Genomic DNA, 72,089 nt, shown 5'->3' with positions numbered 1-72,089 from the left:
ATATGTCATGTGTCGCAGTTTGGTTGGTTCTTATTGTTTTTACATAAAACTTGATTTGTATTTGATCCTACCTCATACTTTTTAATACGGTATACATAACCAACAATAAACAATAGAAAAATAAATGGCTTGCTTAATTACGTGATTTCCATAATCCATACTTTCATTATATGACGATCTTGCCTCACACCATTAATTAATTAATATGTCATGTGTCGCAGTTTGGTTGGTTCTTATTGTTTTTACATAAAACTTGATTTGTATTTGATCCTACCTCATACTTTTTAATATGGCATACATAACCAACAATAAACAATAGAAAAATAAATGGCTTGCTTAATTACGTGATTTCCATAATCCATACTTTCATTATATGACAATGTTTCCCCACACCATTAATTAATTAATAAGCCATGTGTCGCAGTTTGGCTGGTTCTTATTATTTATACATAAAACTTGATTTGTATTTGATTCTACCTCTTAAGTAAAAAGCGTGAGAACAAATCATGGCCTTTAATATTCAAGATTTATGGTTGAGATATAATTTCTCAATTAGTTTGGAAAGAGATTGAGCTTTTACTTATATGCAAGGGCAGTTTAGTGTATTTTGCTTTTTATAAAGAAACCCAATTAAGTTTCAAAAAAATTGCCCCGCATTAATAAAATGGTATCATGTTGCTACGATATCAAAGAAGAATTAATCAAAATATCCTTGAAATTTTCATGAAATTATTTTCTATATATATTAAAATAATATATAATTCCTTTAAATTCCATGAACTTTTAGGCGTTAATTAGTTTATTATGTTTTAGCAAGCAAACCATATTCATTTGTTCATTTGTGCTATTATATGGCAAAGTCATCAAATTATCAAGTTGGTATGCATTGTGAGTTTTTATGTTCTTATAACAAGACACTGATTTTAACATACCAACACAACGATTTTTACAATCAACACACTAAACGTTGAAAAAATTGCATTGTATAACAACACATTGGTTTAAACTATAACAGGACAACAATTTTAACATATCAACACAATTTTATGTATAAACACAATGATTTTCACATAACAACACACTAATAACTATTATTGTTATTGTATAATATCACATTTATATATTATTAAGAGTAACATGCCATATTCGTATTGTTATTATATAATAGCACAGTGCTTATGACTTTTGTTTCGGATAACCATGCTTTAAAATAACAACACCGTTTGATTGTTCTTATCTCATTTACTCGTCCAATTTTAATACCAAAATATTAACATATATATATTTTAATACGGTATACATAACCAACAATAAACAATAGAAAAATAAATGGCTTGCTTAATTACGTGATTTCCATAATCCATACTTTCATTATATGACGATGTTGCCTCACACCATTAATTAATTAATATGTCATGTGTCGCAGTTTGGTTGGTTCTTATTGTTTTTACATAAAACTTGATTTGTATTTGATCCTACCTCATACTTTTTAATACGGTATACATAACCAACAATAAACAATAGAAAAATAAATGGCTTGCTTAATTACGTGATTTCCATAATCCATACTTTCATTATATGACGATCTTGCCTCACACCATTAATTAATTAATATGTCATGTGTCGCAGTTTGGTTGGTTCTTATTGTTTTTACATAAAACTTGATTTGTATTTGATCCTACCTCATACTTTTTAATATGGCATACGTAACCAACAATAAACAATAGAAAAATAAATGGCTTGCTTAATTACGTGATTTCCATAATCCATACTTTCATTATATGACAATGTTTCCCCACACCATTAATTAATTAATAAGCCATGTGTCGCAGTTTGGCTGGTTCTTATTATTTATACATAAAACTTGATTTGTATTTGATTCTACCTCTTAAGTAAAAAGCGTGAGAACAAATCATGGCCTTTAATATTCAAGATTTATGGTTGAGATATAATTTCTCAATTAGTTTGGAAAGAGATTGAGCTTTTACTTATATGCAAGGGCAGTTTAGTGTATTTTGCTTTTTATAAAGAAACCCAATTAAGTTTCAAAAAAATTGCCCCGCATTAATAAAATGGTATCATGTTGCTACGATATCAAAGAAGAATTAATCAAAATATCCTTGAAATTTTCATGAAATTATTTTCTATATATATTAAAATAATATATAATTCCTTTAAATTCCATGAACTTTTAGGCGTTAATTAGTTTATTATGTTTTAGCAAGCAAACCATATTCATTTGTTCATTTGTGCTATTATATGGCAAAGTCATCAAATTGTCAAGTTGGTATGCATTGTGAGTTTTTATGTTCTTATAACAAGACACTGATTTTAACATACCAACACAACGATTTTTACAATCAACACACTAAACGTTGAAAAAATTGCATTGTATAACAACACATTGGTTTAAACTATAACAGGACAACAATTTTAAAATATCAACACAATTTTAAGTATAACAACACAATGATTTTCAAATAACAACACACTAATAACTATTATTGTTATTGTATAATATCACATTTATATATTATTAAGAGTAACATGCCATTTTCGTATTGTTATTATATAATAGCACAGTGCTTATGACTTTTGTTTCGGATAACCATGCTGTAAAATAACAACACCATTTGATTGTTCTTATCTCATTTACTCGTCCAATTTTAATACCAAAATATTAACATATATATATTTTATTATGGTAAACATAACCAACAATAAACAATAGAAAAATAAATGGCTTGCTTAATTACGTGATTTCCATAATCCATACTTTCATTATATGACGATGTTGCCTCACACCATTAATTAATTAATATGTCATGTGTCGCAGTTTGGTTGTTTCTTATTGTTTTTACATAAAACTCGATTTGTATTTGATCCTACCTCATACTTTTTAATACGGTATACATATCCAACAATAAACAATAGAAAAATAAATGGCTTGCTTAATTACGTGATTTCCATAATACTTACTTTCAATATGTGACAATGTTGCCCCACACCATTAATTAATTAATAAGCCATGTGTCTCAGTTTGGCTGGTTCTTATTATTTAAACATAAAACTTGATTTGTATTTGATTCTACCTCTTAAGTAAAAAGCGTGAGAACAAATCATGGCCTTTAATATTCAAGATTTATGCTTGAGATTTAATTTCTCAATTAGTTTGGAAAAAGATTAAGCTTTTACTTATAAGCAAGTGCAGTTTAGTATATTTTGTGTTTTATATACAGAAACCCAATTAAGTTTCAAAAAAATTGCCCTGCATTAATAAAATGATATCATGTTGCTACGATATCAAAGAAGAATTAATCAAAATATCCTTGAAGTTTTCATGAAATTATTCTCTATATATATATTAAAATAATATAATTCCTTTAAATTCCATGAACATTTAGGCGTTAATCAGTTTATTGTGTTTTTGCAAGCAAACCATGTTCATTTGTTCATTTGTGCTATTATATGGCAACGTCATCAAATTATCAAGTTGGTATGCATTGTGTATTATTATGTTCTTATAACAAGACACTGATTTTAACATACCAACACAACGATTTTTACAATCAACACATGTAAATGTTGAAAAAATTGCATTGTATAACAACACATTGGTTTAAACTATAACAGGACAACAATTTTAAAATATCAACACAATTTTAAGTATAACAACACAATGATTTTCAAATAACAACACACTAATAACTATTATTGTTATTGTATAATATCACATTTATATATTATTAAGAGTAACATGCCATATTCGTATTGTTATTATATAATAGCACAGTGCTTATGACTTTTGTTTCGGATAACCATGCTGTAAAATAACAACACCATTTGATTGTTCTTATCTCATTTACTCGTCCAATTTTAATACCAAAATATTAACATATATATATTTTATTATGGTAAACATAACCAACAATAAACAATAGAAAAATAAATGGCTTGCTTAATTACGTGATTTCCATAATCCATACTTTCATTATATGACGAGGTTGCCTCACACCATTAATTAATTAATATGTCATGTGTCGCAGTTTGGTTGGTTCTTATTGTTTTTACATAAAACTCGATTTGTATTTTATCCTACCTCATACTTTTTAATACGGTATACATATCCAACAATAAACAATAGAAAAATAAATGGCTTGCTTAATTACGTGATTTCCATAATACATACTTTCAATATGTGACAATGTTGCCCCACACCATTAATTAATTAATAAGCCATGTGTCTCAGTTTGGCTGGTTCTTATTATTTATACATAAAACTTGATTTGTATTTGATTCTACCTCTTAAGTAAAAAGCGTGAGAACAAATCATGGCCTTTAATATTCAAGATTTATGCTTGAGATTTAATTTCTCAATTAGTTTGGAAAAAGATTAAGCTTTTACTTATAAGCAAGTGCAGTTTAGTATATTTTGTGTTTTATATACAGAAACCCAATTAAGTTTCAAAAAAATTGCCCTGCATTAATAAAATGGTATCATGTTGCTACGATATCAAAGAAGAATTAATCAAAATATCCTTGAAGTTTTCATGAAATTATTCTCTATATATATATTAAAATAATATAATTCCTTTAAATTCCATGAACATTTAGGCGTTAATCAGTTTATTGTGTTTTTGCAAGCAAACCATGTTCATTTGTTCATTTGTGCTATTATATGGCAACGTCATCAAATTATCAAGTTGGTATGCATTGTGTATTATTATGTTCTTATAACAAGACACTGATTTTAACATACCAACACAACGATTTTTACAATCAACACATGTAAATGTTGAAAAAATTGCATTGTATAACAACACATTGGTTTAAACTATAACAGGACAACAATTTTAAAATATCAACACAATTTTAAGTATAACAACACAATGATTTTCAAATAACAACACACTAATAACTATTATTGTTATTGTATAATATCACATTTATATATTATTAAGAGTAACATGCCATATTCGTATTGTTATTATATAATAGCACAGTGCTTATGACTTTTGTTTCGGATAACCATGCTGTAAAATAACAACACCGTTTGATTGTTCTTATCTCATTTACTCGTCCAATTTTAATACCAAAATATTAACATATATATATTTTAATACGGTATACATAACCAACAATAAACAATAGAAAAATAAATGGCTTGCTTAATTACGTGATTTCCATAATCCATACTTTCATTATATGACGATGTTGCCTCACACCATTAATTAATTAATATGTCATGTGTCGCAGTTTGGTTGGTTCTTATTGTTTTTACATAAAACTTGATTTGTATTTGATCCTACCTCATACTTTTTAATACGGTATACATAACCAACAATAAACAATAGAAAAATAAATGGCTTGCTTAATTACGTGATTTTCATAATCCATACTTTCATTATATGACGATGTTGCCTCAAACCATTAATTAATTAATATGTCATGTGTCACAGTTTGGTTGGTTCTTATTGTTTTTACATAAAACTTGATTTGTATTTGATCGTACCTCATACTTTTTTAATATGGCATACATAACCAACAATAAACAATAGAAAAATAAATGGCTTGCTTAATTACGTGATTTCCATAATCCATACTTTCATTATATGACAATGTTTCCCCACACCATTAATTAATTAATAAGCCATGTGTCGCAGTTTGGCTGGTTCTTATTATTTATACATAAAACTTGATTTGTATTTGATTCTACCTCATAAGTAAAAAGCGTGAGAACAAATCATGGCCTTTAATATTCAAGATTTATGGTTGAGATTTAATTTCTCAATTAGTTTGGAAAGAGATTGAGCTTTTACTTATATGCAATGGCAGTTTAGTATATTTTGCTTTTTATAAAGAAACCCAATTAAGTTTCAAAAAAATTGCCCCGCATTAATAAAATGGTATCATGTTGCTACGATATCAAAGAAGAATTAATCAAAATATCCTTGAAATTTTCATGAAATTATTTTCTGTATATATTAAAATAATATATAATTCCTTTAAATTCCATGAACTTTTAGGCGTTAATTAGTTTATTATGTTTTAGCAAGCAAACCATATTCATTTGTTCATTTGTGCTATTATATGGCAAAGTCATCAAATTATCAAGTTGGTATGCATTGTGAGTTTTTATGTTCTTATAACAAGACACTGATTTTAACATACCAACACAACGATTTTTACAATCAACACACTAAACGTTGAAAAAATTGCATTGTATAACAACACATTGGTTTAAACTATAACAGGACAACAATTTTAAAATATCAACACAATTTTAAGTATAACAACACAATGATTTTCAAATAACAACACACTAATAACTATTATTGTTATTGTATAATATCACATTTATATATTATTAAGAGTAACATGCCATTTTCGTATTGTTATTATATAATAGCACAGTGCTTATGACTTTTGTTTCGGATAACCATGCTGTAAAATAACAACACCATTTGAATGTTCTTATCTCATTTACTCGTCCAATTTTAATACCAAAATATTAACATATATATATTTTATTATGGTAAACATAACCAACAATAAACAATAGAAAAATAAATGGCTTGCTTAATTACGTGATTTCCATAATCCATACTTTCATTATATGACGATGTTGCCTCACACCATTAATTAATTAATATGTCATGTGTCGCAGTTTGGTTGGTTCTTATTGTTTTTACATAAAACTCGATTTGTATTTGACCCTACCTCATACTTTTTAATACGGTATACATATCCAACAATAAACAATAGAAAAATAAATGGCTTGCTTAATTACGTGATTTCCATAATACATACTTTCAATATGTGACAATGTTGCCCCACACCATTAATTAATTAATAAGCCATGTGTCTCAGTTTGGCTGGTTCTTATTATTTATACATAAAACTTGATTTGTATTTGATTCTACCTCTTAAGTAAAAAGCGTGAGAACAAATCATGGCCTTTAATATTCAAGATTTATGCTTGAGATTTAATTTCTCAATTAGTTTGGAAAAAGATTAAGCTTTTACTTATAAGCAAGTGCAGTTTAGTATATTTTGTGTTTTATATACAGAAACCCAATTAAGTTTCAAAAAAATTGCCCTGCATTAATAAAATGGTATCATGTTGCTACGATATCAAAGCAGAATTAATCAAAATATCCTTGAAGATTTCATGAAATTATTTTCTATATATATATTAAAATAATATAATTCCTTTAAATTCCATGAACATTTAAGCGTTAATCAGTTTATTGTGTTTTTGCAAGCAAACCATGTTCATTTGTTCATTTGTGCTATTATATGGCAACGTCATCAAATTTATCAAGTTGGTATGCATTGTGTGTTATTATGTTCTTATAACAAGACACTGATTTTAACATACCAACACAACGATTTTTACAATCAACACATGTAAATGTTGAAAAAATTGCATTGTATAACAACACATTGGTTTAAACTATAACAGGACAACAATTTTAACATATCAACACAATTTTAAGTATAAACACAATGATTTTCACATAACAACACACTAATAACTATTATTGTTATTGTATAATATCACATTTATATATTTTTAAGAGTAACATGCCATTTTCGTATTGTTATTATATAATAGCACAGTGCTTATGACTTTTGTTTCGGATAACCATGCTGTAAAATAACAACACCATTTGAATGTTCTTATCTCATTTACTCGTCCAATTTTAATACCAAAATATTAACATATATATTTTTTAATTTGGTAAACATAACCAACAATAAACAATTGAAAAATAAATGGCTTGCTTAATTGTGACAATCATCAATTTCATGTTAACTCCGTTAACGCAACTCCGTCAATTCAAACTTTAGATTATTGAATCTAAACGCAAACCTCATTACATTTAAACTAGGGTTTAAATGACGCTTAACACTTACTACATGTGTAGTAGTCTTTCGGGATTTGCACCGAAACGCAAACGATTGATGAATAAACAAAAAACACTAAAATACTAATTATGTGATAATTATGTATTAGGATTATGTGTTATGTGATAATATTATTGTCATGTTAATTTAATGTGCAAGTTATGATAGAATGTTCTAGAAAAAGTAATACTTAATGTTAACTTAATGTGCAAGTTATGATAGAATGTTCTAGAAAAAGTAATACTTAGGAGTTGAGGGGCCAAAGTGTAACATATTCCTTTATAAATACATGGTAAACCTAAACCCTAACCTCCTACTCCTATTCCCCTAGTAAAATCGGCAGCCATCCCCTCCCTTTATTTCCTTGAGATCGATTAATATACACACACACACAATCAAGATCTTTCAAGTTTGATTGAAGATTAAGGTGCTAGGAAGGTATACACAACTATTCTATGTATCCTCTATGTTTAATTGTTAGTTTTATTGGGTTAATTGTAAACCTTTATGGCTGATTTCTTGGTATTATGATATTCATGTGATTCTTGATTTAATTGATGATGATTGATAACTAGATTTGATATTGTTGCATGATTATTGTTGTCTTTGAGTTTGATATCAAGTAAAACCCTAACAATGTATGTATGGTATGATTGATAGGAGTTATGATGTCTAGAATGTTCTATGAATGATTTGTGATCTATAGATAGTTAAATTGTTGAGTTTGGATGAAAACAGTTTCTGAACAGATTGTGTTGTTGATGATTGAATGACTGTAACGGGATGTAAAAGTGGTAAATGAATGAGATAATTGATACTACAGTAAACTAGGTTGAGTCTAGTTTCTAAAGAATATAAATTTGTAATTTTTGGACGTGTGAAAGTTAACTTTTATGATTTTACAAAAACATGGTGCAAAGCTGAGTTGTTAGACCTGCTGTTAGGTTGTTTTGTAAATGTTATATCTCATGATCTACGATGCCAATTGGGTTGGTTCCACTTCTGGAAGTTGACTTATTGAGTTAGGAACCTAACCCAAGTGGTCCTGCATTTATTGGATTTTTCGTTTAATAGGAATTGCAAATAACATACTGTTGCGCTTGAATCTGACTGATATGTGCTTGCTGTAGTGTTTTGATCATTATGAGAAATCTATGTGGAATAAAAATAAAATAAAATATGTTCTGGAAACCTAAGACATGTATGTTTCAGTGATGATTGTGAATTAATTGAGATGTTATGATCAGTGAAATAGTACAATCTTTCAAGTGGAAATTCTGTCTTGATGAAATTAGCTGCTGATTGTTGTGAAATTTCATGAAATATGATAGTTGTTAGTTGATTGTCATAAATTGACCAAGATGCCCTTGTGGGGAGTAATTGCTAATTAATTGTCATATTTTGACTAAATTGCCCTTACGGGGAATAATTGCTAGTAATGTACGTTATGAATACATGACACGTATATGATTGCTTACACATGTGATGTGTCACAAAAACACTTGTGAAAGTCACACACGATTCACAAACGAAACGCGAAACATGTTATGTGCATAGGTATTATGTGCCGGGTCTAGAGACTCGATAATATTCCGACACTTAGAAAAATCTCTTTGTTGTTTTAGAACGTTAGAGAGAGTTTTTCGGTGACGCGCATCTTGGTGATTTATTTTGGGAAATTCTTCGCAAACAGTGAGTTTCACTTACCCCTTTTAAACAGTTTTAAACGCTTTTCACTTGGGGGAGATAACATACTCCGATAAACGCATTTATGATTTTGTTATAAATTATATATCACTTGTAAAGGCTAAGTGGCAAACAAAATATTTGAATTCCTACACATCGAACCGGTTAATATTTAGAATAGCGAGTCACTGTTGAGTAGTACTACTGGGTTTGACAAACCCCACCCAACGCTAAACTCGACTGGAGGTCGAGCGGGTGTAATTTTGGCTAACACGTACCATGGTCTGGAGGACCTGGTGACAAGGCACTTACTAAAAGAGTCAGCTTCGGTGTCGAACACTTAGTAATACTTGTTGTATAGATTAGCTACCTATCGATATATAATTTGACATAACACTATCTGGTAACGCTTAAACGCCGTAACGTGTGACAATCGTCAATTTCAGGTTAACCCCGTTAACTCAACTCCGTCAATTCAAACTTTAAGATCGTTGAATCTATAACGCACACTTCATTACATTTAAACTAGGGTTTAAATGACGCTTAACACTTACTACATGTGTAGTCTTTCGGGATTTGCACCGAAACGCAAACGAGTTGACGCGAACGATTGATAAATAAACTACAAACGTCAAAACACTAATTATGTGATGATTATGTGTTAGATATATGTGTGTTACTTGATTGTTATGTGGGATGTTAAACAAGAAACAAGAACCAACTAATTAGGCTAGAGATGTAACATTTGGAAGATTAGGGACTAGAGTGTAACTTGTATTACTATAAATATAACCTTAACACTAAAACCCTAACCTATTTCTTTTCCCCCACACCACAACCCGATCGGCCTCTCTCTCCTTGCTCCCTCACGGCTGCCGTCCACAAACACTCTCACACAACCCTCAAACCAAGAGATTAATCCAAGAACTAGGTGCTAGGAAGGTATACTTGATCACCTCTTACCTCTTTGTTGTTTAATTTTGATGTTTAATGGGTTAAGTATAAACCCTAAGGCAGCCGATTTTGTCCATGTATATGAGTAATATGATTGTTGTTATTTGGATAATGAATTGCTAACTAGATTGATGTTGTTGCATGATTCATTGTTGTCTTTGATTTGAGTTAAAACACAAACCCTAATCTTGTATGTATGGTGCAATTGATATGCATGGATAGTAGCTATAGTGTCTAGAGGGTTATATGGATGCATGATAGTTCATAGATTGTTATTTTGTTGAGTTTTGATGTGAACAGATTCTGGACAGAATGTATATACGATGTTTAACTGACTGTAACGAAGTGTAAACGTGAAAATTGATTGGGATTGTGGGTACTGCAGTAAACTAGGTTGAGTCTAGTTTCTATAAAGTATAAATTCGTAATTTTTGGATAAGTGGAAGTATACTTTTATGATTTTACAAAAACGTGATGCAAAGCTGAGCTGTTAGACCTGCTGTAAGGTTATGTTGTAAATGTTATATCTCATGAACTACGAGACCAATTGGGTTGGTTCCACTTCTGGAAGTTGACTCACTGAGTTAGGAACCAAACCCAAGTGGTCTTGCATTTATTGGATTTTTCGTTTAACGGGAATTGTAAATAACATTCTGTTGCGCATGAATCTGACTGATAAGAGTTTGCTGTAATGTTTTGGTCATTATAAGAAAAATATGTGGAATAAAGATAAGATAAAATATGTTCTGGAAACCTGAGATATGTATGCTTCTGTGGTAATTTTTGGTGAATTAATTGAGACGTTATAATCAGTGAACTAGTGCAATCTTTCAAGTAGAAATTCTGTCATAACGAAACTAGCTGCTGAACGGTGTAAGATTGCATGAAATATGATAGTTTTTATATAATTGTTGTATTTTGACCAAAATACCCTTGCGGGGAATAGTTGTTAGTTGATTGCCATGAATTGACCAAATTGCCCTTTATGGGGAATAATGGTTAGTTAGTCTTTGTTTGTTGACCAAAATGCCCTTACGGGAATAATTGCTAGTAAAGTATGTTATTAGTACGTGACACGAAAGTAATTGCTCACTCATGTATCATATCACAATTGTACTTGTTTAAGTCACACACAATTCACAAACGAAACACGAAATCTGTTACGTGCATAGGTATTATGTGCCGAGTCTAGAGACTCGTTAATGTCACACCCTCAAAATCCACTAACGGAGTTTTACCGTCAGAGGGTGTGAACTGGCAGGATCGGAATCATTAGTTATAACCAAACCAAAGAAAAACGTTTAAATGAAAGTAAGTGCGGAAGCGTAAAACCTTAATTCAAAAGTTGCGTCACACAGGACGACTTAAAACCAAATGTAACTGTTAAAATTAAGTTTGCAGAATAAAAGTGTTTTCATTAATGCATGCTCCTAAACCGCGCGCCCGCCTCGGCTACCTGAGAATAACATACTAAAAGTGTCAACACAAGGTTGGTGAGTTCACAAGTAAAATAAGATAAATCGTTTAGCGTTTTGCGTAACCTCGTTACGACGTTTAAATGTTGCGTAACCCCGTTACGACGTTTGAGTGTGTAACCACGTTACAACGTTTGAGTGTGTAACCATGTTACAGCGTTTGAGTGTGTAACCACGTTACAGCGTTTGAGTGTGTAACCACGTTACAGCGTTTAAGTGTGTAACCACGTTACAGCGTTTAAGTGTTTTGCATTACCAGATAGTGTTATGTCAAATTATATATCGATAGGTAGCTAATCTATACAACAAGTATCGCTAAGTGGTTCGCGACCGAAGCTGACTGTTTATCAAGTGCCCGTCACCAGGTCCTCCAGACCATGGTAAGTGTTAGCCCAAATTTACACCCACTCAACCTCCAGTTGAGCTTAGCGTCGGGTGGGGTTTGTCAAACCCAGTAGTACTACCCAAAAGTGACTCGCTATTCCAAATATTAACCGGTCCGATGTGTGGGACTTCAAATGTTACGTATGCCGCTTAGCCTTTACAAGTGATATATAATTTATAACAAAATCTTTCATATGCGTTTATCTCAGAAAATATGTTTATCGGAGTATGTTATCTCCCCCAAGTGAAAAACGTTTGAAAACAGTTTAAGAGTGGGGTAAGTGAACTCACTGTTTGCGAAGAATATCCGATCTAGATCACCGAGTGATGCGCGTCGTAGAAAACTCTCTTGCGTTCTAAAATAACAAAGAGATTTTCTAAGTATCGGAATGTTTAACGAGTCTCTAGACTCGGCACATAATACCTATGCACGTAACATGTTTCGTGTTTCGTTTGTGAATCGTGTGTGACTTAAACAAGTAAAATTGTGATACGATACATGAGTGAGCAATTACTTTCGTGTCACGTATTAATAACATACTTATTAGCAATTATTCCCGTAGGGGCATTTTGGTCAACAAACAAAGACTAACTAACCATTATTCCCCATAAGGGCAATTTGGTCAATTCATGGCAATCAACTAGCAACTATTCCCCGCAAGGGTATTTTGGTCAAAATACAACAATTATATAAAAACTATCATATTTCATGCATTCCTATACAACTCAGCAGCTAGTTTCGTTATGACAGAATTTCTACTTGAAAGATTGCACTAGTTTACCGATTATAACGTCTCAATTAATTTACCAAAAATTACCACAAGAGCATACATATCTTAGGTTTCCAGAACATCTTTTATCTTATTTTTATTCCATATAGATTGTTCATAATGATCAAAACATTACAGCTAACTTATATCAGTCAGATTCATGCACATCAGAATGTTATTTGCAATTCCCGTTAAACGAAAAATCCAATAAATGCAAGACCACTTGGGTTTGGTTCCTAACTCAGTGAGTCAACCTCCAGAAGTGGAACCAACCCAATTGGTCTCGTAGTTCATGAGATATAACATTTACAACATAACCTAACAGCAGGTCTAACAGCTCAGCTTTGCATCACGTTTTTGTAAAATCATAAAAGTATACTTCCACTTATCCAAAAATTACGAATTTATACTTCATAGAAACTAGACTCAACCTAGTTTACTGCAGTACCCACAATCTCAATCAATTTTCACGTTTACACTTCGTTACAGTCAGTTAAACATCGTATATACGTTCTGTCCAGAATCTGTTCACATCAAAACTCATCATAATAACAATCTATGAACTATCATGCATCCATATAACCCTCTAGACACTATAACTACTATCCATGCATATCAATCACACCATACATACAAGTTAGGGTTTTACTTGATATCAAACTCAAAGACAACAATAATCATGCAACAATATCAAATCCAGTTATCAATCATCATCAATTAAATCAAGAATCACATGAACATCATAATACCAAGAAATCAGCCATAAAGGTTTACAATTAACCCAATAAAACTAACAATTAAACATAGAGGATGCATAGAATAGTTGTGTATACCTTCCTAGCACCTTAATCTTCAATCAAACTTGAAAAATCTTGAGTGTGTGTGTGTGTATAGGTTCCGATCGCAAGGTTAGGGTTAGGATTAGGTTCCGATCGGAACTTTGTGAGGAAGAAAGAATAGAAGTTAGGGTTTGGGTTATCATGTATTTATAGACTAATATGTTACACTTTGGCCCCTCAACTCCTAAGTATTACTTTTTCTAGAACATTCTATCATAACTTGCACATTAAGTTAACATTAAGTATTACTTTTTCTAGAACATTCTATCATAACTTGCACATTAAATTAACATGACAATAATATTATCACATAACACATAATCCTAACACATAATTATCACATAATTAGTGTTTTAGTGTGTTTCGTTTATTCCTCAATCGTTTGCGTTTCGGTGCAAATCCCGAAAGACTACTACACATGTAGTAAGTGTTAAGCGTCATTTAAACCCTAGTTTAAATGTAATGAGGTTTGCGTTTAGATTCAATAAATCTAAAGTTTGAATTGACAGAGTTGCGTTAACGGAGTTAACCTGAAATTGACGATTGTCACAGTTAAACGTACCGATACTTAGAAAATCTCTTTGTTATTTAGAACGCTAGAGAGTTTCTACGACGCGCATCACTTGGTGATCTAGATCGGGATATTCTTCGCAAACAGTGAGTTTCACTTACCCCGCTCTTTGAACTGTTTTCAAACGTTTTTCACTTGGGGCAGATAACATACTCCGATAAACATATTTTCTGAGATAAACGCATATTTAAGATTTTGTTATAAATTATATATCACTTGTAAAGGCTAAGCGGCAAACGTAACATTTGAAGTCCCACGCATCGGACCGGTTAATATTTGGAATAGCGAGTCACTGTTGAGTAGTACTACTGGGTTTGACAAACCCCACCCGACGTTAAGCTCAACTGGAGGTTGAGTGGGTGTAATTTTGGCTAACACTTACCATGGTCTGGATTGACCTGGTGACGGGCACTTGATAAACAGTCAGCTTCGGTCGCGAACCACTTAGCGATACTTGTTGTATAGATTAGCTACCTATCGATATATAATTTGACATAACACTATCTGGTAATGCAAAACACTTAAACGCCGTAACGTGGTTACGCAACACTGAAACGCCGTAACGTGGTTACGCAACACTGAAACGCCGTAACGTGGTTACGCAACACTTAAACGCCGTAACGAGGTTACGCAAAACGCTAAACGATTTATCTTATTTAACTTGTGAACTCACCAACCTTGTGTTGACACTTTTAGTATGTTATTCTCAGGTAGCCGAGGCGGGCGCGCGGTTTAGGAGCATGCATTAAACGAAAATACTTATATTCTGCAAACTTAATTTTAACAGTTACATTTGGTTTTAAGTCGTCCTGCGTGACGCAACTTTTGAATTAAGGTTTTACGCTTCCGCACCTATTTACATTTAAACGTTTTTCTTTGGTTTGATTATAACTAATGATTCCGATCCTGCCAGTTCACACCCTCTGACGGTAAAACTCCGTTAGTGGATTTTGAGGGTGTGACAGATTGGTATCAAAGCCATTGGTTATAGCGAACTAGAAGCTGCATGCATACTAGACTATAACCGCGACGACCCATTAGTTATAATGATACGCACTGCATAGGTTTGTGTAGTCTTGAAATCTTATTTCTTTACCTCTTTCACTCATACGCGCGCATATACACGGCTTACCTGTAGGAATGTCGACGCCACCCTCATCATCATCCGATTCGATGACGCATGCTCACGGGAAGGAACCGCAGTTACCTACTGCCTCGCCACCCCGTGTAGTCCCGGAACTCGAAGCTCCTGCACCGAAGAGGTACCGCCTATCCGGAGGCCTGTATGAAAACAACGTTAGCTGGGATTGGTACCCCAACATGATCAGACGTATGGTCTACCGTGAACAAGTTCCCCCATTGCCTCACCCGAACCATCCTGCTTACCCTAACACTCTACCACCCATAACCGAACCTGTGGAGCGAGTTCTCGCAGCTGTCGTTTCTTGTTTGGAGCGTGATGTGGGTTACATGCGCTACACAAGAGAGAACGTTTCCAGATTGTTAAAAGACGAAACCGAGAATAAGGAGGAGATGGCCCGCATGGCGGCGGCAATGAAAGATATGCAAGGGGCTAGTGATCAACAGATGAAGGTTATGATGAAGATGCAAGCCGAATTGATAGACTTGAAAGAGCAACTCCAAGAAGCAAGGACCCGAACCGAAATAGCGTTAGAGCGTTGCGATATCCTACAAATGCAACTTGCTCAGAACGCAGCAGAACCCGAGGCAGAGCCTGAAGTAGAACCCGAAGAAGATCCCGAAGAGGAGCCTGAGGAAGATCCCGAGGAAGGAAATGGCTGGAAGAAACGCTGGACGAGGACGTGGTAACATCAGCATGACTGCAGCTGAACTCCAAACTCTGCTGAATGACCATGTTGCTGCCGCTTTAGCTGCACACGTTCAGAATCAAACTGGAGGTCCGAGTGGAACGTGTACCTTCAAGAACTACCTAGACTGCAAGCCCAGTACGTTTAAGGGCACTGAGGGAGCTATAGGCTTCCTGCGTTGGGCTGAGAAGGCCGAGTCGGCCTTTGAGATGTGTAACTGTCCCCCTGCCAGTAGGGTCAAATTCGCTGTTGGGACACTTGAGGATTCCGCCCTCACTTGGTGGAATTCGAACGTCCAGATCCTTGGATTGGAACTGGCTAACGCGATGAACTGGGAGGAGTCCAAAAGCATGATGCGAGAGGAGTACTGTCCGAGGGAAGAAATTTCGAAGTTAGAGTCGAAGTTTTGGTCGTTGAAGATGGTGGGTTCGGAGATTGAAGCCTACACTACTCGTTCGCACGAGTTGGCTGTGATGTGTCCGCGGATGGTGGATCCGCCGAGCAAGAGGATAGAGATGTACATTGATGGGTTAGCACCACAGATTCAGGGTATGGTGACGTCTTCCAGACCAGCCACGATCCAGCAAGCGATCCGTTTGGCTCACAAACTGATGGATCAGGCTGTGACCCAGGGTGCGTTACCACCGAGGGGTTCGACCGTTAAAGCCCGTGACAACCAGAGTAACGACAATAACAGCAACAGTAACCCGAACAGCGGGAAGAGGAAGTTTGACAACACCAGATCTTCATCCTCAAACCTCCCACCGCAACACCACTACCGTAAGCCCGAATTTACTCGGAGTTTCAATACTCAGAATCACAACAACAACAACAACAACAACGGTAGCGGGCAGGTTTCGAGCGGATATGCTGGGAAATATCCAAAGTGCAACAGGTGCAACTTTCATCATGTTGGTCAGTGTGACCGTGTCAAGTGTCAAAGATGCGGAAAGATAGGTCACCAAGCGAAGGAATGTAGAGTTGACCTTGCGGCGAAGGGTGCTCCTAAGCCACCGATGACGACTAAGGGATGTTTTGAATGTGGACAGGAAGGCCATTTCCGGAAGGATTGCCCCAAGCTGAAACAGAATGACAACAATGGGGGTAATGGAAGTGGCAGTAATGGTGGAGGAAATGGCAAAGGAAGAGCGTTTGTGATTGGATCGGGTCAAGCCCGCAATGATCCGCATGTGGTGTCTGGTAAGTTCCCTGTAAATGATTGTTTTGCTTCTGTTTTGTTTGACACTGGAGCTGATAGGAGTTTTGTGTCAAAAGCTTTTAGCCAACTTTTAAACCTTACTCCAACCCCGTTAGACGCTAAGTTTCCTGTTGAATTAGCTAACGGTAAAACTGTAGTAACAACTCATATACTTGCGGGATGTAAGTTGAAACTGTCAGGTCATTTCTTTGACATCGACCTTATTCCTTTTACGCTTAGTAGTTTCGATGTCGTTGTCGGCATGGACTGGTTATCCGAGAACCGAGCGGAGATTATATGCCATGATAAGATAGTCCATATTACCACCCCTTCCGGCGAGATCATTTCGGTCCGAGGCGAGAGAAGCGGCATGACCACCAGCGTCATTACCCTTTTGAAGGCACAGAAGTATTTACGAAAGGGTCATCCGGCAATTTTGGCGCAGATTGTTGAGAAACCCGCGGAGGAGAAACGATTTGAGGACATACCGGTTGTGCGAGACTTTCCGGAAATTTTCCCGGAGGATTTGCCCGGACTCCCTCCTATTCGTCAAGTCGAATTCCAAATCGAGTTGACACCCGGTGCAGCACCCATAGCACGAGCCCCGTATCGACTCGCACCGGCGGAACTTCAGGAGTTGTCCACTCAGTTGCAAGATTTGTTGGATAAAGGTTTTATCCGACCTAGCTCATCGCCATGGGGAGCCCCTGTCTTGTTTGTCCGAAAGAAAGACGGGACTTTCCGAATGTGCATCGACTACCGGGAGTTGAACAAGGTGACGGTCAAGAACCGTTATCCTTTACCCCGAATTGATGATTTGTTTGACCAGCTTCAGGGATCGAGTTACTACTCGAAGATCGATCTGCGATCCGGTTACCACCAGCTGAGAGTGCGCGAAAAAGATATCTCAAAGACGGCTTTCAGAACACGGTATGGTCACTACGAGTTTTCGGTTATGCCTTTTGGCCTAACCAACGCACCAGCCGTATTTATGGATCTCATGAATCGAGTATGCAAGGCGTACCTCGACAAGTTTGTGATTGTTTTCATTGATGATATTCTCGTCTAATCCAAGAACGAGACTGACCACGAAGAGCACTTAAGGATAATTCTGGAACTACTGAAGAAGGAACAATTGTATGCTAAACTCTCGAAATGTGAATTTTGGCTTCGCGAGGTTCACTTTTTAGGACATGTGATCAACGAGAATGGTATCCATGTCGATCCCGGTAAGGTAGAGGCCATCAAAAACTGGGAGGCACCTAAGACTCCGACCGAGGTGCGACAATTCCTAGGACTGGCCGGCTACTACCGGCGTTTCATCGAGGGATTTTCAAAAATTGCTCAGCCCCTCACCGCTTTGACCCACAAGGGCACTAAGTACAATTGGGGTGACGCGCAAGAATCCGCTTTTCAACTGTTGAAAACCAAGCTTTGTAGCGCCCCTATTTTAGCCCTCCCCGAGGGAACGGAAAATTTTGAGGTACACTGTGACGCATCTATACAAGGTCTCGGTTGTGTGCTGATGCAACTCGAGAAGGTTATAGCCTACGCCTCTAGACAACTACGGGTTCACGAGAAGAACTACACGACCCATGATTTGGAACTCGGAGCTGTGGTGTTTGCTCTTAAGATATGGAGGCATTACTTGTACGGTACCAAGTTTACCATTTACACCGACCACAAGAGTCTCCAACATATCTACGATCAGAAGGAGCTGAACATGCGACAGCGTCGTTGGGTCGAGCTGCTTAAAGATTATGATTGTGCCATCAAGTACCACCCTGGCAAGGCCAATGTGGTGGCCGACGCCCTCAGCAGAAAAGAAACAGATAAACCCAGACGGGTGAGAGCATTGCAACTCACGATTCATGCCAGCTTACCCGATCAGATTCGCGATGCGCAACTGGAAGCTTTGAAAGATAATAATCTTCCATCGGAACTCATGCGGGGCATGAGCAAGCAACTTGAAACCAGATCGGACGGGGTCCGATATTTTGGGAACCGGATTTGGGTTCCACGATACGGAGAGTTGAGAACTCTAGTGATGGACGAAGCTCACAAGTCCCGATATTCTATCCACCCCGGCTCAGATAAAATGTATCATGATTTAAAGGCACTTTACTGGTGGCCGAACATGAAAGCCGACATTGCCACCTACGTGAGCAAATGTTTGACTTGTGCCAGAGTCAAGATAGAATACCAGAAACCATCTGGTCTACTGCAACAACCGGAACTCCCAATGTGGAAATGGGAACACATCTCAATGGACTTTATTACGGGTTTGCCTAAGACACCGACGGGATGCGACACCATCTGGGTGATCGTTGACCGGTTGACTAAATCGGCACACTTCCTAGCAATTAAGGAAACAGACAAAATGGAAAGACTGACTCGAGTATACATGAAAGAAGTGGTGTCTAGACACGGAGTGCCTGTCTCGATCATTTCCGATCGAGATTCTCGTTTCACCTCGCACTTTTGGAAGTCGCTGCAAAGCGCACTGGGAACCCGTCTCTATATGAGTACAGCATACCATCCTCAGACGGATGGGCAAAGTGAACGGACTATTCAGACCCTGGAGGATATGTTGCGTGCATGCGTCTTAGATTTCGGAAAAAGTTGGGAACCCCACTTACCCTTGGTAGAGTTTTCGTATATGTAAGGCCCCGAACCCGGTGCCCTACTTTAGCGTCGGATTTACTCATAAACACAGTTCTTACAAATCAGAGTTTATTAAAACCTTTCGCGGAATATAAAACGTCAATCATTTGTCACAAAACATTAAATCTTTTCTTTGATACCATAACACAAAACTTTATATTTAAAACATCTTTACTTCTTTCTTCAGATGCCAGCCGTTCAATCCATGCCGTGTGTCATCCTCATGCTAACTCTGTAATCAGCTCACCTGCGTGCATACTAAAAGTCAGCTACGCTGAGTGAGTTCTAGTTAATCAAGCAACTTATCATACAGCCACTTCATACAATATTTACGTATCCGAAGACACATAGTCCACTGTCTAACATGCCACTGTTTAACCACTTAACTACCCCTATAGCTTAACCTCTTAATTACCCCTACCGCTTAGCCACTTGTGCCACTTTATGCCACTTATGCCACTTATGCCACTTTATGCCACTTTGCCACTTGTGCCACTTATGCCACTTGTGCCACTTTAATAACGTATAACGTTATGCCACTTTAATAACGAAAGCACGTATAGGCTTACCCTACCACGTACTGTCGTTATGCCCCTAACACTCTTACTAAACTTGCCACTTCTAACACGTTCTACCTCTACTTGTCTACAACACACTTCCTAGCATTTACATAATAAGCATGTCACATTAACAATCATACACACATAATAACGAGATATTATAAGGGTCTGGTCCCTAACATCACAGATATTATAAGGGTCTGGTCCCTAGTTTTCGAATATTAGAAGGGTTCGATTCCCTCTTCATTACTATACAACCATACATCATACCTCGAGTATTATTAGGGCTCGGTACCCTTTTCGTAACCATACAACCATACGTTATCATTTCTTTCTTTTATCATCTCTATCGTGTTCATACACATAAACATACATAACATACTTACCTTATTCTTAGCGCTGCAAACTGACAGCACGTGCAATATCCGAAGATCGTTCACGCACCATCAAGCAATCATTCATACATAACATTCCTACCTTATACATAGCTTTACAACCTGACAGCACGTGCAATATCCGTAGGTCGTTCACGTACCATCAAGCAATCATTCATACAGTTCACATTATCCATATAAGGCATACACTTATCTCTTAGGATAAGTGTATTAACTATCACATTGAGTATGCACACAGCCCCGAAAACATAACACATAAGTGGGGCTAGAAACTCACCTGGATCCTGTTACGCTCGCCGTTGATCGTAATGCCTTTCTTTAACTGGGCTCGGCTAACTGTATAATATTTACACATATCAATTAACTACTACTACTCGTTTTGTATTTCTATCTATAAATGACCCACAATGAACGGGGGTCCGGGGGCAGCGCCCCTGGCAGCGGGGTTCTAGGGGCGGCAGCCCCTAGCGGGGTCCAAGGGGCAGAGCCCCTGGCTGGGGTTAAGCTGCCAGGTCAGCTTGGAAAAATTTTATTTACATTAACTGTCTTAACACATTTTCCATTAGGTTTTTAATTTATTTTCTAAACGAACTTCACTTCAGGCGAAGTTAAACCTTAGGCGAACTTGGCTTCAGGCGAAGTTAATCCTTAGGCGAAGTTAAACCTCAGGCGAACTTAGCTTTTAGGCGAAGTTATCCTTAGGCGAACTTGGCTTCAGGCGAAGTTATCCTCAGGCGAACTTGGCTTTTAGGCGAAGTTATCCTCAGGCGAACTTGGCTTTTAGGCGAAGTTATACCTCAGGCGAACTTAGCTTTTAGGCGAAGTTATCCTTAGGCGAACTTGGCTTCAGGCGAAGTTATCCTCAGGCGAACTTGGCTTTTAGGCGAAGTTATCCTCAGGCGAACTTGGCTTTTAGGCGAAGTTATCCTCAGGCGAACTTGGCTTTTAGGCGAAGTTACGCTTGAAGGCGAAGTTACGCTTGAAGGCGAAGTTCATCAGGCGAACTTAATCTTGCAGGCGAAGTTATCGCGCTGCAGATCTGTTTTGCCCATAACTCCTTCGTTTCTTAGCCAAATAACTCGATTTTGGTACCCACGGAATCGTATGATCAGCGCCTACAAACCCCAACCATCAAATCGGCCTAAAATCGACGTTTTAGGGGTCCGATTTGGGCAGTAAGGTTTCGGGTCCGGTTAACCCGTCAAATCCTAACCATTTTCAGTAAAATTAGCTTTGCGGGATTAGTTCTTACCTTACCAACTCAGATCTATCAACAAATCTCGGGTCTCGGCTTCGAATCTTGATCGGTTAGAATGTGTGTGTTTTGAGTGTGTATGGAGTGTGTGTTGGGGAGTTGGTGAGAAATGAAGATATTTTGGGATTTTGGGGGTATTTATATCCCTGAAATCCCATTCTCATTTAACCCATCTCAATTAACCCAAGTCCACAACCCGCATCCATTACCCAACACTAGCCCGACCCATACCAACTCCTATTATATTATTTATTTCCCGATAACCCGAGTAAACTTTCCATCTATTAATAAGTAATATAACTAATATTACCTTAGAAATTTCGGGATGTTACAAGTCTTCCCTCCTTAAAGAGGTTTCGTCCCCGAAACCTAACTTATTCCCTATAAAAGGAAAACTTCTTACATTTACACGCTATATGCCTTCGCTTTTGAGTTATCCCTCTTACTCCTGACTTGTAGTCATCGAGCGGTGATCATGTGTTTTAGCTATTACGGTAGCTTGTCCATGAAGCCCTCGATGTACATAGTCTCGTATCGCCTTCCCGAGGAACCTTGTTTTATATAATAACGCTAACCCCTAAAGCGACGCTTTACCCTCACACAACTAATTTTCATAACTAACATGCGTTTAAGATAAATCCATAGATCGTTCATACAAAAGCACAAGAGATCACAAGTACATCATAACATAAAAGGAAATCATTCAAACTTGCTAAACGAACATAGGTTCAACTGTAACATAAAACACTCTTTAACTACTAAACATAAAACAACTGTGACATGCCATTTATTCTCCTGCAACCTCCTCAGCAGCTAATAGACCATCCCTTCACGCGTTTCCTCTTCCTTCCCCCACTGCCACGGCTTCTCTACACTCTCTAGCTATGTGACCCGACTTACCACACTTGTAACACTTCTGGTCCTCGGTGCATTCACGGGAGATGTGCCCCCTTCCTCCCACATCGGTAGCACTGATTCGGACCAGCCTTGCATTCCCCCAAGTGCATTTTTCCGCACACCTTGCATGCTTCCCTTCCTGCCATCTTAGGTGTCTTTCCCCCTGCACGCCCCACGACGTCTCCAGCTCTTTTAGTTCCTTTCCCCTTTTCCTCATCTTCCACTCTCACATCATCCGCCGCCAGATCATCATAGACCATCTCCGCCAACTCGACCGCAGACTCAAAGGTGACAGGTTTGCTTGTCCTGACTAACATGCGGACTCTCTGTGGTAATCCCCTCACGTAACACTTGATTCTCTTAGCCTCAGTGTTCACCATGTCAGGTACCAACCTAGACATGCGGTTGAATTCAGTAGTATACTCACGATGTGTCAAAGTCCCAGCTTTCAAGTTTAGGAACTTCATCTCCGCCCTTTCAACCTCGGCGTCAGCACAGAACTTCTTCATCACCAGGTCCTTTAGGTCATTCCATTCCATTGCCTTGATCTCTTCACGGGTCTTCCTCTGCTCCACACTCTCCCACCAATACATAGCCTCATCTTCAAATGATTGGGTGGCATAACCGACAGCTTGGTCAGGACGGCACTCGCTAATGCGGATAACCTTATCCATAGTGGTTATCCATTGGAGAGTAGCGATTGCGTCTCCCAACCCAGTCAGCTTCGGCGGGTCGCATCCTTTGAAGGACTTATAGCTGCACCCACCTTGTCCTCTTCTCCTATCATCGACTTTCACAGACTTATCCTCGCTCGAGGCCCCTCTTTCTCCTTCCCCAACCTCCTTACCATCACCCCCTGCCCCTTCAGCAGTTCGCTCTCGGCTTCCAGCAGATCCTTCGGGATTCAGGTTCTTCACTGCAGCAACTACAGCTTGAACAATGGCTGCTTGAACTGCAGGGCTAAGTTGAACTTCTTCGTTGTTGTTCTGGTCTCCTCCAGCTGCGCTTCCTTCATCATCGGTGTGGGAAGCTTCTTCTACCGAGGGTTGCCGGACAACACGAGGCCTGCCACGACGTCCAGTGCGACCCCCAGTTTCAACAAATTCTCCAGCTCCAGCCATTAGTATTCTAAAGGGGAAAACACAAACATCGTCACTCAAGGAACCGTTTAGTACAAGGATGGTAAGGCTAACAGGTAATAACAGTGGCCAGTTGTGATTAGCTGATCACGTTACTTTCCGTGTCCTATACACTTCCTTTTATGAGTCTATTCGTGCTGGTTCTACTTAAGCAGTTAGTCAAAGTAAACAATCAATTATTCCTATCCCTGCCGTTCACATATCTTTCCTTTCTCATTAACATATATCATTTAATCATACACCTTACCTTTACTGATCTTGCTTGAGCGACACATGGCATTCTTGAACTGGCATCTTCTTTCCTTTCTTACTTAAATCCCATTTTCTGTTCGAGTCTAAGCATGTAGGATGCTTAAATCTCTCGAACTTATGCTCTGATACCAACTTGTAAGGCCCCGAACCCGGTGCCCTACTTTAGCGTCGGATTTACTCATAAACACAGTTCTTACAAATCAGAGTTTATTAAAACCTTTCGCGGAATATAAAACGTCAATCATTTGTCACAAAACATTAAATCTTTTCTTTGATACCATAACACAAAACTTTATATTTAAAACATCTTTACTTCTTTCTTCAGATGCCAGCCGTTCAATCCATGCCGTGTGTCATCCTCATGCTAACTCTGTAATCAGCTCACCTGCGTGCATACTAAAAGTCAGCTACGCTGAGTGAGTTCTAGTTAATCAAGCAACTTATCATACAGCCACTTCATACAATATTTACGTATCCGAAGACACATAGTCCACTGTCTAACATGCCACTGTTTAACCACTTAACTACCCCTATAGCTTAACCTCTTAATTACCCCTACCGCTTAGCCACTTGTGCCACTTTATGCCACTTATGCCACTTATGCCACTTTATGCCACTTTGCCACTTGTGCCACTTATGCCACTTGTGCCACTTTAATAACGTATAACGTTATGCCACTTTAATAACGAAAGCACGTATAGGCTTACCCTACCACGTACTGTCGTTATGCCCCTAACACTCTTACTAAACTTGCCACTTCTAACACGTTCTACCTCTACTTGTCTACAACACACTTCCTAGCATTTACATAATAAGCATGTCACATTAACAATCATACACACATAATAACGAGATATTATAAGGGTCTGGTCCCTAACATCACAGATATTATAAGGGTCTGGTCCCTAGTTTTCGAATATTAGAAGGGTTCGATTCCCTCTTCATTACTATACAACCATACATCATACCTCGAGTATTATTAGGGCTCGGTACCCTTTTCGTAACCATACAACCATACGTTATCATTTCTTTCTTTTATCATCTCTATCGTGTTCATACACATAAACATACATAACATACTTACCTTATTCTTAGCGCTGCAAACTGACAGCACGTGCAATATCCGAAGATCGTTCACGCACCATCAAGCAATCATTCATACATAACATTCCTACCTTATACATAGCTTTACAACCTGACAGCACGTGCAATATCCGTAGGTCGTTCACGTACCATCAAGCAATCATTCATACAGTTCACATTATCCATATAAGGCATACACTTATCTCTTAGGATAAGTGTATTAACTATCACATTGAGTATGCACACAGCCCCGAAAACATAACACATAAGTGGGGCTAGAAACTCACCTGGATCCTGTTACGCTCGCCGTTGATCGTAATGCCTTTCTTTAACTGGGCTCGGCTAACTGTATAATATTTACACATATCAATTAACTACTACTACTCGTTTTGTATTTCTATCTATAAATGACCCACAATGAACGGGGGTCCGGGGGCAGCGCCCCTGGCAGCGGGGTTCTAGGGGCGGCAGCCCCTAGCGGGGTCCAAGGGGCAGAGCCCCTGGCTGGGGTTAAGCTGCCAGGTCAGCTTGGAAAAATTTTATTTACATTAACTGTCTTAACACATTTTCCATTAGGTTTTTAATTTATTTTCTAAACGAACTTCACTTCAGGCGAAGTTAAACCTTAGGCGAACTTGGCTTCAGGCGAAGTTAATCCTCAGGCGAAGTTAAACCTCAGGCGAACTTAGCTTTTAGGCGAAGTTATCCTTAGGCGAACTTGGCTTCAGGCGAAGTTATCCTCAGGCGAACTTGGCTTTTAGGCGAAGTTATCCTCAGGCGAACTTGGCTTTTAGGCGAAGTTATACCTCAGGCGAACTTAGCTTTTAGGCGAAGTTATCCTTAGGCGAACTTGGCTTCAGGCGAAGTTATCCTCAGGCGAACTTGGCTTTTAGGCGAAGTTATCCTCAGGCGAACTTGGCTTTTAGGCGAAGTTATCCTCAGGCGAACTTGGCTTTTAGGCGAAGTTACGCTTGAAGGCGAAGTTACGCTTGAAGGCGAAGTTCATCAGGCGAACTTAATCTTGCAGGCGAAGTTATCGCGCTGCAGATCTGTTTTGCCCATAACTCCTTCGTTTCTTAGCCAAATAACTCGATTTTGGTACCCACGGAATCGTATGATCAGCGCCTACAAACCCCAACCATCAAATCGGCCTAAAATCGACGTTTTAGGGGTCCGATTTGGGCAGTAAGGTTTCGGGTCCGGTTAACCCGTCAAATCCTAACCATTTTCAGTAAAATTAGCTTTGCGGGATTAGTTCTTACCTTACCAACTCAGATCTATCAACAAATCTCGGGTCTCGGCTTCGAATCTTGATCGGTTAGAATGTGTGTGTTTTGAGTGTGTATGGAGTGTGTGTTGGGGAGTTGGTGAGAAATGAAGATATTTTGGGATTTTGGGGGTATTTATATCCCTGAAATCCCATTCTCATTTAACCCATCTCAATTAACCCAAGTCCACAACCCGCATCCATTACCCAACACTAGCCCGACCCATACCAACTCCTATTATATTATTTATTTCCCGATAACCCGAGTAAACTTTCCATCTATTAATAAGTAATATAACTAATATTACCTTAGAAATTTCGGGATGTTACAGTATAATAACAGCTACCACGCAAGTATTAAGGCAGCGCCGTTTGAAGCGCTGTACGGACGGAAGTGTCGATCACCACTCTGCTGGGCAGAGGTGGGTGATAGCCAAATCACTGGTCCGGAACTGGTACTCGAAACCTCGGAAAAGATTGTTCAAATCCGAAATCGCATGGCAGCAGCACGAGATCGCCAAAAGAGTTACGCCAACAAGCGCCGAAAACCTCTCGAATTTCAAGTGAACGATCGGGTGTTACTCAAAGTCTCACCTTGGAAAGGTGTGGTTCGCTTTGGTAAGCGAAACAAACTCAACCCACGGTATGTTGGTCCGTACCGGATAACTGAGCGCATTGGTCCGGTGGCGTACCGACTGGACCTACCAACAGAACTCAGTGGCGTACACGATGTATTCCACGTATCAAATTTGAAGAAATGCCTATCTGATGAAACCCAAGTAGTCCCGTTGGAGGAACTACAAGTTGATGAACAGTTACGGTTCATTGAGGAACCAGTCGAGGTTTTGGATTGGGAAACCAAAACGCTCAAACGCAGCAAAATTCCAATCGTTAAGGTTCGTTGGAACTCGAGACGTGGACCGGAGTTCACATGGGAACGCGAGGATCACATGATGAAAAAGTATCCTCACCTTTTTGAAGGGCTAACCAAACACCGAAAACCGCGAAACCCGGCAAACCGTCAAACATCACCGGAGGTATGAACTAAATTTCGGGACGAAATTTCTTTCTACTAGGGGATGATATGACAAACTGAAAATTTTTCTTACTTTTTCAGGCTCTCATCACGACTTGACTCAAATTTTCGGGACGAAAATTCTTTAACATGGGAATGATGTGACAATCGTCAATTTCAGGTTAACCCCGTTAACTCAACTCCGTCAATTCAAACTTTAAGATCGTTGAATCTATAACGCACACTTCATTACATTTAAACTAGGGTTTAAATGACGCTTAACATTTACTACATGTGTAGTCTTTCGGGATTTGCACCGAAACGCAAACGAGTTGACGCGAACGATTGATAAATAAACGACAAACGTCAAAACACTAATTTTGTGATGATTATGTGTTAGATATATGTGTGTTACTTGATTGTTATGTGGGATGTTAAACAAGAAACAAGAACCAACTAATTAGGCTAGAGATGTAACATTTGGAAGATTAGGGACTAGAGTGTAACTTGTATTATTATAAATATAACCTTAACACTAAAACCCTAACCTATTTCTTTTCCCCCACACCACAACCCGATCGGCCTCTCTCTCCTTGCTCCCTCACGGCTGCCGTCCACAAACACTCTCACACAACCCTCAAACCAAGAGATTAATCCAAGAACTAGGTGCTAGGAAGGTATACTTGATCACCTCTTACCTCTTTGTTGTTTAATTTTGATGTTTAATGGGTTAAGTATAAACCCTAAGGCAGCCGATTTTGTCCATGTATATGAGTAATATGATTGTTGTTATTTGGATAATGAATTGCTAACTAGATTGATGTTGTTGCATGATTCATTGTTGTCTTTGATTTGAGTTAAAACACAAACCCTAATCTTGTATGTATGGTGCAATTGATATGCATGGATAGTAGTTATAGTGTCTAGAGGGTTATATGGATGCATGATAGTTCATAGATTGTTATTTTGTTGAGTTTTGATGTGAACAGATTCTGGACAGAATGTATATACGATGTTTAACTGACTGTAACGAAGTGTAAACGTGAAAATTAATTGAGATTGTGGGTACTGCAGTAAACTAGGTTGAGTCTAGTTTCTATAAAGTATAAATTCGTAATTTTTGGATAAGTGGAAGTATACTTTTATGATTTTACAAAAACGTGATGCAAAGCTGAGCTGTTAGACCTGCTGTTAGGTTATGTTGTAAATGTTATATCTCATGAACTACGAGACCAATTGGGTTGGTTCCACTTCTGGAAGTTGACTCACTGAGTTAGGAACCAAACCCAAGTGGTCTTGCATTTATTGGATTTTTCGTTTAACGGGAATTGTAAATAACATTCTGTTGCGCATGAATCTGACTGATAAGAGTTTGCTGTAATGTTTTGGTCATTATAAGAAAAATATGTGGAATAAAGATAAGATAAAATATGTTCTGGAAACCTGAGATATGTATGCTTCTGTGGTAATTTTTGGTGAATTAATTGAGACGTTATAATCAGTGAACTAGTGCAATCTTTCAAGTAGAAATTCTGTCATAACGAAACTAGCTGCTGAACGGTGTAGGATTGCATGAAATATGATAGTTTTTATATAATTGTTGTATTTTGACCAAAATACCCTTGCGGGGAATAGTTGTTAGTTGATTGCCATGAATTGACCAAATTGCCCTTTATGGGGAATAATGGTTAGTTAGTCTTTGTTTGTTGACCAAAATGCCCTTACGGGAATAATTGCTAGTAAAGTATGTTATTAGTACGTGACACGAAAGTAATTGCTCACTCATGTATCATATCACAATTGTACTTGTTTAAGTCACACACAATTCACAAACGAAACACGAAATCTGTTACGTGCATAGGTATTATGTGCCGAGTCTAGAGACTCGTTAAACGTACCGATACTTAGAAAATCTCTTTGTTATTTAGAACGCTAGAGAGTTTCTACGACGCGCATCACTTGGTGATCTAGATCGGGATATTCTTCGCAAACAGTGAGTTTCACTTACCCCGCTCTTTGAACTGTTTTCAAACGTTTTTCACTTGGGGGAGATAACATACTCCGATAAACATATTTTCTGAGATAAACGCATATTTAAGATTTTGTTATAAATTATATATCACTTGTAAAGGCTAAGCGGCAAACGTAACATTTGAAGTCCCACACATCGGACCGGTTAATATTTGGAATAGCGAGTCACTGTTGAGTAGTACTACTGGGTTTGACAAACCCTACCCGACGTTAAGCTCAACTGGAGGTTGAGTGGGTGTAATTTTGGCTAACACTTACCATGGTCTGGATTGACCTGGTGACGGGCACTTGATAAACAGTCAGCTTCGGTCGCGAACCACTTAGCGATACTTGTTGTATAGATTAGCTACCTATCGATATATAATTTGACATAACACTACCTGGTAATGCAAAACACTTAAACGCCGTAACGTGGTTACGCAACACTGAAACGCCGTAACGTGGTTACGCAACACTGAAACGCCGTAACGTGGTTACGCAACACTTAAACGCCGTAACGAGGTTACGCAAAACGCTAAACGATTTATCTTATTTAACTTGTGAACTCACCAACCTTGTGTTGACACTTTTAGTATGTTATTCTCAGGTAGCCGAGGCGGGCGCGCGGTTTAGGAGCATGCATTAAACGAAAATACTTATATTCTGCAAACTTAATTTTAACAGTTACATTTGGTTTTAAGTCGTCCTGCGTGACGCAACTTTTGAATTAAGGTTTTACGCTTCCGCACCTATTTACATTTAAACATTTTTCTTTGGTTTGATTATAACTAATGATTCCGATCCTGCCAGTTCACACCCTCTGACGGTAAAACTCCGTTAGTGGATTTTGAGGGTGTGACATAACGTGGTTACGCAAAACGCTTAACGCAAAACGCCGTAACGTGGTTACGCAAAACGCTGAACGCAAACGCTAAACGATTTATTTTATATAACTTGTGAACTCACCAACCTTGTGTTGACACTTTTAGTATGTTTTTCTCAGGTAGCCGAGGCGGGCGCGCGGTTTAGGAACATGCATTGATTGAAAACGCTTTTGTCCTGCAAACTTACTTTTAACTGTTATCATTGGTTTTAAATCGTTCTGCGTGACGTAACATTGTTTCTATGGTTTTACGCTTCCTCACTTATTTTCATTTGAAACGTTTTTATGGTTTGATTATAACTGATGATTCCGATCCTGCCAGTTCACACCCTCTGACGGTAAAACTCCGTTAGTGGATTTTGAGGGTGTGACATTAATTACATGATTTCCATAATCCATACTTTCATTATACGACGATGTTGCCTCACACCATTAATTAATTAATATTTCATGTGTCGCAGTTTGGTTGGTTCTTATTGTTTTTACATAAAACTTGATTTGTATTTGATCTTACCTCATACTTTTTAATATGGTATACATAACCAACAATAAACAATAGAAAAATAAATGGCTTGCTTAATTACGTGATTTCCATAATCCATACTTTCATTATATGACAATGTTTCCCCACACCATTAATTAATTAATAAGCCATGTGTCGCAGTTTGGCTGGTTCTTATTATTTATACATAAAACTTGATTTGTATTTGATTCTACCTCTTAAGTAAAAAGCGTGAGAACAAATCATGGCCTTTAATATTCAAGATTTATGGTTGAGATTTAATTTCTCAATTAGTTTGGAAAGAGATTGAGCTTTTACTTATATGCAAGGGCAGTTTAGTATATTTTGTTTTTTTTATAAAGAAACCCAATTAAGTTTCAAAAAAATTGCCACGCATTAATAAAATGGTATCATGTTGCTACGATATCAAAGAAGAATTAATCAAAATATCCTTGAAATTTTCATGAAATTATTTTCTATATATATTAAAATAATATATAATTCCTTTAAATTCCATGAACTTTTAGGCGTTAATTAGTTTATTATGTTTTAGCAAGCAAACCATATCCATTTGTTCATTTGTGCTATTATATGGCAAAGTCATCAAATTATCAAGTTGGTATGCATTGTGAGTTTTTATGTTCTTATAACAAGACACTGATTTTAACATACCAACACAACGATTTTTACAATCAACACATTAAACGTTGAAAAATTGCATTGTATAACAACACATTGGTTTAAACTATAACAGGACAACAATTTTAAAATATCAACACAATTTTAAGTATAACAACACAATGATTTTCAAATAACAACACACTAATAACTATTATTGTTATTGTATAATATCACATTTATATATTATTAAGAGTAACATGCCATTTTTGTATTGTTATTATATAATAGCACAGTGCTTATGACTTTTGTTTCGGATAACCATGCAGTAAAATAACAACACCATTTGAATGTTCTTATCTCATTTACTCGTCCAATTTTAATACCAAAGTATTAACATATATATATATTTTATTATGGTAAACATAACCAACAATAAACAATAGAAAAATAAATGGCTTGCTTAATTACGTGATTTCCATAATCCACACTTTCATTATATGACGATGTTGCCTCACACCATTAATTAATTAATATGTCATGTGTCGCAGTTTGGTTGGTTCTTATTGTTTTTACATAAAACTTGATTTGTATTTGATCCTACCTCATACTTTTTAATATGGTATACATAACCAAAAATAAAAAATAGAAAAATATATGGCTTGCTTAATTACGTGATTTCCATAATCCATACTTTCATTATATGACAATGTTGCCCCACACCATTAATTAATTAATAAGCCATGTGTCTCAGTTTGGCTGGTTCTTATTATTTATACATAAAACTTGATTTGTATATGATTCTACCTCTTAAGTAAAAAGCGTGAGAACAAATCATGGCCTTTAATATTCAAGATTTATGCTTGAGATTTAATTTCTCAATTAGTTTGGAAAGAGATTAAGCTTTTACTTATAAGCAAGTGCAGTTTAGTATATTTTGTGTTTTATATACAGAAACCCAATTAAGTTTCAAAAAAATTTCCCCTCATTAATAAAATGGTATCATGTTGCTACGATATCAAAGAAGAATTAATCAAAATATCCTTGAAATTTTCATGAAATTATTTTCTATATATATTAAAATAATATATAATTCCTTTAAATTCCATGAACTTTTAGGCGTTAACCAATTTATTGTGTTTTAGCAAGAAAACAATGTTCATTTGTGCTATTATATGGCAAGGTCATCAAATTATCAAGTTGGTATGCATTGTGTGTTATTATGTTCTTATAACAAGACACTGATTTTAACATACCAACACAACGATTTATACAATCAACACATGTAAACGTTGAAAAAATTGCATTGTATAACAACACATTGGTTTAAACTATAACAGGACAACAATTTTAACATATCAACACAATTTTAAGTATTAACACAATGATTTTCACATAACAACACACTAATAACTATTATTGTTATTGTATAATATCACATTTATATATTATTAAGAGTAACATGCCATTTTCGTATTGTTATTATATAATAGCACAGTGCTTATGACTTTTGTTTCAGATAACCATGCTGTAAAATAACAATACCATTTGAATGTTCTTATCTCATTTACTCGTCCAATTTTAATACCAAAATATTAACATATATATTTTTTAATATGGTAAACATAACCAACAATAAACAATAGAAAAATAAATGGCTTGCTTAATTACTTGATTTCCATAATCCATACTTTCATTATATGACGATGTTGCCTCACACCATTAATTAATTAATATGTCATGTGTCGCAGTTTGGTTGGTTCTTATTGTTTTTACATAAAACTTGATTTGTATTTGATCCTACCTCATACTTTTTAATACGGTATACATAACCAACAATAAACAATAGAAAAATAAATGGCTTGCTTAATTACGTGATTTCCATAATCCATACTTTCAATATGTGACAATGTTGCCCCACACCATTAATTAATTAATAAGCCTTGTGTCTCAGTTTGGCTGGTTCTTATTATTTATACATAAAACTTGATTTGTATTCGATTCTACCTCTTATGTAAAAAGCGTGAGAACAAATCATAGCCTTTAATATTCAAGATTTATGCTTGAGATTTAATTTCTCAATTAGTTTGGAAAGAGATTGAGCTTTTACTTATAAGCAAGGGCAGTTTAGTATATTTTGTGTTTTATATACAGAAACCCAATTAAGTTTCAAAAAAATTGCCCTGCATTAATAAGATGGTATCATGTTGCTACGATATCAAAGAAGAATTAATCAAAATATCCTTGAAATTTTCATGAAATTATTTTCTATATATATATTAAAATAGTATAATTCCTTTAAATTCCATGAACATTTAGGCGTTAATCAGTTTATTGTGTTTTTGCAAGCAAACCATGTTCATTTGTTCATTTGTGCTATTATATGGCAAGGTCATCAAATTATCAAGTTGGTATGCATTGTGTGTTATTATGTTCTTATAACAAGACACTGATTTTAACATACCAACACAACGATTTTTACAATCAACACATGTAAATGTTGAAAAAATTGCATTGTATAACAACACATTGGTTTAAACTATAACAGGACAACAATTTTAACATATCAACACAATTTTAAGTATAAACACAATGATTTTCACATAACAACACACTAATAACTATTATTGTTATTGTATAATATCACATTTATATATAATTAAGAGTAACATGCCATTTTCGTATTGTTATTATATAATAGCACAGTGCTTATGACTTTTGTTTCGGATAACCATGCTGTAAAATAACAACACCATTTAATTGTTCATATCTCATTTACTCGTCCAATTTTAATACCAAAATATTAACATATATATTTTTTAATATGGTAAACATAACCAACAATAAACAATAGAAATATAAATGGCTTGCTTAATTACATGATTTCCATAATCCATACTTTCATTATATGACGATGTTGCCTCACACCATGAATTAATTAATATGTCATGTGTCGCAGTTTGGTTGGTTCTTATTGTTTTTACATAAAACTTGATTTGTATTTGATCCTACCTCATACTTTTTACTATGGTATACATAACCAACAATAAACAATAGAAAAATAAATGGCTTGCTTAATTACGTGATTTCCATAATCCATACTTTCGTTATATGACAATGTTTCCCCACACCATTAATTAATTAATAAGCCATGTGTCGCAGTTTGGCTGGTTCTTATTATTTATACATAAAACTTGATTTGTATTTGCTTCTACCTCTTAACTAAAATGCGTGAGAACAAATCATGGCATTTAATATTAATGATTTATGGTTGAGATTTAATTTCTCAATTAGTTTCGAAAGAGATTGAGCTTTTACTTATAAGCAAGGGCAATTTAGTGTATTTTGTGTTTTATATAAAGAAACCCAATTAAGTTTCAAAAAAATTGCCCCTCATTAATAAAATGGTTTCATGTTGCTACGATATCAAAGAAGAATTAATCAAAATATCCTTGAAATTTTCATGAAATTATTTTCTATATATATTAAAATAGTATATATTTCCTCTAAATTCCATGAACTTTTATGCGTTAATCAGTTTATTATGTTTTAGCAAGCAAACCATATTCATTTGTTCATTTGTGCTATTATATGGCAAGGTCATCAAATATCAAGTTGGTATGCATTGTGTGTTATTATGTTCTTATAACAAGACACTGATTTTAACATACCAACACAAAAATTTTTACAATCAACACATGTAAACGTTTAAAAAATAGCATTGTATAACAATACATTGGTTTAAATTATAACAGGACAACAGTTTTAACATATCAACACAATTTTAAGAATTACAATACAATGATTTTCACATAACAACACACTAATAACTATTATTGTTATTGTATAATATCACATTTATATATTATTAAGAGTAACATGCCATTTTCGTATTGTTATTTTATAATAGCACAATGCTTAAAACTTTTGTTTCGGATAACCATTCTTTAAAATAACAACATCATTTGAAAATTCTTATCTCATTTACTCGTCCAATTTTAATACCAAAATATTAACATATATATTTTTTAATATGGTAAACATAACCAACAATAAACAATAGAAAAATAAATGGCTTGCTTAATTACGTGATTTCCATAATCCATACTTTCATTATATGACAATTTTACCTCACACCATTAGATTAATTAATATGTCATGTGTCACAGTTTGGTTGGTTCTTATTGTTTTTACATAAAACTTGATTTGTATTTGATCCTACCTCATACTTTTTAATACGGTATACATAACCAACAATAAACAATAGAAAAATAATTGGCTTGCTTAATTACGTGATTTCCATAATCCATACTTTCAATATGTGACAATGTTGCCCCACACCATTAATTAATTAATAAGCCATGTGTCTCAGTTTGGCTGGTTTTTATTATTTATACATAAAACTTGATTTGTATTTGATTCTACCTCTTATGTAAAAAGCGTGAGAACAAATCATAGCCTTTAATATTCAAGATTTATGCTTGAGATTTAATTTCTCAATTAGTTTGGAAAGAGATTGGGTTTTTACTTATAAGCAAGGGCAGTTTAGTATATTTTGTGTTTTATATACAGAAACCAAACTAAGTTTCAAAAAAATTGCCCTGCATTAATAAAATGGTATCATGTTGCTACGATATCAAAGAAGAATTCTTGAAATTTTCATGAAATTATTTTCTATATATATTAAAATAATATAATTCCATGAACATTTAGGCGTTAATCAGTTTATTGTGTTTTAGCCAGCAAACCATGTTCATTTGTTCATTTGTGCTATTATATGGCAAGGTCATCAAATTATCAAGTTGGTATGCATTGTGTGTTATTATGTTCTTATAACAAGACACTAATTTTAACATACCAACACAACAATTTTTACAATCAACACATGTAAAAGTTGAAAAAATTGCATTGTATAGCAACACATTGGTTTAAACTATAACAGGACAACAATTTTAACATATCAACACAATTTTAAGTATAACAACACAATAATTTTCACATAACAACACACTAATAACTATTATTGTTATTGTATAATATCACATTTATTTATTATTAAGAGTAACATGTCATTTTTGTATTGTTATTATATAATAGCACAGTGCTTATGACTTTTGTTTCGGATAACCATGCTGTAAAATAACAACACCATTTGAATGTTCTTATCTCATTTACTCGTCCAATTTTAATTCCAAAATATTAACATATATATTTTTTAATATGGTAAACATAACCAACAATAAACAATAGAAAAATAAATGGCTTACTTATTCCATAATCCATACTTTCATTATATGACGATGTTGCCTCACACCATTAATTAATTAATATGCCATGTCTCGCAGTTTGGTTGGTTCTTATTGTTTATACATAAAACTTAATTTGTATTTGATCCTATCTCTTAAGGTGGTTGGTTATTGTACAAAACACAATTTAAGTAAAAAGCTTGAGACCAAATCATGGCCTTTAATATTCAAGATTTATGGTTGAGATTTAATTTCTCAATTAGTTTGGAAAGAGATAGAGATTTTACTTATAAGCAAGGACAGTTTAGTATATTTTGTGTTTTATATAAAGAAACCCATTAAGTTCCAAAAAAATTGCCCCCGCATTAATAAAATGGTTTCATGTTGCTACGATATCAAAGAAGAATTAATCAAAATCACCTTGAAATCTTTCATTAAATAATATTCTATATATATTAAAATGATATATAATTCCTTTAAATTCCATGAACTTTTAGGCGTTAATAAGTTTATTGTGTTTTAGCAAGCAAACCATGTTCATTTGTTCATTTGTGCTATTATATGGCAAGGTCATCAAATTATCAAGTTGGTATGCATTGTGTGTTACTATGTTTTTATAACAAGACACTTATTTCAACATACCAACACAACGATTTTTACAATCAACACATGTAAACGTTGAAAATATTGCATTATAAAACAACACATTGGTTTAAACTATAACGGCACAACAATTTTAACATAACAACACAATTTTAATTATAACAACACAATGATTTTCACATAACAACACACTAATAACTATTATTGTTTTTGTATAATATCACATTTATATATTATTAAGAGTAACATGCCATTTTCGTATTGTTATTATATAATAGCACAGTGCTTATGACTTTTGTTTTGGATAACCATGCTGTAAAATAACAACACCATTTGAATGTTCTTATCTCATTTACTCGTCCAATTCTAATAACAAAATATTAACATATATTTTTTAATATGGCAAACATAACCAACGATAAACAAAAGATAAATAAATGGCTTGCTTAATTACCGGATTTCCATAATCCATACTTTCATTATATGATGATGTTGCCCCACACCATTAATTAATTAATAAGTCATGTGTCGCAGTTTGGTTGGTTCTTATTGTTTATACATAAAACTTGATTTGTATTTGATCCTACCTCTTAAGGAGGTTGGTTATTGTACAAAACACAATTTAAGTAAAAAGCTTGAGACCAAATCATGGCTTTTAATATTCAAGATTTTTGGTTGAGATTTAATTTCTCAATTAGTTTGGAAAGAGATTGAGCTTTTACTTATAAGCTAGGGCAGTTTAGTATATTTTGTGTTTTATATAAAGAAACCCAATTAAGTTCCAAAAAAATTGCCCCAAATTAATAAAATGGTTTCTTGTTGCTACGATATCAAAGAAGAATTAATCAAAATCACATTGAAATCTTTCATGATATTATTTTCTATATATACAAAAATAATATATAATTCCTTTAAATGCCATGAACTTTTAGGCGTTAATTATTTTATTGTGTTTTAACAAGCAAACCATATTCATTTGTTCATTTGTGCTATTATACGGCAAGGTCATCAACAAGTTGCTATGCATTGTGTGTTATTATGTTCTTATAACAAGACACTGATTATAACATACCAACACAACGATTTTTACAAACAACACATGTAAACGTGTAACATCCCGAAATTTCTAAGTAATATTTAATATAATATTTTGTCGGGTGAAATAAACGAGTTAGTGGAACGATAATAATAGCAAAATATGAAGACTTAGTATGATAATTAGATGGGTTTGGATATGGACCAAAAGGAAATATGGGCCTTCGGTCCATGGGCTTGAGGGAGTATAAATACCCCCTTAAACTCCAATCCTTTCCATTCCATCCATTTATCCATATCTCTACACACACCCAAAACACACACACCACATACACCGCCGGCGGCCGAGGAGAGGAACGAACAAGATCCGAGAGAGGGTGAGCGATTAGTTGTGATTAAACAAGTTAAACGAGATCCAAACAAGCTAAAAAAGGTATGATTCTTGATCTTTGAAGTTTAAAGATCCAAGCTTTATAGTGTATAAACGACCGAAAACGGTTGGGGAACGTAGTGGGTGATGTTGAACCATAACAAGGGTGTTAAAATCGCCAAAATGCTTGATAGAAACCAAACAGCGGCTGGACTGGGCAACTTCGCCGCGAACTGGGCAACTTCGCCTTCAAAGCGATAACTTCGCCTGAGGCCAAGTTCGCCTAATTGATAACTTCGCTTACGGCCAAGTTCGCCTAACTGGTAACTTCGCCTGAGGCGAAGTTCGCCTAATTGATAACTTCGCTTACGGCCAAGTTCGCCTAACTGATAACTTCGCCTAAAGCTAAGTTCGCCTGATGACAACTTCGCCTATAGCCAAGTTCGCCTAAGGTTTAACTTTGCCTAAAGTCAAGTTCGATTAGAAAATAGATTAAAAACGATAAGTAAAAGTAAGCTAATACTAGGCCACCAGATTAAATCAGGCGAGTATTGATACGTGTAACTTATACAGTAAGCCGAGCTCAGTTAAAGAAGGGATTTACAACTATCGGAGGAAGAAGCAGAGTTCAGGTGAGTTTCTAGCCCCATTTCCTTGTTATGTTTTCGGGGCTGTGTGTATACTCGATGTGAAGTGTGAATACACTTACCTTAAGTGGTAAGTGTATGCTATAGATGTTATACGAGGTATATATTTTATAATGATTGTTGGTACGTGAACGATCTTCGGATATTGCACGTATCGCCAAGGATAGTAAATTCCAAGTGGTTGATAGCGTGTATGAATGTTATGATGTGACTTGTTCATTACGTAAATACTGAACTGATATGAAGAGTGTGTTAGAAGTGGCAAGAGTCTAAGGGTGTTAGTGGCATAACGTGAGCGTGTGATAGGGAAAGCCTGTACGTGCCATCGTTATTACGTGGGTATGAATGCTATGATGTGACTTGCTTATTATGTAAATGATATGAAGTGTGATCTAGGCAGGCAGAGGTAGAGTGTGTTAGAAGTGGCAAGAGTCTAAGGGTGTTAGTGGCATAACGTGAGCGCGTGATAGGGAAAGCCTGTACGTGCCATCGTTATTACGTGGGTATGAATGCTATGATGTGACTTGCTTATTATGTAAATGATATGAAGCATGTTGTAGACAAGTAGAGGTAGAGCGTGTTAGAAGTGGCAAGAGTGTAGTAAGAGTGTTAGTGGCATGACGATAGTACGTGGTAGGGTAAGCCTATACGTGACTACGTCATTAAAGTGGCAAAGTGGCAAAGTGGCATAACGTTATACGTTATTAAAGTGGCAAAGTGGGATAACGTTATACGTTATTAAAGTGGCAAAGTGGCATAACGTTTTACGTTATTAAAGTGGCAAAGTGGCAAGGTGGTAGGTGTAAATAAGAGGCTAAGTGGTAAGGTAAGCAGGTTAGATGTGAAAGTGTGAATACACTTACCTTAAGTGGTAAGTGTATAGATGTTATACAAGTAGCTATTATGTAATGCTTGTCGGTACGTGAACGATCTTCGGATATTGCACGTATCGCCAAGGATAGTGATTGTCAAGTGGTTGTTAGTGTGTATGTATTCTATGATGTGACTTGCTTATTATGTAAATATTGTATTGATATAAAGTGTGCTGTAGACAAGTAGGGGTAGATTGTGATAGAAGTGGCAGAGTCTAGTAAGAGTGTTAGTGGCATGACGATAGTACGTGGTAGGGTAAGCCTATACGTGACTTCGTTATTAAAGTGGCAAGGTGGCATAACGATATTCGTTATTAAAGTGGCATCAAGTGGCATAAAGTGGCATAAGTGGCTAAGCTGTAGGGGTAATTAAGAGGCTAAGCTATAGGGGTAATTAAGTGGTTAAGCAGTGGCATGTTAGACTGTGGACTATGTGTCTTCGTATACGTATATAATGTATGTAGTGGTTGTATGATAAGTTGCTTGATTAACTAGAACTCACTCAGCGTAGCTGACTTTTAGTATGCACGCAGGTGAGTAGAATGAGACAGCTAACTTGAGCGGGCACATGGTGGGCGAATAGGAGACTGGCATCTGAAGACTCAAAAAGTTTTAATGTAATTGACGTTTATTTTGAAAGACAAGAATGTTTAATTAAGGCAAGTTTTGGATTGCTGTAACGTTTCATGAAAGTTTTTATATTACGCGAAAGTTTTAATGAACTCTGATTTGTAAGAACTGTGTTTATGAGTAAATCCAACGCTAAAGTAGGGCCACCGGTGACGGGGCCTTACAAAACGTTGAAAAAAATGCACTATATATCAATACATTGGTTTAAACTATAACAGCATAACAATTTTAACATAACAACATAATTTTAAGTATAACAACCCAATGATTTTCACATAACAACACACTAATAACTATTATTTTTATTGTATAATATCACATTTTTATATTATTAAGAATAAAATGACATTTTGTATTGTTATTATATAATAGCACAGTGCTTATGACTTTTGTTTCGGATAACCATGCTGTAAAATAACAACACCACTTGAATGTTCTTATCTCATTTACTCGTCAAATTCTAATACCAAAATATTAGCATATATATTTTTTAATATGGTAAACATAACCAACAATAAACAATAGAAAAATAAATGGCTTGCCTAATTACGGGATTTCAATAATCCATACTTTCATTATATGTCGATGTTGCCCTACACCATTAATTAATTAATAAGCCATGTGTCATAGTTTGGTTGGTTCTTATTGTTTATACATAAAATTTGATTTGTATTTTATCCTACCTCTTAAAGTGGTTGGTTATTGTATAAAGTACAATTGAAGTAAAAAGTGTGAGACCTAATCATGGCCTTTAATATTCAAGATTTATGGTTGAGATTTAATTTCTCAATTAGTTTGGAAAGAGATTGAGATTTTACTTAAAAGCAAGGGCAGTTTAGTATATTTTGTGTTTTATATAAAGAAACCCAATTAAGTTCCAAAAAAATTGCCCCCGCATTAATAAAATGGTTTCTGGTTGCTACGATATCAAAGAAGAATTAATCAAAATCACCTTGAAATCTTTCATGAAATTATTTTCTATATATACTAAAATAATATATAATTCCTTTAAATGCCATGAACTTTTAGGCGTTAATCATTTTATTTTGTTTTAGCAAGCAAACCATATTCATTTGTTCATTTGTGCTATTATACGGCAAGGTCATCATAATATCAAGTTGGTATGCATTGTGTGTTATTATGTTCTTTTAACAAGACACTGATTTTAACATACCAACACAACGATTTTTACAAACAACACATGTAAACGTTGAAAAAATTACATTGTATATCAACACATTGGTTTAAACAATAACAGCACAACAATTTCAACATAACAACACAATATTAAGTATAACAACTCAATGATTTTCACATAACAACACACTAATAACTATTAATGTTATTGTATAATATCACATTTATATATTATTAATAGTAAAATGCCATTTCGTATTGTTATTATATAATAGCACAGTGTTTATGACTATTGTTTCGGATAACCATGCTGTAAAATAACAACACCATTTGAATGTTTTTATCTCATTTACTCGTCCAATTCTAATAACAAAATATGAACATTTATATTTTTTAATATGGTAAACATAACCAATGATAAACAACAGATAAATAAATGGCTTGCTAAATTACGTGATTTCCATAATCCATACTTTCAATATATGTCGATGTTGCCCCACACCATTAATTAATTAGTAAGCCATGTGTCGCAGTATGGTTGGTTCTTATTGTTTATACATAAAACTTGATTTATATTTGATCCTACCTCTTAAGGTGGTTGATTATTATACAAAACACAATTTAAGTAAAAAGAGTAAGAACAAATCATGGCCTTTATTATTCAAGATTTAGGGTTGAGATTTAATTTCTCAATTAGTTTGGAAAGAGATTGAGATTTTACTTATAAGCAAGGGCAGTTTAGTATATTTTATGTTTTATATAAAGAAACCCAATTAAGTTCCAAAAAAATTGCCCCGCATTAATAAAATGGTTTGTTGTTGCACCGATATCAAAGATGAATTATTCACAATCACCTTGAAATCTTTCATGAAATTATTTTCTATATATACTAAAATAATATATAATTCCTTTAAATGCCATGAACTTTTAGGCGTTAATTATTTTATTGTGTTTTAGCAAGCAAACCATATTCATTTGTTCATTTGTGTTATTATACGACAAGGTCATCAAATTATCAAGTTGCTATGCATTTTGTGTTATTATGTTCTTATAACAAGACACTGATTTTAACATACCAACACAACGATTTTTACAAACAACACATGTAAACGTTGAAAAAATTGCATTGTATATCAATACATTGGTTTAAACTATAACAGCACAACAATTTTAACATAACAACACAATGATTTTGACATAACAAAATACTAATAACTATTATTGTTATTGTATAATATCACATTTATATATTGTTAAGAGTAAAATGCCAATTCCTATTGTTATTATATAATAGCACAGTGCTTATGACTTTTGTTTCGGATAACCATACTGTAAAATATCAACACCATTTGAATGTTCTTATCTCATTTACTCGTCCAATTCTAATACCAAAATATTAACATATATATTTTTTAATATGGTAAACATAACCAACGATAAACAATAAAAAAATAAATGGCTTGCTTAATTACGGGATTTCCATAATCCATACTTTGATTATATGACGACGTTGCCCCACACCATTAATTAATTAATAAGCCATGTGTCGCAGTTTGGTTGGTTCTTATTGTTTATACATAAAACTTGATTTGTATTTGATCCTACCTCTTAAGGTGGTTGGTTATTGTACAAAACACAATTTAAGTAAAGCGGGAGAAAAAATCATGGCCTTTAATGTTAAAGATTTATGGTTGAGATTTAATTTCTCAATTATTTGGAAAGAGATTGAGATTTTACTTATAAGAAAGGGCACTTCAGTATATTTTGTGTATTATATAAAGAAACCCAATTAAGTTCCAAAATAATTGCCCCCACATTAATAAATGGTTTCATGTTGCCACGATATTAAAGAAGAATTAATCAAAATCACCTTGAAATCGTTCATTAAATTATTTTCTATATATATTAAAATAATATATAATTCCTTTAAATGCCATGAACTTTTAGGCGTTAATCATTTTATTGTGTTTTAGCAAGCAAACCGTATTCATTTGTTCATTTGTGATATTATACGGCTAGGTCATCAAATTATCAAGTTGGTATGCATTGTGTGTTATTTTGTTCTTATAACAAGACACTGAATTTAAATACCAACACAACGATTTTTACGAACAACACATGTAAACTTCGAAAAAATTGTGATGTATAATTACACATTAGTTTAAACTATAACAGCACAACAATTTTAACATAACAACACAATTTTAAGTATATCATCACAATGATTTTCACATAAGAACACACTAATAACTATTATTGTTATTGTATAATATCACATTTATATATTATTAAGAGTAAAATGCCATCTCGTATTGTTATTATATAATAGCACAGTGCTTATAACTTTTGTTTCGGATGACCATGCTGTAAAATAACATCACCATTTGAATGTTTTTATTTCATTTACTCGTCTAATTCTAATAACAAAATATAAACATATATATTTTTTAATATGGTAAACATAATCAACGATAAATAATTGAAAAATAAATGGCTAGCTTAATTACGGGATTTCCATAATCCATACTTTTATTATATGGCGATGTTGCCCCACACCATTAATTAATTAATAAGCCATGTGTCGCAGTTTGGTTGGTTCTTATTGTTTATACATAAAACTTGAATTGTATTTGATCCTACCTCTTAAGGTGGTTGGTTATTGTACAAAACACAATTTAAGTAAAAAAGCGTGAGAAATAATCATGGCCTTTAATGTTAATGATTTATAGTTGAGATTTAATTTCTCAATTAGTTTGGAAAGAGATTGAGATTTTACTTATAAGAAAGGGCACTTTAGTATATTTTGTGTTTTATATAAAGAAACCCAATTAAGTTCCAAAAAAATTGCCCCCGCATTAATAAAATGGTTTCTTGTTGCTACGATATCAAAGAAGAATTAATCACAATCACCTTGAAATCTTTCATGAAATTATTTTCTATATATACTTAAATAATATATAATTCCTTTAAATGCCTTGAACTTTTAGGCGTTAATAATTTTATTGTGTTTTAGCAAGCAAACCGTATTCATTTGTTCACTTGTGCTATTATACGGCAAGGTCATCAAATTATCAAGTTGGTAAGCATTGTTTGTTATTATATTCTTTTAACAAGACACTGATTTTAACATACCAACACAACGATTTTTACGAACAACACATGTAAACGTCGAAAAAATTGCGTTGTATAACTAAACATTGGTTTAAACTATAACAGCACAACAACTTTAACATAACAACACAATAATAAGTATATCAACACAATGATTTTGACATAACAACACACTAATAACTATTATTTTTATTGTATAATATCACATTTATATATTATTAAGAGTAAAATGCCATCTCGTATTGTTATTATATAATAGCACAGTGCTAATGACTTTTGTTTCGGATAACGATGCTGTAAAATAACAACACAATTTGAATGTTCTTATCTTATTTACTCGTCCAATTCTAATAACGAAATATTAACATATATATTTTTTAATATGGTAAACATAACTAATGATAAACAATAGATAAATAAATGGATTTCTAAATTACGTGATTTCCATAATCCATACTTTCATTGTATGTCGATGTTGCCCCATACCATTAATTAATTAATAAGCCATGTGTCGCAGTGTGGTTGTTTCTTATTATTTATACATAAAACTTGATTTGTATTTGATCCTACCTCTTAAGGTGGTTGATTACTATACAAAACACAATTTAAGTAAAAAGTGTGAGAACAAATCATGGCCTTTAATATTCAAAATTTAAGGTTGAGATTTAATTTCTCAATTAGTTTGGAAAGAGATTGAGATTTTACTTATAAGAAAGGGCAGTTTAGTATATTTTGTGTTTTATATAAAGAAACCCAATTAAATTTCAAAAAATTGCCCACGCATTAACAAAATGGTTTCTTGTTGCTACGATATTAAAGAAGAATTAATCAAAATCACCTTGAAATCTTTCATGAAATTATTTTCTATATATACTAAAATAATATATAATTCCTTTAAATGCCATGAACTTTTAGGCGTTAATCATTTTATTGTGTTTTAGCAAGCAAACCATATTCATTTGTTCATTTGTGCTATTATACGGCAAGGTCATCAAATTATCAAGTTGGTATGCATTGTGTGTTATTATGTTCTTTTCACAAGACACTGATTTTAACATACCAACACAACGATTTATACGAACAACACATGTAAACGTCGAAAAAATTGCGTTGTATATCAACACATTGGTTTAAACTATAACAGCACAACAATTTTAACATAACAACACAATATTAAGTATAACAACACAATGATTTTCACATAATAACACACTAATAACTATTATTGTTATTGTATAATATCACATTTATATATTATTAATAGTAAAATGCCATCTCGTATTGTTACTATATAATAGCACAGTGCTTATGACTTTTGTTTCGGATAACCATGCTGTAAAATAATAACACAATTTGAATGTTCTTATCTTATTTACTCGTCCAATTCTAATAACAAAATATTAACATATATATTTTTTAATATGGTAAACATAACTAATGATAAACAATAGATAAATAAATGGATTGCTAAATTACGTGATTTCCATAATCCATACTTTCATTATATGTCGATGTTGCCCCACACCATTAATTAATTAATAAGCCATGTGTCGCGGTGTGGTTGGTTCTTATTATTTATACATAAAACTTGATTTGTATTTGATCCTACCTCTTAAGGTGGTTGATTATTATACAAAACACAATTTAAGTAAAAAGCGTGAGAACAAATCATGTCCTTTAATATTCAAGATTTAAGGTTGAGATTTAATTTCTCAATTAGTTTGGAAAGAGATTGAGATTTTACTTATAAGAAAGGGCAGTTTAGTATATTTTGTGTTTTATATAAAGAAACCCAATTAAATTCCAAAAAAATTGCCCACGCATTAACAAAATGGTTTCTTGTTGCTACGATATTAAAGAAGAATCAATCAAAATCACCTTGAAATCTTTCATGAATTATTTTCTATATATACTAAAATAATATATAATTCCTTTAAATGCCATGAACTTTTAGGCGTTAATCATTTTATTGTGTTTTAGCAAGCAAACCATATTCATTTGTTCATTTGTGCTATTATACGGCAAGGTCATCAAATTATCAAGTTGGTATGCATTGTGTGTTATTATGTTCTTTTAACAAGACAATGATATTAAAATACCAACACAACGATTTATACGAACAACACATGTAAACGTCAAAAAAATTGCGTTGTATATCAACACATTGGTTTAAACTATAACAGCACAACAATTTTAACATAACAACACAATATTAAGTATAACAACACAATGATTTTGTCACACCCTCAAAATCCACTAATGGAGTTTTACCGTCAGAGGGTGTGAACTGGCAGGATCGGAATCATTAGTTATAATCAAACCAAAGAAAAACGTTTAAATGTAAATAAGTGCGGAAGCGTAAAACCTTAATTCAAAAGTTGCGTCACGCAGGACGACTTAAAACCAAATGTAACTGTTAAAAATTAAGTTTGCAGAATAAAGATGGTTTCAATTAATGCATGCTCCTAAACCGCGCGCCCGCCTCGGCTACCTGAGAATAACATACTAAAAGTGTCAACACAAGGTTGGTGAGTTCACAAGTTAAATAAGATAAATCGTTTAGCGTTTTGCGTAACCTCGTTACGACGATTCAGTGTTTTGCGTAACCACGTTACGACATATAAGTGTTGCGTAACCCCGTTACGACGTTTAAGTGTTGCGTAACCCCGTTACGACGTTTAAGTGTTGTGTAACCACGTTACAACGTTTAAGTGTTTTGCATTACCAGATAGTGTTATGTCAAATTATATATCGATAGGTAGCTAATCTATACAACAAGTATCGCTAAGTGGTTCGCGACCGAAGCTGACTGTTTATCAAGTGCCCGTCACCAGGTCAACCCAGACCATGGTAAGTGTTAGCCAAAATTACACCCACTCAACCTCCAGTTGAGCTTAACGTCGGGTGGGGTTTGTCAAACCCAGTAGTACTACTCAACAGTGACTCGCTATTCCAAATATTAACCGGTCCGATGTGTGGGACTTCAAATGTTACGTTTGCCGCTTAGCCTTTACAAGTGATATATAATTTATAACAAAATCTTAAATATGCGTTTATCTCAGAAAATATGTTTATCGGAGTATGTTATCTCCCCCAAGTGAAAAACGTTTGAAAACAGTTCAAAGAGCGGGGTAAGTGAAACTCACTGTTTGCGAAGAATATCCCGATCTAGATCACCAAGTGATGTGCGTCGTAGAAACTCTCTAGCGTTCTAAATAACAAAGAGATTTTCTAAGTATCGGTACGTCTAACGAGTCTCTAGACTCGGCACATAATACCTATGCACGTAACAGATTTCGTGTTTCGTTTGTGAATTGTGTGTGACTTAAACAAGTACAATTGTGATACGATACACGAGTGAGCAATTACTTTCGTGTCACGTACTAATAACATACTTTACTAGCAATTATCCCCGTAAGGGCATTTTGGTCAACAAACAAAGACTAACTAACCATTATTCCCCATAAGGGCAATTTGGTCAATTCATGGCAATCAACTAACAACTATTCCCCGCAAGGGTATTTTGGTCAAAATACAACAATTATATAAAAACTATCATATTTCATGCATTCCTACACAACTCAGCAGCTAGTTTCGTTATGACAGAATTTCTACTTGAAAGATTGCACTAGTTCACCGATCATAACGTCTCAATTAATTCACCAAAAATTACCACAGAAGCATACATATCTTAGGTTTCCAGAACATATTTTATCTTATTTTTATTCCACATATTTTTCTTATAATGACCAAAACATTACAGCAAACTCATATCAGTCAGATTCATGTGCAACAGAATGTTATTTGCAATTCCCATTAAACGAAAAATCCAATAAATGCAAGACCACTTGGGTTTGGTTCCTAACTCAATGAGTCAACTTCCAGAAGTGGAACCAACCCAATTGGTCTCGTAGTTCATGAGATATAACATTTACAACATAACCTAACAGCAGGTCTAACAGCTCAGCTTTGCATCACGTTTTTGTAAAATCATAAAAGTATACTTCCACTTATCCAAAAATTACGAATTTATACTTTATAGAAACTAGACTCAACCTAGTTTACTGCAGTACCCACAATCTCAATCAATTTTCACGTTTACACTTCGTTACAGTCACTTAAACATCATATATACATTCTGTCCAGAGTCTGTTCACATCAAAACTCAACATAATAACAATCTAAGAACTATCATGCATCCATATAACCCTCTAGACACTATAACTACTATCCATGCATATCAATTACACCATACATACAAGATTAGGGTTTGTGTTTTAACTCAAATCAAAGACAACAATCAATCAAGCAACAACATCAATCTAGTTATCAATCCATTATCCAACTAACAACAATCATATTAATCACATACATACACATGATCGGCCGATTAGGGCTTACACACAACCCATTAAACATCAAAATTAAACAACAAAGAGGTAAGAGGTGATCAAGTATACCTTCCTAGCACCTAGTTCTTGGATTAATCTCTTGATTTGATGTGTGTATGTGTGAGTGGGTGGACGGCAGCCGTGGAGAACCAAAGAGGGGAGGCCGATCGGTCTTGTTTATAATATAAAATAGATTAGGGTTTAGTGTTTAGGTTATATTTATAGATAACCAAGTTACATTCTACTCCCTAAACTTTCAAGTGCTACATCTCTAGCCCAAAACTAGTTGGTTCTTGTTTCTTGTTTAACATTCCACATAACAATCAAGTAACACACATATACCTAACACATAATAATCACATAATTAGTGTTTTGACGTTTGTCGTTTATTTATCAATCGTTCGCGTCAACTCGTTTGCGTTTCGGTGCAAATCCCGAAAGACTACACATGTAGTAAGTGTTAAGCGTCATTTAAACCCTAGTTTAAATGTAATGAAGTGTGCGTTATAGATTCAACAATCTTAAAGTTTGAATTGACGGAGTTGAGTTAACGGGGTTAACCTGAAATTGACGATTGTCACATCATTCCCATGTTAAAGAATTTTCGTCCCGAAAATTTGAGTCAAGTCGTGATGAGAGCCTGAAAAAGTAAGAAAAAATTTTCAGTTTGTCATATCATCCCCTAGTAGAAAGAAATTTCGTCCCGAAATTTAGTTCATACCTCCGGTGATGTTTGACGGTTTGCCGGGTTTCGCGGTTTTCGGTGTTTGGTTAGCCCTTCAAAAAGGTGAGGATACTTTTTCATCATGTGATCCTCGCGTTCCCACGTGAACTCCGGTCCACGTCTCGAGTTCCAACGAACCTTAACGATTGGAATTTTGCTGCGTTTGAGCGTTTTGGTTTCCCAATCCAAAACCTCGACTGGTTCCTCAATGAACCGTAACTGTTCATCAATTTGTAGTTCCTCCAAAGGGACTACTTGGGTTTCATCAGACAGGCATTTCTTCAAATTTGATACGTGGAATACATCGTGTACGCCACTGAGTTCTGTTGGTAGGTCCAGTCGGTACGCCACCGGACCAATGCGCTCAGTTATCCGGTACGGACCAACATATCGTGGGTTGAGTTTGTTTCGCTTACCAAAGCGAACCACACCTTTCCAAGGTGAGACTTTGAGTAACACCCGATCGTTCACTTGAAATTCGAGAGGTTTTCGGCGCTTGTCGGCGTAACTCTTTTGGCGATCTCGTGCTGCTGCCATGCGATTTCGGATTTGAACAATCTTTTCCGAGGTTTCGAGTACCAGTTCCGGACCAGTGATTTGGCTATCACCCACCTCTGCCCAGCAGAGTGGTGATCGACACTTCCGTCCGTACAGCGCTTCAAACGGCGCTGCCTTAATACTTGCGTGGTAGCTGTTATTATACGAAAACTCTACCAAGGGTAAGTGGGGTTCCCAACTTTTTCCGAAATCTAAGACGCATGCACGCAACATATCCTCCAGGGTCTGAATAGTCCGTTCACTTTGCCCATCTGTCTGAGGATGGTATGCTGTACTCATATCGAGACGGGTGCCAGTGCGCTTTGCAGCGACTTCCAAAAGTGCGAGGTGAAACGAGAATCTCGATCGGAAATGATCGAGACAGGCACTCCGTGTCTAGACACCACTTCTTTCATGTATACTCGAGTCAGTCTTTCCATTTTGTCTGTTTCTTTAATCGCTAGGAAGTGTGCCGATTTAGTCAACCGGTCAACGATCACCCAGATGGTATCGCATCCCGTCGGTGTCTTAGGCAAACCCGTAATAAAGTCCATAGAGATGTGTTCCCATTTCCACATTGGGAGTTCCGGTTGTTGCAGAAGACCAGATGGTTTCTGGTATTCTAACTTGACTCTGGCACAAGTCAAACATTTGCTCACGTAGGTGGCAATGTCGGCTTTCATGTTCGGCCACCAGTAAAGTGCCTTTAAATCATGATACATTTTATCTGAGCCAGGGTGGATAGAATATCGGGACTTGTGAGCTTCGTCCGTCACTAGAGTTCTCAACTCTCCGTATCGTGGAACCCAAATCCGGTTCTCAAAATATCGGACCCTGTCCGATCTGGTTTCAAGTTGCTTGCTCATGCCCCGCATGAGTTCCGATGGAAGATTATCATCTTTCAAAGCTTCCAGTTGCGCAACGCGAATCTGATCGGGTAAGCTGGCATGAATCGTGAGTTGCAATGCTCTCACCCGTCTGGGTTTATCTGTTTCTTTTCTGCTGAGGGCGTCGGCCACCACATTGGCCTTGCCAGGGTGGTACTTGATGGCACAATCATAATCTTTAAGCAGCTCGACCCAACGACGCTGTCGCATGTTCAGCTCCTTCTGGTCGTAGATATGTTGGAGACTCTTGTGGTCGGTGTAAATGGTAAACTTGGTACCGTACAAGTAATGCCTCCATATCTTAAGAGCAAATACTACAGCTCCGAGTTCCAAATCGTGGGTCGTGTAGTTCTTCTCGTGAACCCGTAGTTGTCTAGAGGCGTAGGCTATAACCTTCTCGAGTTGCATCAGCACACAACCGAGACCATGTATAGATGCGTCACAGTGTACCTCAAAATTTTCCGTTCCCTCGGGGAGAGCTAAAATAGGGGCGCTACAAAGCTTGGTTTTCAACAGTTGAAAAGCGGATTCTTGCGTGTCACCCCAGTTGTACTTAGTGCCCTTGTGAGTCAAAGCGGTGAGGGGTTGAGCAATCTTTGAAAATCCCTCGATGAAACGCCGGTAGTAGCCGGCCAGTCCTAGGAATTGTCGCACCTTAGTCGGAGTCTTAGGTGCTTCCTAGTTTTTGATGGCCTCTACCTTACCGGGATCGACATGGATACCATTCTCGTTGATCACATGTCCTAAAAAGTGAACCTCGCGAAGCCAAAATTCACATTTCGAGAGTTTAGCATACAGTTGTTCCTTCTTCAGTAGTTCCAGAATTATCCTTAAGTGCTCTTCGTGGTCAGTCTCGTTCTTGGAGTAGACGAGAATATCATTAATGAAAACAATCACGAACTTGTCAAGGTACGCCTTGCATACTCGATTCATGAGATCCATAAATACGGCTGGTGCGTTGGTTAGGCCAAAAGGCATAACCGAAAACTCGTAGTGACCATACCGTGTTCTGAAAGCCCTCTTTGAAATATCTTCTTCGCACACTCTCAGCTGGTGGTAACCGGATCGTAGATCGATCTTCGAGTAGTAACTCGATCCCTGAAGCTGGTCAAACAAATCATCAATTCGGGGTAAAGGATAACGGTTTTTGACCGTCACCTTGTTCAACTCCCGGTAGTCGATGCACATTCGGAAAGTCCCGTCTTTCTTTCGGACAAACATGACAGGGGCTCCCCATGGCGATGAGCTAGGTCGGATAAAACCTTTATCCAACAAATCTTGCAACTGAGTGGACAACTCCTGAAGTTCCGCCGGTGCGAGTCGATACGGGGCTCGTGCTATGGGTACTGCACCGGGTGTCAACTCGATTTGAAATTCGACTAGACGAATAGGAGGGAGTCCGGGCAAATCCTCCGGGAAAACTTCCGGAAAGTCTCGCACAACCGGTATGTCCTCAATTCGTTTCTCCTCTGCGGGTTTCTCAACAATCTGTGCCAAAATTGCCGGATGGCCTTTTCGTAAATACTTCTGTGCCTTCAAAAGGGTAATGACGCTGGTGGTCATGCCGCTTCTCTCGCCTCGGACCGAAATGATCTCGCCGGAAGGGGTGGTAATATGGACTATCTTATCATGGCATATAATCTCCACTCGGTTCTCGGATAACCAGTCCATGCCGACAACGACATCGAAACTACTAAGCGTAAAAGGAATAAGGTCGATGTCAAAGATATGACCTGACAGTTTCAACTTACATCCCGCAAGTATATGGGTTGTTATTACAGTTTTACCGTTAGCTAATTCAACAGGAAACTTAGCGTCTAACGGGGTTGGAGTAAGGTCTAAAAGTTGGCTAAAGGCTTTCGACACAAAACTCCTATCAGCTCCAGTGTCAAACAAAACAGAAGCAAAACAATCGTTTACAGGGAACTTACCAGACACCACATGCGGATCATTGCGGGCTTGACCCGATCCAATCACAAACGCTCTTCCTTTGCCATTGCCTCCACCATTACCGCCACTTCCATTACCCCCATTGTTGTCATTCTGTTTCAGCTTGGGGCAATCCTTCCGGAAATGACCTTCCTGTCCACATTCAAAACATCCCTTAGTCGTCATCGGTGGCTTAGGAGCACCCTTCGCCGCAAGGTCAACTCTACATTCCTTCGCTTGGTGACCTATCTTTCCGCATCTTTGACACTTGACACGGTCACACTGACCAACATGATGAAAGTTGCACCTGTTGCACTTTGGATATTTCCCAGCATATCCGCTCAAAACCTGCCCGCTACCGTTGTTGTTGTTGTTGTGATTCTGAGTGTTGAAACTCCGAGTAAATTCGGGCTTACGGTAGTGGTGTTGCGGTGGGAGGTTTGAGGATGAAGTTCTGGTGTTGTCAAACTTTCTCTTCCCGCTGTTCGGGTTGCTGTTGTTGTTACTGTTGCTGACGTGGTCATTACTCGGGTTGTCACGGGCTTTAACAGTCGAACCCCTCGGTGGTAACGCACCCTGGGTCACAGCCTGATCCGTCAGTTTGTGAGCCAAACGGATCGCTTGTTGGATCGTGGCTGGTCTGGAAGACGTCACCATACCCTGAATCTGTGGTGCTAACCCATCAATGTACATCTCTATTCTCTTGCTCGGCGGATCCACCATCCGCGGACACATTACAGCCAACTCGTGCGAACGAGTAGTGTAGGCTTCAATCTCCGAACCCACCATCTTCAACGACCAAAACTCTGACTCTAACTTCGAAATTTCCTCCCTCGGACAGTACTCCTCTCGCATCATGTTTTTGAACTCCTCCCAGTTCATCGCGTTAGCCAGTTCCAATCCAAGGATCTGGACGTTCGAATTCCACCAAATGAGGGCGGAATCCTCAAGTGTCCCAGCAGCGAATTTGACCCTACTGGCAGGGGGACAATTACACATCTCAAAGGCCGACTCGGCCTTCTCAGCCCAACGCAGGAAGCCTATAGCTCCCTCAGTGCCCTTAAACGTACTGGGCTTGCAGTCAAGGTAGTTCTTGAAGGTACACGTTCCACTCGGACCTCCAGTTTGATTCTGAACGTGTGCGGCTAAAGCGGCCGCCACATGGTCATTCAGCAGAGTTTGGAGTTCAGCTGCAGTCATGCTGATGTTACCACGTCCTCGCCCAGCGTTTCTTCCGGCCATTTCCTAGAATCACAGTATAAAATGTTAAACATGAATTTTTCTTTCATATACAACACACCATACATGTAATAAAAGATAGGTAAGAAAAAAAAACATCACATCACAACCACATATTAGTCTAAATAAAAACTCATGATTAAAACCATTGTATTCGCTACAAAGTATTTCCAATCAATCCTTAAAATCATAGAAAAATAATAGTTAGGATGGAGACAACCCCTCCATCTAAGTATCATCATCACTAGATGTCGTCATCTGAGGACACTTCCGAATGTGCCTCCTCCTCAGCCGGTTCTTCCTCCGGTTCTTCTTCAGGTTCCTCCTCGGGATCTTCCTCGGGATCCTCCTCAGGCTCCTCTTCGGGATCTTCTTCAGGTTCTACTTCAGGCTCTGCCTCGGGCTCGGCCTCAGGCTCTGCCTCAGGTTCTGCTGCGTTCTGAGCAATTTGCATTTGTAGGATATCGCAAAGTTCTAACGCTATTTCGGTTCGGGTTCTTGCTTCTTGGAGTTGCTCTTGCAAGTCTATCATCTCGGCTTGCATCTTCATCATAACCTTCGTTTGTTGCTTACTAGTCTCCTGCATTTCTTTCATTGCCGCTGCCATGCGGGCAATCTCCTCCTGAGTCTCGGTTCCATCTTTAAACAGTCTGGAAACATTCTCTCTCGTGTAGCGCATGTAACCCACATCACGCTCCAAACAAGAAACGACAGCTGCGAGAACTCGCTCCACAGGTTCGGTTATGGGTGGTTGAGTGTTAGGGTAAGCAGGGTGGTTCGGGTGAGGCAATGGGGGAACTTGTTCACGGTAGACCATACGTCTGATCATGTTGGGGTACCAATCCCAGCTAACGTCGTTTTCATATAGGCCTCCGGATAGGCGGTACCTCTTCGGTGCAGGAGCTTCGAGTTCCGGGACTACATGGGGTGGCGAGGCAGTAGGTAACTGCGGTTCCTTCCCGTGAGCATGCGTCATCGAATCGGATGATGATGAGGGTGACGTCGACATTCCTATAGGTAAGCCGTGTATATGCGCGCGTATGAGTGAAGGAGGTAAAGAAATAAGATTTCAAGACTACACAAACCTATGCAGTGCGTATCATTATAACTAATGGGTCGTCGCGGTTATAGTCTAGTATGCATGCAGCTTCTAGTTCGCTATAACCAATGGCTCTGATACCAATCTGTCACACCCTCAAAATCCACTAACAGAGTTTTACCGTCAGAGGGTGTGAACTGGCAGGATCGGAATCATTAGTTATAATCAAACCAAAGAAAAACGTTTAAATGTAAATAAGTGCGGAAGCGTAAAACCTTAATTCAAAAGTTGCGTCACGCAGGACGACTTAAAACCAAATGTAACTGTTAAAAATTAAGTTTGCAGAATAAAGATGGTTTCAATTAATGCATGCTCCTAAACCGCGCGCCCGCCTCGGCTACCTGAGAATAACATACTAAAAGTGTCAACACAAGGTTGGTGAGTTCACAAGTTAAATAAGATAAATCGTTTAGCGTTTTGCGTAACCTCGTTACGACGATTCAGTGTTTTGCGTAACCACGTTACGACGTTTAAGTGTTGCGTAACCCCGTTACGACGTTTAAGTGTTGCGTAACCCCGTTACGACGTTTAAGTGTTGTGTAACCACGTTACAACGTTTAAGTGTTTTGCATTACCAGATAGTGTTATGTCAAATTATATATCGATAGGTAGCTAATCTATACAACAAGTATCGCTAAGTGGTTCGCGACCGAAGCTGACTGTTTATCAAGTGCCCGTCACCAGGTCAACCCAGACCATGGTAAGTGTTAGCCAAAATTACACCCACTCAACCTCCAGTTGAGCTTAACGTCGGGTGGGGTTTGTCAAACCCAGTAGTACTACTCAACAGTGACTCGCTATTCCAAATATTAACCGGTCCGATGTGTGGGACTTCAAATGTTACGTTTGCCGCTTAGCCTTTACAAGTGATATATAATTTATAACAAAATCTTAAATATGCGTTTATCTCAGAAAATATGTTTATCGGAGTATGTTATCTCCCCCAAGTGAAAAACGTTTGAAAACAGTTCAAAGAGCGGGGTAAGTGAAACTCACTGTTTGCGAAGAATATCCCGATCTAGATCACCAAGTGATGTGCGTCGTAGAAACTCTCTAGCGTTCTAAATAACAAAGAGATTTTCTAAGTATCGGTACGTCTAACGAGTCTCTAGACTCGGCACATAATACCTATGCACGTAACAAATTTCGTGTTTCGTTTGTGAATTGTGTGTGACTTAAACAAGTACAATTGTGATACGATACACGAGTGAGCAATTACTTTCGTGTCACGTACTAATAACATACTTTACTAGCAATTATCCCCGTAAGGGCATTTTGGTCAACAAACAAAGACTAACTAACCATTATTCCCCATAAGGGCAATTTGGTCAATTCATGGCAATCAACTAACAACTATTCCCCGCAAGGGTATTTTGGTCAAAATACAACAATTATATAAAAACTATCATATTTCATGCATTCCTACACAACTCAGCAGCTAGTTTCGTTATGACAGAATTTCTACTTGAAAGATTGCACTAGTTCACCGATCATAACGTCTCAATTAATTCACCAAAAATTACCACAGAAGCATACATATCTTAGGTTTCCAGAACATATTTTATCTTATTTTTATTCCACATATTTTTCTTATAATGACCAAAACATTACAGCAAACTCATATCAGTCAGATTCATGTGCAACAGAATGTTATTTGCAATTCCCATTAAACGAAAAATCCAATAAATGCAAGACCACTTGGGTTTGGTTCCTAACTCAATGAGTCAACTTCCAGAAGTGGAACCAACCCAATTGGTCTCGTAGTTCATGAGATATAACATTTACAACATAACCTAACAGCAGGTCTAACAGCTCAGCTTTGCATCACGTTTTTGTAAAATCATAAAAGTATATTTCCACTTATCCAAAAATTACGAATTTATACTTTATAGAAACTAGACTCAACCTAGTTTACTGCAGTACCCACAATCTCAATCAATTTTCACGTTTACACTTCGTTACAGTCACTTAAACATCATATATACATTCTGTCCAGAGTCTGTTCACATCAAAACTCAACATAATAACAATCTATGAACTATCATGCATCCATATAACCCTCTAGACACTATAACTACTATCCATGCATATCAATTACACCATACATACAAGATTAGGGTTTGTGTTTTAACTCAAATCAAAGACAACAATCAATCAAGCAACAACATCAATCTAGTTATCAATCCATTATCCAACTAACAACAATCATATTAATCACATACATACACATGATCGGCCGATTAGGGTTTACACACAACCCATTAAACATCAAAATTAAACAACAAAGAGGTAAGAGGTGATCAAGTATACCTTCCTAGCACCTAGTTCTTGGATTAATCTCTTGATTTGATGTGTGTATGTGTGAGTGGGTGGACGGCAGCCGTGGAGAACCAAAGAGGGGAGGCCGATCGGTCTTGTTTATAATATAAAATAGATTAGGGTTTAGTGTTTAGGTTATATTTATAGATAACCAAGTTACATTCTACTCCCTAAACTTTCAAGTGCTACATCTCTAGCCTAAACTAGTTGGTTCTTGTTTCTTGTTTAACATTCCACATAACAATCAAGTAACACACATATACCTAACACATAATAATCACATAATTAGTGTTTTGACGTTTGTCGTTTATTTATCAATCGTTCGCGTCAACTCGTTTGCGTTTCGGTGCAAATCCCGAAAGACTACACATGTAGTAAGTGTTAAGCGTCATTTAAACACTAGTTTAAATGTAATGAAGTGTGCGGTATAGATTCAACGATCTTAAAGTTTGAATTAATGGAGTTGAGTTAACGGGGTTAACCTGAAATTGACGATTGTCACAGATTTTCACATAATAACACACTAATAACTATTATTGTTATTGTATAATATCACATTTATATATTATTAATAGTAAAATGCCATCTCGTATTGTGATTATATAATAGCACAGTGCTTATGACTTTTGTTTCGGATAACCATGCTGTAAAATAACAACACCATTTGAATGTTCTTATCTCATTTACTCGTCCAATTCTAATAACAAAATATTAACATATGTATTTTTTAATATGGTAAACATAACCAACGATAAACAATAGATAAATAAATGGCTTGCTAAATTACGTGATTTCCATAATCCATACTTTCATTATATGTCGATGTTGCCCCACACCATTAATTAATTAATAAGCCATGTGTCGCAGTATGGTTGGTTCTTATTGTTTATACATAAAACTTGATTTGTATTTGATCCCGCCTCTTAAGGCGGTTGATTATTATACAAAACACAATTTACGTAACAAGCGTGAGAACAAATCATGGCCTTCAATATTTAAGATTTATGGTTGAGATTTAATTTCTCAATTAGTTTGGAAAGAGACTGAGATTTTACTTATAAGAAAGGGCAGTTTAGTCTATTTTGTGTTTTATATAAAGAAACCCAATTAAGTTCCAAAAAAATTACCCCCGCATTAATAAAATGGTTTCTTGTTGCTACGATATCAAAGAAGAATTAATCAAAATCACCTTGAAATCTTTCATGAAATTATTTTCTATATATACTAAAATAATATATAATTCCTTTAAATGCCATGAACTTTTAGGCGTTAATCATTTTATTGTGTTTTAGCAAGCAAACCATATTCATTTGTTCATTTGTGCTATTATACGGCAAGGTCATCAAATTATCAAGTTGGTATGCATTGTGTGTTATTATGTTCTTTTAACAAGACACTGATTTTAACATACCAACACAACGATTTAAACGAACAACACATGTAAACGTCGAAAAATTGCGTTGTATATCAACACATTGGTTTAAACTATAACAGCACAACAATTTTAACATAACAACACAATATTAAGTATAACAACACAATGATTTTCACATAATAACACACTAATAACTATTATTGTTATTGTATAATATCACATTTATATATTATTAATAGTAAAATGCCATCTCGTATTGTTATTATATAATAGCACAGTGCTTATGACTTTTGTTTCGGATAACCATGCTGTAAAATAACAACACAATTTGAATGTTCTTATCTTATTTACTCGTCCAATTCTAATAACAAAATATAAACATATATATTTTTTAATATGGTAAACATAACTAATGATAAACAATAGATAAATAAATGGATTGCTAAATTACGTGATTTCCATAATCCATACTTTCATTATATGTCGATGTTGCCCAACACCATTAATTAATTAATAAGCCATGTGTCGCGGTGTGGTTGGTTCTTATTATTTATACATAAAACTTGATTTGTATTTGATCCTACCTCTTAAGGTGGTTGATTATTATACAAAACACAATTTAAGTAAAAAGCGTGAGAACAAATCATGTCCTTTAATATTCAAAATTTAAGGTTGAGATTTAATTTCTCAATTAGTTTGGAAAGAGATTGAGATTTTACTTATAAGAAAGGGCAGTTTAGTATATTTTGTGTTTTATATAAAGAAACCAATTAAATTCCAAAAAAATTGCCCACGCATTAACAAAATGGTTTCTTGTTGCTACGATATTAAAGAAGAATCAATCAAAATCACCTTGAAATCTTTCATGAAATTATTTTCTATATATACTAAAATAATATATAATTCCATTAAATGCCATGAACTTTTAGGCGTTAATCATTTTATTTTGTTTTAGCAAGCAAACCATATTCATTTGTTCATTTGTGCTATTATACGGCAAGGTCATCAAATTATCAAGTTGGTAAGCATTGTGTGTTATTATGTTCTTTTCACAAGACACTGATTTTAACATACCAACACAACGATTTATACGAACAACACATGTAAACGTCGAAAAAATTGCGCTGTATATCAACACATTGGTTTAAACTATAACAACACAACAATTTTAACATAACAACACAATATTAAGTATAACAACACAATGATTTTCACATAATAACACACTAATAACTATTATTGTTATTGTATAATATCACATTTATATATTATTAATAGTAAAATGCCATCTCGTATTGTTACTATATAATAGCACAGTGCTTATGACTTTTGTTTCGGATAACCATGCTGTAAAATAACAACACAATTTGAATGTTCTTATCTTATTTACTCGTCCAATTCTAATAACAAAATATTAACATATATATTTTTTAATATGGTAAACATAACTAATGATAAACAATAGATAAATAAATGGATTGCTAAATTACGTGATTTCCATAATCCATACTTTCATTATATGTCGATGTTGCCCCATACCATTAATTAATTAATAAGCCATGTGTCGCGGTGTGGTTGGTTCTTATTATTTATACATAAAACTTGATTTGTATTTGATCCTACCTCTTATGGTGGTTGATTATTATACAAAACACAATTTAAGTAAAAAGCGTGAGAACAAATCATGTCCTTTAATATTCAAAATTTAAGGTTGAGATTTAATTTCTCAATTAGTTTGGAAAGAGATTGAGATTTTACTTATAAGAAAGGGCAGTTTAGTATATTTTGTGTTTTATATAAAGAAACCCAATTAAATTCCAAAAAAATTGCCCACGCATTAACAAAATGGTTTCTTGTTGCTACGATATTAAAGAAGAATCAATCAAAATCACCTTGAAATCTTTCATGAAATTATTTTCTATATATACTAAAATAATATATAATTCCTTTAAATGCCATGAACTTTTAGGCGTTAATCATTTTATTGTGTTTTAGCAAGCTAACCATATTCATTTGTTCATTTGGGCTATTATACGGCAAGGTCATCAAATTATCAAGTTGGTATGCATTGTGTGTTATTATGTTCTTTTAACAAGACAATGATTTTAAAATACCAACACAACGATTTATACGAACAACACATGTAAACGTCGAAAAAATTGCGTTGTATATCAACACATTGGTTTAAACTATAACAGCACAACAATTTTAACATAACAACACAATATTAAGTATAACAACACAATGATTTTCACATAATAACACACTAATAACTATTATTGTTATTGTATAATATCACATTTATATATTATTAATAGTAAAATGCCATCTCGTATTGTTATTATATAATAGCACAGTGCTTATGACTTTTGTTTCGGATAACCATGCTGTAAAATAACAACACCATTTGAATGTTCTTATCTCATTTACTCGTCCAATTCTAATAACAAAATATAAACATATATATTTTTTAATATGGTAAACATAATCAACGATAAACAATTGAAAAATAAATGGCTAGCTTAATTACGGGATTTCCATAATCCATACTTTTATTATATGGCGATGTTGCCCCACACCATTAATTAATTAATAAGCCATGTGTCGCGGTGTGGTTGGTTCTTATTATTTATACATAAAACTTGATTTGTATTTGATCCTACCTCTTAAGGTGGTTGATTATTAAACAAAACACAATTTAAGTAAAAAGCGTGAGAACAAATCATGTCCTTTAATATTCAAAATTTAAGGTTGAGATTTAATTTCTCAATTAGTTTGGAAAGAGATTGAGATTTTACTTATAAGAAAGGGCAGTTTAGTATATTTTGTGTTTTATATAAAGAAACCAATTAAATTCCAAAAAAATTGCCCACGCATTAACAAAATGGTTTCTTGTTGCTACGATATTAAAGAAGAATCAATCAAAATCACCTTGAAATCTTTCATGAAATTATTTTCTATATATACTAAAATAATATATAATTCCTTTAAATGCCATGAACTTTTAGGCGTTAATCATTTTATTTTGTTTTAGCAAGCAAACCATATTCATTTGTTCATTTGTGCTATTATACGGCAAGGTCATCAAATTATCAAGTTGGTAAGCATTGTGTGTTATTATGTTCTTTTCACAAGACACTGATTTTAACATACCAACACAACGATTTATACGAACAACACATGTAAACGTCGAAAAAATTGCGCTGTATATCAACACATTGGTTTAAACTATAACAACACAACAATTTTAACATAACAACACAATATTAAGTATAACAACACAATGATTTTCACATAATAACACACTAATAACTATTATTGTTATTGTATAATATCACATTTATATATTATTAATAGTAAAATGCCATCTCGTATTGTTACTATATAATAGCACAGTGCTTATGACTTTTGTTTCGGATAACCATGCTGTAAAATAACAACACAATTTGAATGTTCTTATCTTATTTACTCGTCCAATTCTAATAACAAAATATTAACATATATATTTTTTAATATGGTAAACATAACTAATGATAAACAATAGATAAATAAATGGATTGCTAAATTACGTGATTTCCATAATCCATACTTTCATTATATGTCGATGTTGCCCCACACCATTAATTAATTAATAAGCCATGTGTCGCGGTGTGGTTGGTTCTTATTATTTATACATAAAACTTGATTTGTATTTGATCCTACCTCTTATGGTGGTTGATTATTATACAAAACACAATTTAAGTAAAAAGCGTGAGAACAAATCATGTCCTTTAATATTCAAAATTTAAGGTTGAGATTTAATTTCTCAATTAGTTTGGAAAGAGATTGAGATTTTACTTATAAGAAAGGGCAGTTTAGTATATTTTGTGTTTTATATAAAGAAACCCAATTAAATTCCAAAAAAATTGCCCACGCATTAACAAAATGGTTTCTTGTTGCTACGATATTAAAGAAGAATCAATCAAAATCACCTTGAAATCTTTCATGAAATTATTTTCTATATATACTAAAATAATATATAATTCCTTTAAATGCCATGAACTTTTAGGCGTTAATCATTTTATTGTGTTTTAGCAAGCAAACCATATTCATTTGTTCATTTGTGCTATTATACGGCAAGGTCATCAAATTATCAAGTTGGTATGCATTGTGTGTTATTATGTTCTTTTAACAAGACAATGATTTTAAAATACCAACACAACGATTTATACGAACAACACATGTAAACGTCGAAAAAATTGCGTTGTATATCAACACATTGGTTTAAACTATAACAGCACAACAATTTTAACATAACAACACAATATTAAGTATAACAACACAATGATTTTCACATAATAACACACTAATAACTATTATTGTTATTGTATAATATCCCATTTATATATTATTAATAGTAAAATGCCATCTCGTATTGTTATTATATAATAGCACAGTGCTTATGACTTTTGTTTCGGATAACCATGCTGTAAAATAACAACACCATTTGAATGTTCTTATCTCATTTACTCGTCCAATTCTAATAACAAAATATTAACATATGTATTTTCTAATATGGTAAACATAACCAACGATAAACAATAGATAAATAAATGGCTTGCTAAATTACGTGATTTCCATAATCCATACTTTCATTATATGTCGATGTTGCCCCACACCATTAATTAATTAATAAGCCATGTGTCGCAGTATGGTTGGTTCTTATTGTTTATACATAAAACTTGATTGGTATTTGATCCCGCCTCTTAAGGCGGTTGATTATTATACAAAACACAATTTACGTAACAAGCGTGAGAACAAATCATGGCCTTTAATATTTAAGATTTATGGTTGAGATTTAATTTCTCAATTAGTTTGGAAAGAGACTGAGATTTTACTTATAAGAAAGGGCAGTTTAGTCTATTTTGTGTGTTTTATATAAAGAAACCCAATTAAGTTCCAAAAAAATTACCCCCGCATTAATAAAATGGTTTCTTGTTGCTACGATATCAAAGAAGAATTAATCAAAATCACCTTGAAATCTTTCATGAAATTATTTTCTATATATACTAAAATAATATATAATTCCTTTAAATGCCATGAACTTTTAGGCGTTAATCATTTTATTGTGTTTTAGCAAGCAAACCATATTCATTTGTTCATTTGTGCTATTATACGGCAAGGTCATCAAATTATCAAGTTGGTATGCATTGTGTGTTATTATGTTCTTTTAACAAGACACTGATTTTAACATACCAACACAACGATTTATACGAACAACACATGTAAACGTCGAAAAATTGCGTTGTATATCAACACATTGGTTTAAACTATAACAGCACAACAATTTTAACATAACAACACAATATTAAGTATAACAACACAATGATTTTCACATAATAACACACTAATAACTATTATTGTTATTGTATAATATCACATTTATATATTATTAATAGTAAAATGCCATCTCGTATTGTTATTATATAATAGCACAGTGCTTATGAGTTTTGTTTCGGATAACCATGCTGTAAAATAACAATACCATTTGAATGTTCTTATCTCATTTACTTGTCCAATTCTAATAACAAAATATTAACATATATATTTTTTAATATGGTAAACATAACCAACGATAAACAATAGATAAATAGATGGCTTGCTAAATTACGTGATTTCTATAATCCATACTTTCATTATATGTCGATGTTGCCCCACACCGTTAATAAATTAATTAGCCATGTGTCGCTGTATGGTTCGTTCTTATTGTTTATACATAAAACTTGATTTGTATTTGATCCTACTTCTTAAGGTGGTTGATTATTATACAAAACACAATTTAAGTAAAAAGCGTGAGAACAAATCATGGCCTTTAATATTCAAGATTTATGGTTGAGATTTAATTTCTCAATTAGTTTGGAAAGAGATTGAGATTTTACTTATAAGAAAGGGCAGTTTAATATATTTTGTGTTTTATATAAAAAAACCCAATTAAGTTCCAAAAAAATTGCCCCCGCATTAATAAAATGGTTTCTTGTTTGCTACGATATCAAAGAAGAATTAATCAAAATCACCTTGAAATCTTTCATGAAATTATTTTCTATATATACTAAAATAATATATAATTCCTTTAAATGCCATGAACTTTTAGGCGTTAATCATTTTATTGTGTTTTAGCAAGCAAACCATATTCATTTGTTCATTTGTGCTATTATACGGCAAGGTCATCAAATTATCAATGTAACACCCCGTGACCGCAGCGGAAACGTAAACGGGATGCGACAGACACCTCTGATATCAACCATATTGTTTATAAAGAAAACCGAATGCATTAATATACTTCAAAATTACATTGTCTCGTCTTTCTTTACCGTCTAGGTGATAGACACATCTTACAATACGATTCATAATTCTATCTGTTATAATGTATCCTAACGTCCAGCACGCAAACCTTACACACATCAAGCACTTAGCACGTAATCAATCACTTTATCTTATTTGTACCTGAAAAGCATGTGAGAAAACGGGTCAACTACGAATAGTTGGTGAGTTTCACAATTTGAGTAAACCATGATAAATCATCATCATAAAATAATATTATTATCGATGTAATTATGCTGAGCCCACAAGTGAGAACTCTGTTAATCCCAAAACATATCGATTAACCTCCGGGAACTCTGTTACCCCATAATACTTCCAATAACCTCTGGGAACTCTGTTACCCCAGAAACACATTTAATAACCTCTGGGAACTCGGTTACCCCAGAATACTTCCAATAACCTCTGGGAACTCTGTTACCCCAGAAACACATTTAATAACCTCTGGAAACTCTGTTACCCCAAAAACACATTTAATAACCCCTGGGAACTCAGTTACCCCAGAACACATTTAATAACCTCTGGGAACTCGGTTACCCCAGAACACTGTTTCGGGCCTTACACTGTTAGCAACTCAGACAATTACCATCTTAATCCATTACCGTACGATTCCCGTACAATAAACATTATATAAATACGTTCATTTCCATGCGATCAGCATGTACTTAAACACTTTGATAAAAACATGCTTTCCGCCCCGGGAAAATATTTAAAACAGTTCAGTAAAAGGGGCTCGTGAAAACTCACCTTAGCACATGCAAGCAGGTAACAACAATCAATATCAGTTAACACGTCCAATCTGTAATATGATCCCTACGATCATTATTATACAATTATTGTTTATATAATCTTTAATCTTATCAATCGGTACACCTGGGGGATACTGTCAACCCAGCACTGTACCCGTTCTGGTGGCAAGGTTAACCCAGAAACACTTCTCTGGACTCAGATTGTGATGTCGTTTAGAGTTCCAAGGTCACAACTACTATTAGTCGTTTTTCTCGTTTTGCGTGCCTAGCACTGTTATCCGTTTTTATGTTTCAAAAATGAGTTTGGTCACACACGACCCGAAAATAGTGGTTGACTGATAATTTAATTAAAGATGTGAAATTATAGCTCGGTTTAGACGTCCCGATTGGCCCCGGGACCCGTTTCCGTCTTTGGCGTACCGGAAACTGTTAAAATAGATTAAAATTACTCAAATCATCCGAATTATTTTCGGATGATTTATTTTTACTTGTTTAGCTCATTTATATGAAAATAGTTCATTTTTAGGGTTTTTGTACACCAGTCAGCTCGCTTAAGCGAACTTCACCGGTTTACGCGTTTTACTTTAAAAGTTTGATAATTAGCACAAATAATTATCCGTTTACTCTCGGATCTTGAAATTTTGCACAAATCACTTTTTAACAGTGGGGAATTTTATAAAAATATTTCCAGAATTAATTCTTATATTTAAAATTTACTTATCTATTTTTAAACACCATTTAAACACTAAATATGCCGTAAATACCAAACTATCTTAGAAAAATCCCAAATTTCTCCTGGATGTCCCCTGCCATCCACATAGTCCCCTGTAATTTTCCAAAACCAAAATCTTCCTTTAAATGCCATTTTTACTAAAACCGAGCTAGAAATCCCTAGAACTCGTTTAACCGAAAAGCCTACTTAGACTTCTCCAACGGACCTCAAATTTTGTGTGTGACTTATACATGATATGAAAAGCTTATCCACCATTTTCCAGAATTTTTCATGATATTTAACTATTTTTCACCATTTTTGGCCAAAACCGAGCATTAAATTCACCAAATATTCATCCTTCATCCAAAAATTACCAAATATTCACAGAACTCATATTTCCATGTTTTTAACACCTCTGTAAAATTTCGTGACCTAACTCTAAACGACCAACAATCTGTCCAAAAACACATACACCGACAAAAACCGAATATACCTTTCGTTTTCCGCCATTACAAGCTACAAACTCATCTTTCCGTCTTATCTACCACTAAATACAGAGCCTACAAACAACATACCACAATACCAAGCAAGTTATACTCACGATCAAGCCATTTCTTTCATGGTTACGGTTATGATATAAAAACAAAGATTTTAACCGTAAAAAATCGTTTTTGACTCGTTTAACTCATTTCTTGGACCAAGATCCTTTGTATAACCCGTATACATCACTTGATCATGCAAGAATCGGTTTCATCTCGGGTTTTCACCCATTTTTCATTTGAAACCTCATTTTCTTGAAAGAAAACCTAAGAAAGGAAGATAAACACGATTACAACTCGGTTTTTACCTTGTGTTCTTGCTTGACAACTCGGGTTTTGGTTCAAGAACTTGAGAGAATTCATGGTTTGGGATTGTGTTTGTAAAAAAAGAAAATGAATTGTTTTGGTGGTGTTGATAGTCCGATTGGGCTATGTTGGGTGGGTGGGGGGTCCCACAACTTCATTTCTAGCCACTCATTCCGATTTCCGTAATCTGGAAAATGTTTTGGATAATCTGGTTCAGTCGTTTTTCAGTTAAACGTCTAATTCTGCTTAAAACGGTCGTTTTTCGGCTTTAAAAAAAGAAATTTATATAAAACCGATTTAAAAACTTTAAAAACTTAAACCATGATGTTTATTAACTTAAAACATCATATCATTAATTATCATGCCTCTTTTTCGGCTTGATTGATCGTCTCTTGCTCGGTTTGGTATTAAAGGTTTCGTTTAAGGTACCGACGTACCATTAAATCGAAATTCTCTTTCTGTGCCGTAAATCACTTATCCCGAAGCTTTAATACTTCGTAGTCATCACTAAATATCATATATCTCGTCTATAATTGAACCCTCGAATCATTCGGGTTTCAATAACTATCGATCGTTCGATCGCATATTCAATACGGTGAATTATATATTCACGTACAATCAATACAATGAATCATGTTTTCTCGTATAATTACCATGGTAACTCATGTACCCGACGTTACATATGACGTAACTAACGTCTACCAGTTAGGGTATACCTGGTTTCGTCGGAATCGTTACATTCTCCCCCCGTTAAGAAATTTCGTCCTCGAAATTTCGCCCACTATCTCCTTTCGAGAGAAAGGTGGGGGGTTTTTCCTTCAGAATTCATCCTTGCGTTACCAAGTATAATCTGGTCCTCGCTGTGAATTCCACTTAATCTTAATTAATAAAGCTTGGTATGTCCAAACTGTTTAGTTTTCCCGTCTACTATCACTACGGAATTAGTTATGATATCAAACATGTCTTCTATGAGTACCTCTATTACTAGTACTTTCGTTGCCTCATCGCTTAGGCACTTTTCAATCCGTATACATGGCAGAACATCATGTATAGTACTTAGCCCCTGGAATACTTTAATCAATAAACTAAGTGACCAATCATGGAGATAATCCCATAAGGCCCAATATATTAAGAAGCTATTTTCGGTTTTGCCAAACCTCATATCACCTCTCTCTAAGGTGATGCCTTAAAATGCCTTGTCACCTCTATTTAGTGACAATGGTTTCCTTTGAACGTTGACATAAATCCTTTGCCAACCTCGCGCTACTTTCAACTTCTCTTAAACATTATAAACCCGATTGGTTATTTCTCGGATCAATTCAATCTTATGGCTCGATCGACGCTCATTTTCAATTTAATAAATTGGTGATAACTATTTCACCCATAGAAAGTTTCAAGCTCTTGATGCTTCCTTCCCCTCCTTCCAATTAATGAAAGTAGGATGACTATTTCGTTCTGAGATCATTGAAAATGGTACTCCACGACGAGTTACCATTTCAACATCATGAATTTGGGAGAGAATTCATTGTGGTAATCGTCATAGATTGGGATGAAATACGAGGACTGGTTAATCGATCCGCGATTACCTAATTTACCTCATGCCTTTGATATATCATGGGAGTTTGCGTCCCGAAATTCATTGTAATTTATTCCCACTATCATTGGCAATTTTTTCTGTCGTTGTCGCGTTCCCTAGGGTTTTCGGTGTGCAGCCTTATCTCTTGCATAACTCAATATTCACCAACACACGTGACCATATCTTTCTCCAAACTCCACCATTAATAAAAAAAATCCTTTCAGATATCCGTATCATCAATAGTCAAATCCGATCCCGGATGTATGGATTATTTCGATCTATGCGCTTCGTCAATGATTAATTCACGAAGGTCATGGCGAGTCGGGATCCAAATCCGATTTTTGAAGTAGAGAATTTCGTGCACGCGTTGTTCGAAATTCTTCTCCTTGCCGTAAAGTTCATCCTTTTCCAATTGTCCCTCTTTCAACGCCTCACGTTGAGCGACTCGAATCAGATCCGAAAAGTTAGACTGGACTATCATCCCCAACGCCCTCATTCGCAATGGCTTAACCCGATCTTTCCTACTCAAGGCATCGGTTACGACGTTAGCCTTGTCGAGGTGGTAACGGATGTCACAGTCATAATTGTTTAACAACTCAACCCATCTTCGTTGCCTAATATTTAGTTCTTTCTGATTGAATATGTGATGCAAACTTTTATGATCGGTGAAGATGGTGCACTTCGTATCGTAGAGACAATGTCTCCACATTTTAAATTCATAGATAACCCCTCCCAGTTCTAAGTCATAAGTAGTGTAATCTTACTCGTGTACTTTTAACTGCCGGGAAGCATAGGTTATAACCTTCATATACTGCGTCAACACGCATTCTAACCCTTTACGCGATGCGTCACAATACGCAACAAAACATCGTCTCCATCGGGGAGACTAAAAATCGGCGCTTGGCACAGTTTTAATGGTTTCTATCTTATTTGGTTCTATGCGAAATCCTTGTTGTTTTACAACCTGACCAAGGGACTATGCATTCTTTATCCAAAATCACATTTTGAAAACTTCGCGTACAACTCCTCTTGCTTTAACACTTTCACAATTTTCCATATCTAGTCGTTCGTGCTCTTCTTTATGTTGCGAATATATTAAAATATCATCAATGAATGTTATGACAAATTCGTCAAAATAAAGTTACAGACTCGGTTCATGAGTTCCATGAATGCTGCCGGCGCATTTGTTAGCCCGAAAGGCATAACTAAGAATTCATAATGGCCGTAGCGAGTCCGAAACACTGTTGTTGCATCGTCTTCCTCTTGGATCTCTCATTTGGTGATAACTATATTTAAGATCAATCTTTCTAAAAATAAATCGTCCCTTGCAGTTGGTTAAACAGATCATTAACTTCGAAGAAGTGAATACCTATTCTTGATCGTCACTTTATTCAATTTTCCCTAATCAACACATATTCTAACACTTCCGTCCTTAATTTCCCAATTAAAACTGGTGCACCACATGGTGACTAACTAGGTCGTATAAAATCTTATCCAACAATTCTTGTAACTGATTAGATAATTCATGCATCTCGGACGGTG

This window comes from Bidens hawaiensis, unplaced genomic scaffold, assembly GCF_021521415.1.
Source record: "Bidens hawaiensis isolate Kalapana, Puna unplaced genomic scaffold, B.hawaiensis_p1.1 tig00004474_1, whole genome shotgun sequence".
NCBI lineage: Eukaryota > Viridiplantae > Streptophyta > Magnoliopsida > Asterales > Asteraceae > Bidens > Bidens hawaiensis.
The sequence above is the reverse complement of the archived record's forward strand: the minus strand, read 5'-3'. Positions refer to the sequence as shown.